This window comes from Lathamus discolor, chromosome 4 (assembly GCF_037157495.1).
Source record: "Lathamus discolor isolate bLatDis1 chromosome 4, bLatDis1.hap1, whole genome shotgun sequence".
NCBI lineage: Eukaryota > Metazoa > Chordata > Aves > Psittaciformes > Psittacidae > Lathamus > Lathamus discolor.
The window spans coordinates 46,087,736-46,159,824 of record NC_088887.1 but is presented as its reverse complement, the minus strand read 5'-3'; the positions used below and the strand labels follow the sequence as shown (position 1 = coordinate 46,159,824).

The 72,089-nt window shown below is 39.6% G+C and overlaps 1 long non-coding RNA gene across 1 annotated transcript; it reads left to right on the top strand.

Moving 5' to 3' along the window:
* The first annotated feature begins 27,911 nt into the window (after window positions 1-27,911).
* On the top strand, window positions 27,912-69,635 carry LOC136013464 (uncharacterized). The gene is made up of 3 exons (XR_010612259.1): window positions 27,912-27,970; window positions 67,806-67,930; window positions 69,046-69,635. It is a non-coding gene; the product is annotated as an uncharacterized LOC136013464 (long non-coding RNA).
* Window positions 69,636-72,089: the final 2,454 nt, after the last annotated feature.

The window sequence follows — 72,089 nt, the reverse complement described above, 5'->3', positions numbered from 1 at the left end:
CCTTCTAGATTGTGCTTTTGATTTGTTTCTTTGTGGAGTGTGGTATATGTCACTATGACTTCCTATGGCTCATTTAGTTCTGTGTAAAATGATGGCTAGGTATTGCTACTCTGGTACCTGTGGATGGGGCATTCTTATCTGATACCAATTTTGTGCACTTTAACTGAAGTGCACAAGAATGGCATAAACAGAGGTCTTAGATATGTGGTACTGCTGAGCACATGTAGAACTCCAAGGGTTAAAATCTGACTGCAGTTATAGCAAGTTACATTATGAAGAAGGAACAGAAAAGACTGTAGAAAAGATCAGAACCATTATCAGTGAATTTAGCTGAGAACTATGCCCAGCTGTTTTTGTAGATGCTATATCAAGACACTTCATTCTGCGTGGTTTGGAGCTATTTTTTCTTCTTTCTGCTCCCTATATGCAAACAGACTAATTCAGGAGTGACTCAAGGAAAACAGAATTACTTGCCTTTAGTCATTTAAAAACACAGGTACCAAACTTTTCAGTGCTACATGTGCCATTTCTGTGCATTTAAGTGGGTAAGTACACATTGAGATCACTATAAGCCTTTTAGCCGAACTTTTCCCATCTCTTTGTTCTCTTGCTCTTTTCAGCCATACAGATTTTCTTGGTACCTTTCCTTTTATTTTCTTTACTCTGACTCATTGATTACACATCACTAACAGGTTTTTCTGTGCTTCAGTTTCTCCATCTATGAAATGAGGGACATCTAGATTTGCAGTTGTGTCAAGGTAATAGATGTATTAGAAATACCTCGGCTAGTCACTGCTATGTTCCCATTTGTAGGCAGCTCCTATAATATGATTGATATGATATCAATCCATTGAGATACTACTCTATGCTCTGAGAAACTGTAATTTGGTGTGTTCAAATACTGCTGCTATTCTAGCCTATTTTGAAAGAAGGGAAAAATTCCTTCCTATCTACATTCAGAAAGGTAAACTTTTTCTGGGGAGAAGGTGGCTAGCATGTTTGTAGTGGGATAAAATATGCAAAATTCAGGCTATTTTTGGCTAACAATTTACATCAGAAAGAGCAGATGTAAAATGCTACAATATTGAAATTTGGTGGTTACTGTGGTTTTCCTTCGTGTGTGTATGTGCATGCTCTTGATACTATTTTCAGTAACTTATGAGAATTGTAAAGACAATGGAGAAATAGTCCACAGGATTCACTCACGATGTGCAGGTCAAGACAGTCCTTCAGAGTCACAGACTGGTTGAGGTTGGAAGGCATCTCTGCAGGTCTTCTGGTCCATCCCTCCTGCTCAAGCAGGGCCACCTACAGTTGGTTACTCAGAACCATTCTCCAGGCAGCTTCTGAGTATCTCCAAGGTGACCCCACAACCTCTCTGGGCAACCTGCGCCAGGGCTTGGTCACCCTCGCATGAAAAAGTGTTTCCTGATGTTTTGTATTTCAGTGTGTGCCCATTGCCTCTGGTCCTGCCACTGGACACTGAGAAGAGCCTGGCTCCATCCTCTTTGCACCCTCCTTCCAGGTATTTCTATACATTGACAAGATCCTTCCTGAGCCTTCTTTTCTCTAGGCTGAACAGCCCCAGCTCTCTTAGCCTGCTTAATGGGAAAGGATGCTCTGTTCTCTTAATTACCTCAGTGGTGCTTCACTGGACTCCATCCAATATGCCTGTCTTCTTTTGCACTTACTGGAGAGTCCAGATCTGGACACAGCACTCCAGGTATGGCCTTGCAAATACTGAGTAGAGGGGAAGGATCAGCTCCCTTCAACCTGCTAGCAACACTACTACTCATGCAGCCCAGGACAGGACACCACGAGCCTTCAAAGAGAGGAGCGCCGCTGTGGCTTCACATATATTCCTGCCCTGTCAGGGGAACTCCTGGACCACCTCTTTTCCACCTGAATTGTTGCAAGAAATTGCTGGTTGGAGGGGAAATCTCTTGGACATCCTATCTTTCAGGCTTACCCCAAACCACTAAATATTGTAGACGAATGAAGTGTGTCTCTTATAGCCACATCAATGTATAAGAAATTCCATCACAGAAAATCTAAAAAAGGTTGCAGCCCCTGATAATCGAAATCTCTGGTGTGGACTTAAAACATCAATCTCCTTTTCCCCAGTAAGCAATTCTCTCCCCAGCCAGACACATAGACTCAAAAGCATACCGTTAAAATGAGACAGGTAGAAAAAAATATCAAGAGCCCTCAAGATTTTTTAATACTTGCTGTCAATAATCACTACTACAAAGAAACCAAGTCTGTAATATTATGATTTTCTTGTTTACAAGGAACATTTTAGAACATATTTAGGAGCTTGGGGAGGCCTCCACTCACAGCTTAGGCAGCAGCGGAGGTATGACAAGGGGAGGGAGGTGGCACAATTCCATCAGTGCGTGGGTGCATTGCTGCTTATGGGAAAGTGTACCACACTGTCCTGCCAAAGCATGGGCAGGCTACATGGGTGGCCTGCACTTGGATGCTTTCTTCCTGTGTGGAGCAGGAGCCTGGTCTTGAGGGCAGTCTTGGCAAAGCTCAAAAAAGTCAGTGCTGCTCAGGCTTATACTTGAAGGCTGAGCAAACAAACTCACAAAACATCCCATGAACTCAGTTGAGTTCATCCCATGAACTCAACCATGCTGAGTGTGTACAGCGAGCTAATCTGACATGGTCATTCATCATGGCTATTCATGGTCTTTGGCTGTCATGTTGGCCTCTTTCCTGTACAAACAGAAAGAAAGAAAGACTCAGTTAACCCATGCTTCATGGGAGCCTTTGGACTTGCTCATTTGGCCAAAGCTATGTGGAGAACCTCTCAAGGAGAATATTCTTCCCTTCCTGTCTGCCTCCTGCAACTGTCTCGGTCTCTGAAGCAGTGAGTGTACTCATCTCTTTTGTAAAGGCCTTCAGAATGTTCTTTACACAGTACTATTTGCAGCTGAGTCTGGCTATTCACCAGTAAGTAAATGTTACCCAAATTTTCATTCAAAACAGGATGAATTACAAGCATTTCAGTTTCAGTTTCAGTCTCTGTTTGTTTTTCCCCAAGCTGCATAATTGAGCTGCCATTTCTAAATCATTGTTCCCAGCTTCTTGTCACTTAACATCTCTAGCATTTTAAGCAGATTAATACTGAATCCTTTTTTGTGTAACTACATTTCAAATGGAAATAGCAGCAAATCCTAGATGTTCTGAATCTCATCCTTGTACCATATGTAGCCAGCATTTTTAATGCAAAGTAAAAACCAAGTAAAAACAATTGTCTAGCACTCACTTGCATTGAGTGAATGAAAATGGGTGGAACAGGGAAAGTATCTCCTTCTGTACGCACTGCTGAGCACGTCTACCTAAGCAGAGCAGTAAGACATCATGCTGGTAACAATCCACTCTGTGTAACAGTTGTGGACTTCCTTCTTGGGAGATGAAGGGGACTTCCATTTGACCAGGACAGAGCCAGTTTAATACTAGACCCTGTATTACTGGGGAACAATATTGAAATGAAGGGACAAAAACTCAAGAGACTTTGAATTAACCCATAGCACCAGTGCATCTCAGGTATGACATGCACAAATGAGATCAAAAGCCAAGTTTTATGAAGTGACTGCATAGAGCAGGAAAAGCTGTATGGAGACGTGTGAAAGATGCTCCATCCCTGGCAGTGTTCCTGGCCAGGTTGGATGGGGCTTTGAACAACCTGGTGTAGTGGATGACCCTGAACCCATTGAACGTGTATGATCTTAAGGTCCTTTCCAATTCTAACCATTCTATGATTCTGTGATACATAGGAAATAAGGCAGAGAAGACACACCCTAACTTTGACTTGCAGAAACGGTGAGTTAGGCAAAAAGGTAAGCAGGCTCCCACCTCAGAACTAACAAACTGTGAATCCTTAAAGACAGCACTGTAAAACTGAAAGTCACTTCGGTTTAGAAAATCCTTTGCCAGACTGTGTTCTCGCCTTCCTGCAACACTATGGAGAAGTCAGTCAAGGAGTGAAAATCAACCCCAGGTAGGTTGGTCTCTGACACAAATGTATGGGGGAACTGCAGGAGACTGAACAGATGACCTAGAAGTTCTGTTCAGTGTTGTGGTGGAATGAGGAGATTGTCTAGAAGGAGGAGGTTCTGCCTATTGTGGTTAGGATGGTAAAGTAATGGGGGGTTTAGAAGGGTTTCAGATTCAGGTTGATGAAGGTTTGGATTTGCCTATGTAAGAAAACAAGACACAGAAGTGGACTGACTGCGGGGTTTTCTCTTCCCCGTCTCCCCTCCCAATCCCCCGTGTGGGGTTGACTGTCTCCTATGGTCACATATCACTTGCACACACGGTCTTTTGTGTCCTCCCCATCCCCGCTGCCCCTGCTCACTTTTACCCCCATCGCTCTCGACATCATTTCCTGCACGTTCGGACCACCGACAGGAGACAGAAAAAAGAGAAAAGAAAGGATAAGGAAAGGTGTACAGGGCAGCGACAGCGCACGGAGATGGCCCCTGTCCCCAGTAGCACCGACCGCACTGCATACGCAATGCGCCCTGCTGCTTTAAGAGCCGGCGGCTGTGAGGCGCTGCTGAGCGCCGCAGTGCCGGCGCCCGGCCTCCGGCAGCAGGCAGCGCGTTCAGTGAACGCTCTCATCTGCTTCGGCGGGGCTCGGCCGAAGCGGAGCAGGACGTGACCCGCGGCGGACGCCGGGGCGGGGCTGTGCCCGCTCCCTCTGCTGTACAGCGGCGCGCTCAGCCGGTGGCGGCCCCGTCCCACAGCCGCGGGCGCCGGTGGCACTCAGCCCGGGCCCTCCTCTCAGGCCGCCGCGCCGCTGGCCCCGCCGCAGCCCGCCCCGGCTAGCCGGCGCGGAGCGCGCTTCCCCACGGGCATTGCGGGTCCGCCGCCGGGCGCCTCCCGGCGCTGGCCGCGCTCAGCGCCGTGGTGCGGCGGGCGGGTGGTAGTGCCGGTGGCCAGCGGCAGGTGGCGGTGTAATGGTAGCGGTAGCGGCCGCGGCCGCCATTTGGTCGGGGGCGCTCCGTGCCCCGCGTCCTGCTTCGCGGAGCGGGCTCGGCTTTTTCGGGCGAAAAAGGTTTGGGGCTGCTGGTGGCACTTCAGACTAAACCAGGGAAAAACCACCTTCTGTCGCTAGAGCAGGGAGCTTTAGAGCAAGAAACCCACACGTGGGCTGCTCTCGCTGCAGGGCGCTGATGATGAGTGCCGGGTTAAGGCTGGTGCGTTCCTACACGGTCAGTAAGCGCTGACTTCTTTTCTGCAAATCGAAAGCGAGCCACGCATTTTCTTTCCTCGCAACATGCAAAGATAAGGCAAAAAGTGAGGTAAACAAAAAGCCTCTGCTTGAGGCTTGAGGCAAGCTTGAGGAAATTAAAGCTCTAAGCATGCAGGGTGGACCTGGTGAAAATCATTGACTTCTTGACATCTTTGTGGATTTCTGCTTGCCAAAACTGTTTTCAGCTGGGGATACGTATTGATAATGCCAAGGAAGCAGAAATCAGTTTTTTGCACTTTGGCCTGGGAACTCATATTAAAATGTAGTGCATTCAATCCATATTGTTGTATTTCACCAAATCAGCATCGGGCTGTGGCGCAAGTTACTTGTTTGGTACTTTATAATACATTACATAAAGAATAAAATTGTCCACAGTGAGAGCAATCAGCCATTGTAATAATCTCCTCAGGGAAGTGATGGATTCCCCAGTGTTGGACAATTCTAATATTCAGCTGGAACATTATGTTGACTGTGCTTTTGCCAAGAAAGGTTGGGTCAGATGACCCTTTAGATCGCTTCCAAACTGGTATTCTGAGTTTATGAGTCCATGAGAGATCAAGCCCCGTGGATAAGCCTGTAGAGATACCCCTGCAGAGCTGTCTGCCATTAGGGGCTTGATTCAGCTGGTGATGCTTGATTAAATGTTTTGCTGCAACTGGGCTTGCAAGTGTCTGATGTTGATTTTTCCAGCTGGTACTACCTGTGTGTTGAATGGGACTCAGTATGTATGTGCACTGTCATTTTGAGACCTCAACCTCAGGTAGAAGCTGGTCCAAAGGAAATGAGTTCTGCCACTAACGGTACTGCAGTCCGGATGCCACTCTGACTGGAGAAACTGGCAAGGAGTTGAGGTCATCACCTAGAGGCTTTGCTACAGGCATGCTGCTGATGTCTGTCTGTCTGTCTTCTGAGTGGTGGACTGCAGCCAGGTTGTCATTGTCAAAACAACACTGAGTCTTTATGATACCATTAGTAATGTTTCTACTTGTTTCCCATAGTTCTTCAGCAGACCTGAAACTGGGTAATTGGGTTAGTTAAGAGAGGAGGAAATGGGAGCTATCTTTTACTGGTTTAGTATAGAAAATCTTTACAATCAGCCCGCTTGGTAAGGAGGGTGAGACTTTCCACTTTAGGGAATAAACTTCAGAGTATTTTTTTCTTTTTTTATGCCACAGCTGAAAGTGAATTGGAAATAAGTGTCTCTCAGAGTAGCCCGAAGTATCAGGAAGGACGGAGTTTAAAAAGGGGTCACATTTTAATTAGCTCTAATTTCTACAGTCTCCTTTGTTTTGTATAGAACTGTCTAGAAAAGAGCTGCTTTAAGTTGAGTTTCACTACTGTATGCTATTCCACATGTGTGAATTGTATGCATAAGACACAACATAAGACAAAAAACTATGGCCAGACTTACCAATATAGACTTCAGCAAAGTCAGATTAGTGAATTGTTTTCAGCTGTATGTAAAAAAAACCTCCACATGATAATCTGCATTATGTTTCGGTGTTTTATCTTGTTCTTCTCATGACAGTTACAAAAATACAGTATTAAGAAAAAAACCCCGAAAACGTTATATGGGTACATTATAAAATTATTAATGTGGTTGCTTAAATATATTTTAGACCTCTCAACTGACAGTGTTTGTTGTAAGTTATAGTGTTAACCATGGAATGCAGAGAATGCCTACCTTTCTGTAGACCTAAGTGCTGCCTGAGGAAAGATACAAGAATATGCCCCATCCCTGGCAGTGTTTAAGGCCAGATTGGATGGGGCTTTGAGCAACCCCATGTAGTGGAAGGTGTCCCTGCCTATGGCAGGGGGGTTGGGACTAGATGATCTTTAAGGTCCCTTCCAACCCAAACCATTCGGTGATTCTATGAATATAGCAGAGGCATACACTAACACTGAAGTCCCTTGGTGGCCATAAGATCATTAACAAATTGACTAAAATAATTTCAAGGCATTTTCCCACCTCATTTTTTAATCTGTTAAAAAATGTTCCTCTTCTGTTTGATAATTATTTTTCTTTCACTAGAGGGCACTATTAAACAGAAAATACTGTGGTTTATCTCGAAAATGAGAAGAGCTGTATCCTGTTCTTAGTTGCAAGAAATGCTAAGACTCACACTGCCACTTTACTACTCTTACTCTTCTCCACTGGGAAAACCCACTGGAATCATGACAGCCAAGTATCGGACCTATTTCACTGTTTCATGTACTTAACAATAGCACATCAGCCTGAAAAAAGACTGTGGTGCTAAAAGGCATAGCTTTGTCAGAATACTGTGCAAAGGGAATTTCCTCTGTAAATATGGAGATGATTCTCTCATTTTATTTGTGATTATTACTAATATCTTGCTTTCAATCCCTATTTCTTCTTTTATTCTTCATTTCAAGATCCAGAGAAGATTAGTAAGAGGCTTTCACCGTTTCATCTTGAAACCTGACCCTTTCCTGTAGGAAAAACTGACAACATTCAACTTATTACAAATAATAAGCACAAGAGATGACTGTCTAAATGGTTGTGGAATGAGAGCTGCTGAGTACAAGTCTGAAGAAACCTAAAGCTTTGACATGTTTACAGCAGACTTCATCCCATTGGTGCTAGTTTACAGTATGAAACACCTTGATTTTGGAAACCATTTTGTGGTCTGATGAAATTGTCTTCCTGTAGAAAAATTCCACATGCTATATCCCTTAAAATTTTTCTAAGAAATGTAATAATGTTTCTTGATATCGGGAGGAAGAGATAAGGCATGTATTGTTGAAAACAGATATGTGATTTTTCTAGCACTGTCCATCTGGTGTCTTTCATAACACAGTGTTAATATAACTAAGTGTGTAGAAGACCAGAAGCAAAAGCAAACTGCTTCAGGGAATGCAATAATGAAACCATTTGACCAGTTTTGTTCTGAACACAGTAAGCTTATAGTAGGTGGCTGATAGCCAACACTCAGCAGTGTCAAAGAAAGCAAATAGATGAGGAAGATATATAGATTGAGAACAGAGATTATGAATGCTGATGCTGAGTTCAACAGATTGAGATTGATGAAGGTATGGATCAAGGGACTATGGAGAACTGCACAGACCTATGAATTGAAAATTATCTTGCAAACTAGTTTTAAAGAAATATATTTTTTTTTGAGTAGTCTGGCTTTCAGTAAAAAGATGAAATGAATCATTTTGCATATAGTTTGGTAGTTTAAAAATATATGCTACATATGCAACAAATTTTTGGAAGTGACTGCACAGGCACAGATTTTCTTGGAAAGCAGTACAGGTTGATTATTTCCTGAATGGGGTGGAGTACCAAGAAGAGGTTTATGATTCCTACTTCAAACACAGGACTGGCTAGTTCCTATGCCCTTTGCCTTTCCAGTACCTTTGGCAGGCCCCATAGACTAGCAGTCCCCAACATCTGACTTATGAAGGATGCGTTAGCTTCAAAACTTGTGAAACAGCTCAAACACACCAAACTGAAATACTCTGTGAGCTGGCGTAGGCAGGACACAAGGACAACCACAAAACCATGATTCAAATGCAAAGAGTGAATTCATTTTCATTACCAACTGGGGATCCCTGAAGCAGCACCCGGACAGAAGTACAGAGGTGGGGATGCAGGCACTGTGGACCTTGGTCCATGATAGAGAATCACTGAATCTTCTGATTTCTTCTTTATTACAGGGATTCATGCAGGCATCATTTGCCACTATGCTTTGATCTTTTCCACAGCAGGGCAGAAATCTCAAGCATGTTCGAGGTGTTCAGATGTCTCTAAGTCAATCTCAGGCCCGTCTTATCTAAACACAGTTGTTCTACTTGTCTAACACACAGGCCAAACAACAATTAGGACAATATGAGTGGTTTTTGACACCCCAGCTGCAAGTCACATGAGTATGTTTACAGTCCTCCTCACCAATCTTCAATTATTTTCCCAGAAATAGTAAAAGTCTGAGGAAGAGAGTGCTGCTGGATGGCCCTGCAGTATGTTGCTTATTCCATCTTGTGGTCTGCATAGCTGTTGGTGTAGAGGACAGTCTGTGCAAAGATGTCCAGCTTTACTCAGTTCTACACTGCAAAAAGTGTGAAGTTTTACACTACTCAGAGGGCCCCCTCAGAGTACTATATGGTGGAAGCCTGTGGGTATAGAGGGTGGGGATTTTTTTCTCTTGGTGCAGGTATGTACTGTGTTACGTTTGCAGGGCCATTTACCGAAAATGGCTATCCAAACCCTTTAAATTCCCATCAGATCTCAGATGGCTGATTTGTTTGAATTTCCTGTCCTGTTTCTCTTAATGGTGTCTGTGACTCTAAGGCTCAGAAAAAGAAAGTAAAAAACAACCGAGATTGAAAAAAACTAAGAGTGGAAGATCAGAGTTCATAGAACACTTAAAATGGGCCACTGGATTACAGAAGTATCCTCAGTGCATAATATATTACATGGTCTCTTTCTCACTTTATGTACAAGGTTATTTAAATGATAAACTGCAGTGCCTGGTTCTCTCTGTATATGAACACTCCTAAGAATGCTCATGCCTGACCTCTGCATTTTATGCACCCCTTTTGCTTAGTTTAGTGGGTGAAGTTTGGGCAGAGTACCACTGAATAATACATGTGCCTTTTAATAGCATTCATGTGCTGCTTTGTGTAGGCATTGCCAGAAGCCAGCCAGAGCTGGTGCTAGGCCTGCACATTTGTGACACTGAGTACAGACAAGTATGTGGGACTTGATTGCATGTGGGGCTTTGTCAAACTGTTTTTTGTGTGAAGAGCAAATGACACAGCCATCTAAGGAGTCAGCAATTAGAGAATAACGCCCTTCTGTGACTTCTTTTAGCTAAGCAGCTAATGTGCATATATATCAAAAGCAGCTGAAATAGTAACAGAAGAAGGCATTGAGAAAAACTGAGGATAATGTGAGACCGTCAGCATCAGCCTATTTGGTTTCTACCTGTTTTACTGGCACAGGAGTTAATTTTCATTATATCTGTTTCCTTTCCAGATTCCTATTTTTTTTGCTATTTTTTTTTCTATTTTTTCCCTTGAGTCATTATTTGTTAAAACAGAAGAGTATTTGGAGATGTTTATTTATGTTTTCTTCTCTGGCTTGTAATGACATTAGCTGCAGAGAGATGTTAACCTTTGGCTAACAGCCAAATATTTTCAAAAGGCATGCCCACCTGCACTGTCAAAGCAGTACCAGCTCATTTAACTGTGCAGTAGACCCCATCCCTCACTTGTGTGGGATGAGAGGGAGAGGGATCATTCTCTATTACAAATTCAACTGCAGGATGAGGAGCAGACAGGAGAAAAACTTAGATGCCAGATATGTATAATTGGATGCATGCCACTGCAGTCTCTGTTGTGCAGGCCACATGCCAGATCTCTTTCTTAGCCTGGTAAGGCAGTTGATTAAATCAAGTTAACCACTGTATGGTTCTAAACTTTTCTTCTTGCTGGCTCCTTCTTATCTGATTTCCTTCCTTCCAGAAGATGCTGCTGCAGATACTCATAGCATTGCTGACTATGGAAGTGACAGAAATAGTGGGTTATTTTGCTTCATTGGAGTGATATGACAGGAAAGAATATCTGCCTAGAACATTTTGCCTAGAATCCTATACAGTTACTGTAAGTTGTGTCCTCCCAGTCATATTTCCTGATGGTGTTTAGCCAGGTGCTATCCTGATCTAGATGGCTGGTAGAGCAGATGATACACCCATGTGGTTGTGCAGCACCACAGCCAGTGCTAGCAAAGGAGCTAAAGTTCTCCTAGCCTTTTGGCAATGACATGTCTGGTGTAACTGGAAAAATTGACCAGTTCGCCAGAACTTCTGAGGTGGATTTGCTGAAAATTTTTCCTCAAAGTGAACTCTCAAGACCACAAAATTTTAAATTAAAGGTTTTGTGAGAATCCAGATTAGAATAATTAGTTGGTTTTTTTTGTTTTGTTTTGTTGTTTTTTTTTTTTTTTTTTGCTTAAATATGAAAGCTGAAGGTGACTAGAGGTGGAATAAAGGTCCATAATTAAATCTTTTGTCAGTGTGCCATTGCAGTTGGATTTTTGTTTCTTTTTGGTTTCAGGCAGCTCAGTGGCTTCCTGTATTATGGCAAATTCTGCAAAGTCCTCTCCTATCTGTGAAAAGTTTCTTTTCCGTTACTTCAGAGGCTAGAGCATCAGCTCCCTACTTCCTTTAACAGTCTTTTTGTTTGGCCTGCAAGCACTTATTTCTTTGCTAAGCTCCTTCTCTTCTTGTAGCACCTTGTAGACTTTGGAACTTTCTCTTACAGTTTGGTGACACGGTAATAGCACAGACAAGATAGTAAGTGGAGATACATTAAAACTCATCAATCCTGGATCAAAATTGTCTAAGTTCTACAAGAACACCTACTCTGAAATGAAATGAAGTTATTCTTGACTGGTGATATCTCCCATGGCTACCTTAAATTTTCCTATTCTACACAGAAACTTAGTATTCTTTCAGGCCATGATCCCAAAATCTGTGAGAGATGGCTCCCCTAACTCCATTACAAGTTTTTTTTTAGCCTTAGTCTTCCTGTGTAGGACTATTTTATGAGTTTTTATGATTCTTCTGTTCTCATTTCCTTTCCATTTGAAACTTATCCAAATGCTTTCCTTAAGCTAGAGGAAGTTGTCAGTAATTTTTCCATTGTCCTCTATGGCTATAGTTATTCCTGCTGTGTAGTTCAATGCTTGCTATCAAACATTTGTCACTAAGAGAGTGACATTTTTAGTAGTTGCATGTGGCCCACCTACTGCTGTTTTGAGACCCTAAATCTGTTACTGAGTGTGCAGAAAAACCTTGATATTGACTGCAGCTATACTGAGAAGGAACTTACTGCTGATGGGAACATTTGCAGTGGGGTGCTTTTTAAATGGCTTTTTTCAGGGGAAGAAAATGCTAAGCCCAAAAGTATTTACAGAAAGGCTAAGCATTTCAAATATGTAATTGTGAACACAATTAGATATTATTTATTCTTTGTTCTTGATGATCTTAACACAGAAATTTTCAAATGTGTTTCTGGGGCATTCAATCACATGTATTGTCCTTTGGATGAATAATCTGCATTGCCAAATACAGTTTCTGAATTTTCCCAAATTAAATTTTTTATTCTAGAAAGGGAATATTGAGGTTGAATTTGAACAATAGAAAACCAGAATAGAAATATACCAGCTTATAACTAATTGCCTGTCTGAACTTGTAGGTGAATTCTTTATTTAACACCTCAACATTTTTGTGTATAGTGTAGGCAAGGTTGCTTCTTATTTTTCCATTCCTTTTACAGAAGAGATGATTGACCTCTCTAAAAATTGTCCTGGAACTGATGTACACTTGGGGAGCTTGCTGGCTTTGTAAAGGGTGGCCAACTCATGGAGTGAATCATCATGTCAACTTGACGATTTAAGAGCAAGTTTTAATTTGAGTAACAATATTTTTTTTGAAAATTGCTGAAATGAAAACTTATAATAACAGACCATGATATAGGCTTCTGTATTTAATTAAAAAACCCCAACAAAACCAAAAGTGACCCACATTTTCTTTCGTTCTAAAAATAATCCCCAAGTTGAATTTGCTTAATGACAAATGTGATGATGAATATTTCAACATTACCTGAATGTTGATCTTTCACTGAACAATAGAGAGAAAAATGGTTTAGAAATTGTTTCAAATCTAACAAAACGTAATGTTTGGATAGCTGTATCCTTTTATTGCTTTATTTAAAATTAGCAGTGATCACTCTGAAATAGATAAACCTTTTGAAGGAATTTATATTTTTTGTTTTGCTTACAGAGTGCATTTGCCAGTCTTTCTTAATCTACGTGTCTTTTTTACAAAACAGCTTATGATATTAAATCATAAATCAAACAGAACATGTAGCAAGGTTATTTAATTTATTTTGAATTTTGTTTTTCACTTGCTTGCATGTTGAAAATGAAAAAGTGTTCAGTTTCACAAAATAGTTCAAAGTTCAAACCAAATACAAGAATCTCAAATCATGTTCCTAAATACAGATTCAGAAAAAAAATAGTCTGCCTGCCAAAGGTGATGAGCCCCTGCTAGCGCCATAGATTTTGTAATCCATATGATTTAAGACCCGTGAAAGAGTAGCTGCAGTAGCAGGTATGAATTTGCCTTGTGGAGAGCCCTGGGTCTTTATCCCCACTTCTCAGGTAGAAACCGTCAACATTCTCCAATTAAAATCCTTAGTTCCAGGGTTATGGCTCTCTCTTACCAGCATATAAAGCTCATAAATTGGGTGAAGTTTGTGTTTTGATGAACTTCTTAAACCTTTACAATGAGAAGTGCTATTTGAGGATTTTTATGAACCATTTTAGAGTTTTGGGCTTTGATCTTATCATGGTGCCATAACCCACTCAATTCACATTGCTAAGACAGACACTGCTGTCAGAAATCTTGTGACTCAAATTTACAGTTGGATCTCACCTAGAGCTTATGTTTGGCTACTAAGCAATAGATTTTTGAGATAGAGGTTCTGATCAGCTCCTTTCATTCTGTTCCCTTCTACATATGCACGTACATATACTTAAGCTAAACCTGGTAATTATCTCTCTTGGCTGATTATTTTGGGGGCGATGATGCGAGAGTCATAAGCATTCATTTCTGTAGTGTTATCCCACTCCACCTCCTCACCATGTGTTGAATTGCTGTGGTATTTTTATTCGTCTCTTGTCTAGTCCTCTCCAGCCTTCTCTTTTCTCACCATGGACTTACAAGCTTACAAGAACTGAATCTTTGTTATTTTCTCCTTTCTCTTTTTTTTTATTCCCCCTTCTAACTGAATGTGTGTGAGTGAAATGAGGGAAGAAGAACATTGGGCTGCTTGCTTTGCGTTGGTGTTTATTATGAGTCATAACAACAGCTTGGTGCTCTTGAAAACTTTTGTGGTGGGAGAATCAACAGCATGGATGCAGCAAAAGAAACAGCAGAATGTACTGTACTTGCAGTTCTCTGACTCAAGGATGTAGTTATGGATGATGGAATGCACTTCTATAGAGGTTTGCAGTTACTCATATTATGGATATATAAAATTTCTGCTAAGGAAGCAAATCTGATTGCTCAAAGTTTGCCCTGGTTACATTGAAACTGGACTTACTGGGAGGGATTTTGCTGGTAGCTGACTTTTCACAGACCTGCCTAAAATAGACTTGGTGTGAGAAGTAGATCTGGAATGATTATTTTTGCATTGGCAGCTTAACATATTCTTACATAGAAGCTTAACATGAGATGACGTATTCATCATACTGCTCTCCAGTTACTGGCCTGGAATTACCCAGGTTCAGACAGTTTAAGAACTGTTTAATTCCTATGCCTGGAATTACCTTGTTCCCAAACTGCTTACAGTTTCTTACAGTTATATCAGAGACAAGGATTTGTCCTCCACTGGCACAGAACTGAGCATATATTAGGATCTTAAATGACTGGTCATACAGCACACACAGACTATTTTTCTTGATTTCTATATCAACTATATTCTATTCTATATCAACTATTTTCTATTATCAACTATAAAGCACTCTATCCCCTACTATGTGACTGAAAGTGTATTTATCATGGTAATAAATGAGACTTTAGATCACTTTCTTGATGCAAAGTTCTATTAGACAATAATTTCCTGACTTATCTACATTCAGAGGACTTGATGCTGTTACACGCAGGTTCCAAAATTCATTCCTGTTCCAACATTCGGCACAGAACACAGGAGAATGACAAATATTAAGATGTGATGTTAGGGTGTGAGGGTAAGGTAGGTAATACAGCATATGTGAATTGAGACAGTAAGAAAACATTAGGATAAAGTGGAAGGATACAGCTCAGTGGTTCCAACTGCACATCATAACCTGCAGTGTCCTTTGAAAAATTTTAAAAATTGTTTGAACAACAATTGACCGCACACAGTGGGGAAAAAATGTTCACTGGACAAATAGCTTCAATGCTCAGCTCTGCTGGATGGTGAGTGTTTGCCAGTTCCACAAACTTTCGCATTTGCCACAGCTATTTGCCAGTTCCATTTTGTTGGCAGTAATTTTACAAGTGTATAATGATGTTTGTTGCTAGTAAATCTCAGCTGTCCTAATCTACCAGGGGACAGACTAGAAAACAAAGCAAGGAGATTGGGGCTACACTTGCCATTATAAAGATTCTTTCAAACTGATGGCTGTGCAACAACTCTGTCTTCAAACAGAAAATATTAATTAGGAATCCTGACAAGTTGTTACTTTTACAGCAGAATAATGGCTGTGCATTGTGGCACTGCAAAATTCCATGATTTCCACACAGCGCATGAGAAATTACTGCTTGGCATATCATGAAACTCATGATACTTATGGGTGCAAGATTCTCGTGATACAGATGCAAGATTGCACAAACCTGACTGCTGAAAGAATATAGAACATAACAAGTGATTTGTATCATAGAATCGTAGAATCATAGAATCATAGAATAGTTAGGGTTGGAAAGGACCTCAAGATCATCGAGTTCCAACCCCCCTGCCATGGACAGGGACATCTCACACTAAACCATCCCACACAAGGCTTCATCCAACCTGGCCTTGAACACTGCCAGGGATGGAGCACTCACAACCTCCCTGGGCAACCCATTCCAGTGCCTCACCACCCTAACAGGAAAGAATTTCCTCCTTATATCCAATCTAAACTTCTCCTGTTTAAGTTTTAACCCATTACCCCTTGTCCTGTCACTACAGTCCCTGACGAAGAGTCCCTCCCCAGCATCCCTATAGGCCCCCTTCAGATACTGGAAGGCTGCTATGAGGTCTCCATGCAGACTTCTCTTCTCCGGGCTGAACAGCCCCAACTTCCTCAGCCTCTCTTCATACGGGAGGTGCTCCAGTCCCCTGATCATCCTTGTGGCCCTCCTCTGGACTTGTTCCAACAGTTCCATGTCCTTTTTATGTTGAGGACACCAGAACTGCACACAATACTCCAGGTGAGGTCTCACAAGAGCAAAGTAGAGGGGCAGGATCACCTCCTTTGACCTGTTGGTCACCCTCCTTTTGATGCAGCCCAGGATATGGTTGGCTTTCTGGGCTGCGAGCGCACACTGAAGCCGGCTCATGTTCATTTTCTCATTGACCAGCACCCCCAAGTCCTTCTCTGCAGGGCCGCTCTGAATCTCTTCTTTGCCCAGTCTGTAGCTGTGCCTGGGATTGCTCTGACCCAGGTGTAGGACCTTGCACTTGTCATGGTTGAACTTCATAAGGTTGGCATCAGCCCACCTCACAAGCGTGTCAGGGTCCCTCTGGATGGCATTCCTTCCCTCCAGTGTATCAACCGGACCACACAGCTTGGTATCATTGGCAAACTTGCTGAGGGCGCACTCAATCCCACTGTCCCTGTCAGCGACGAAGATGTTAAACAAGACCGGTCCCAACACCGATCCCCGAGGGACACCACTCGTTACCGGTCTCCAGCTGGACATCGAGCCATTGACCACAACTCTTTGTGTGTGGCCATCCAGCCAGTTCTTTATCCACCGAGTGGTCCATCCATCAAATTGATATCTCTCCAATTTAGAGAGAAGGATGTTGTGTGGGACAGTACCAGAATAATTGTTACGGATACCTGGCATTGCCAATTATGATCAGGAAGCTGGCTGCAGTATTGGCCCAGAACATACTGTATCAGAATCTGTTTTCGGTAATACTGCAGTAAAGAGAGCTAGAATGAGAAATGTCACTGACTGATTAAAACTCCATGGGCTGTTTATGCTTCACAGTCTGGTGTCACTTTAGAAAAAAGTAAAATAGACCAAAGGCTGAGATAAGTACAGTATCAAGTTCTGTGTCTAAAGGCAATTATATTAATGCCAGAGTCACACCTGAGTGTGACTGATCTGAACTGCTTGCAGCAGCCAGGCAGAATCAGGGTGCATGTGAGGTTAATGACTGTGCTGAACCTGCTGTCATATGTTTCTGTGTTGGCTAAATATTAAACAGAAGAAAACAAATGTGAAAACATGAACTCTGTCAGAACAGTTCACCTCCTGTGAACAGAAGATATCACATAGCTTCCTGATTCAGAAGAAAAATTATTCTGGGTATAAATTTTTGGACTGTGGTAAAATGGTCGCTCTGACACAGACCCTGACTTTTGATTCACAGATTTTAAAGGGCAGGAGGGATCGTATACCTTGGCCTCCTCTAAAATCCAGGATGAAAAACCTTCCTCAAATCATGCATCAAGGCAAAAATTATCTTTCTTTTTTTTTTTTTTTTTTTTTTTCCCCCAGGATGTATTGTGTAGAAAAATATCTTGTCTTCATGGTGATGCTTCTCTACTTTGGTCATTTAAACTAATTTGTATTTGGCTGTATTAGAATTGATGTTACTTAAATGAACCTATTTCACCAAAGCCATTCAGATCAATCTGATCTGTCACTACAGTTCATTTGCACTCTGTTGCCCTTTTGTCATCTGCAAGTGTTGGACCTTCTGAGTTATTCATAAAGACATGGGCTTGCATGAGGACTCACTGCCAATTCAGAAGTAATCCCTGCCAGTCTTGATAAAAAAATTGTCACAGCATAGTGGTCTGGCATTTATAGTTATTGTTGAAACTTGTCCATCAACCAATCCTCACACTGTATAGTACAGTTATGTATTTTGCTATTAATCCTTTATTATGTGACACGTTTAGCATGTTTCTAAAAAGTTTTATTAACATATTACTGTTAACTGAAACACAAATTAACCAAATACATAGTCCCATCAAAATTTGAGACCCGCTTTCCATAAAACAGTAATTAAGGTTGCTGTATTCTGAATCAGTCTCTTTACTGCTTTGCCTGTGATGACAGTGTACAGGCTGGTATAGTTACCCAGGTCATTGTCCGTATTGTTTTTGTAGTGCTAGCCCACCTCTTATCATTTGCCTCAATAATGTGAATAACCTCTATCATCAATTAGTATTTTTATTCAAAATTATGTTTAGTGTGATACATAAAGAACAATAAAATATGTAAGTTGTGCCAGGCAGTGAAGAAACGTGAAGCAGCACAGATTCCTTGTCCTAAATGGTTTACCTTCTATGTGGAAGAAAAGGATAGTGCACAGAGAGAACAATGGGGTGGAAATTACCATGTTAATAAAAGGCAAGGTAAAGGTATTATCATTTATCAGATCAAATGACATTCATGGAAAAACTGATTGCTCCTGCTCTGAAACAGAAACAACAAACATTAAAATGAAGTAAAAATTCAGAGAAAATAGTTTGCATTATAGTTAATGTATATCTGTTAAAACACAGAACTCATACTTGATAACTTGGAAAGACAATATAGGTAGGGACTGGAAAAGGGAAAGTGGTGATTAAATAGCTGGTTTCTGTGCAAAGGTAAGCATATACAGGATCTCTTTGTGCTTGGGTGGAGGCAGGTAGCGAGGGACAAGGAGGCAGCTGGCTTCAAATGGGACAGCCTGTAGAGAGCAAGACCGACTCCCAGGAAGAGGGAGAGCAGCATCTGGCACTGACTTCATTGGCTAGTGAGAACATATTTGAAGTGTGGGAAACATTTTTGCTGATGTCCTCTAAGGTCTTTTGCAAAAAAATAAAAACAACAACAAAACAAAACAACAACCCCCCCTAAAGAAGAGTGTAGTAAAAGCTGTATTTCTTGGAACGGTTATGGCAATTGGGGGAGAATCCTTCTGACTGGAAAATCAAACTTCACAACTGTTTTAAAAAAGGGCAGGGAAGGAGATCCAGGTCAGCCTTGTCTCAGGCCCTAGGAAGATTCTGGAGGAAAGACACGAAGGTGGCTGGGAGAAGCCAGACTTACAATGAGCTTTTGATTGCTTTCTTTGACAAAGTGACTGGCCCTACAATGTAGGGAGGTCAGTGGATTTTGTATACTTGAACAAAACCTTTGACACATTCTCTTTATCACCAGCTTAGTGAGATATAGGCTGGATAAGTGGGCAGTAAGGTGCGTAGAAATTGACAGGACTGCTGTGCTCAAAGAGTCCTGTTTAGTGATGCAAAGTCCAACTGGTGGACACTAACTGGTAGTTCCCTTCCAGAATCTGTTACTGGAACCCATTCTGTTTAACATCTCAATTGACAACCTGGATGACAGGACAGAAGCACTCTCAACAGTTCACTAGTGACATCAGTTTGGGGGGAGTGGCAAATACAATGAGGGCAGGGCTGCTATTCAGAGGGACCAGTATTGTGCAGGATGAGAGTTCACGTGGTTATGTTTGTGTTTGAAGACAGTTGGACACTAAGAAGCCTGGGAATATAAAGCAGAAAAAAGCAAGACAAAATTGTATTACCATTCCAGGTGACTGTTTTCCTAAGTCAGTTTTTGAATGTTTGGCTTGACCACATCCTGCCTCAGGTCATCAGCCCTGTGGTTTGATAAGATTCCAAAATTTTGTGGTCTAGAGTTGGTCTAATGGATTTATGTATTCATATGCAAAATGAGTATAAAATAACCTTATCACTGAGGGCTGGAACAATTACTGTAGGCTGCTAACCATATGTGAGAGCAAAGTGCGTGACTTTCATATGATTAGAATGAATCAGAGGTAGCCCACTCTGTGTATTGCAGTGACACTCCTATTAAATGAATTTGTGAAAGCTGAAGTTTTGGAGTGCTTTAAATGGTATGAACCATAAATCTTTTAGAATGATGGTGGTTTCTGTTTTTTCAGCACCTTGATTAATGTGTAGCATGTGGTCTGTCCATTCAGATTCTTAATGATTTCTGCAATTGAATGAGGCCATAAAGGAAAAAAAAGGTACAGATGCTTTTCAAGTATATGGACATAAAATGGGGCTGCAGTCACTTGACATGGCATTTTTTATACCCACTGGCTTGCAACATAAGAATCTAAATATAGAAATAATTAAAAGCTTGCTTCTAATTTCACTAAAATAAGTGCCAAGCTTCCTGTAGTGTCTGATGGGAGTAAGATCAAGCCCTTATTGTACTCAGTCATTGTTAAACAGTATCGAAAGGTATTGCTAAGTAATTAGGAGATTTGGGCTTTTGCCATTTTTAAATCTGTAAAATTTTGGCTATTGTTATGTCTGGTATTTTTTTAACTGTTCGTATATGTTGCTATGTACACCTCATATCTTATCAGATAGCAAACATCGGCAAGATTTTGGAGGTCAAGAGTGTTGTGGAAATACACTGGATCTAGAAATTAATAAACGTACACAAATTTATTGGATTTGCAAGTATTAAATGAATTGTGATTTTTTTTTCTCCTTTTATGAAGAGCAAGTATTTTCATAAGATGTAACAATCCACTTCCTCATGAGTAGCAGTTTTCAAAAAGACGCCAGTCAAAAATGAGGTGTTAAACCTATCTGGTGTTTCCCACTGAAAAAAATTGAATGTGTAGCCCTTATTAAGTGATAGAGTAGTAATAAATTCAAGCAAGACAAAAAACAGTAAGAAAAAATGCCTTCCACCACAGAAGCAGCAAACTAAGGAATCAAAACCAGGGCTAACTGAATGCCACTCAGAAAGCAAGAGGCAAAATGCACTACATGCAGTCAACATAGTCAGCCATGCATTTTTCTGGGGCTCATCTTCCTAAAGCAGAATTGAATTAAAGAAGTAAACCTCCCAGAGGTTGTCTCTAACTTGACAGCATTTCAGTTTGAGTGACTTTCAGGTGTAAGAAAAGCCCGCTTTTTGCATCTGGCCTTTCTCTTTGTCTTCACCTTCTCTAATTTTTTAATCTTGTTTTCTGACACATCACCCCATAAATTTCTGCAATGATCTTTTATGTAAGGTAACCCCTTGCATCGAAAAGTGATTTTTCTGACTCATGTCATAGGTTATAGTCATCAAACCAATAGAACCTTAATTCAGTATTAAGCTTTGGCCTAATACTCTGTATACATTTGTATAGGAAAATTACCCAAATCTTGACCTTTGTATTCAGATTAGTCATTAAAAAAGAAGAGGCTGGACCAAATTTACTCCCTTTTTACAGGAATTAGGTGGCAAGTATGGAAGGTATGTATCTTAGTTATATACCAGCTAGAGGTCAGTGTGGTGTCAACACTGTTTTAAGCTGAAGCAGCCCTGGAAAACACATTGCAGTGTACAGCCCATGTGCAGGAATGCACCATTGGGATAGTCTCTTTGTCTCATCCTATGTTGAGAAGTATTAGTCACTTGGACCATATTTCATATGTTACTGCACTTAAAACAGCTCCACGTGCTCTGTTGTTCATGTGTCCATGAAAAATAGGGATACATCAGCAGTAGACAAATGTTTGGTTAAATGTATGTCTTTTCATGTGTTCAGTATGTACCCTTATAAAGAAGTAGTGCTTGGAAATTAATCCCTTGTGTTATAAGAGACAAGAGACAAGGGTTGTATTGGGAAGAGAAAGAAGTCTATGAGGATTTAGGAGTGGGAAGATAGGAGGGCTCTCTGGGGTAACCTTTACATCAATTACACACATTTAAAATCTGTGCTGGTAAATTTTTAGTTTTTATATGTAGCTCGTGAGTTCTCAATGTGAAAATGTGATATCTTAAAACAGAATCTCACACTGGAAGTACTCTAGAATGTCTGGGGGATACAGATGAAGTAATAGGAAGCATAAGAAGGCTATACCCTCCAGGTATCATTTAACATGTTATAGCCAGAGCCAGTAATATATCTTAAGTACCCTGACTTTTGTCAGGTGCCTGATCCACTAGGTGCCACTTATTTAGGTGATACTGATATATTTAATATGGACTGATTTATCCACTTCTTCTCTGGTCCTTTAGTATCTTGCACATTTACACATGTTTACTCTGAATCTGAATTTTGAAGCTTCAGACCAAGTTGGATAGTGCTGAAATATGTACTTGAGAAAAATCTCTTGTATTAGTATTGCTGAAATTAGACAGCTCTAAATCTTGTCAGGTCAGTTAACTTACTCACTTCTAGGTTAAGAAATGAACTGTTTTTGAAAGATAGCTTAGGTGTAATTTTCAAAGTTGATGTGACAGGAAATTGTTCTGAGCATTTTTACCTATCCCTAGCATCATATAGAGATGAATTAAACATCTGCAAAATCCTGCTGCATTCAACAGAAGGTGAGAATGTTAAGGTTCTACCGCTATGCTGTGTCTCAGGTTATTTCCCAATGGATAATTTAAACTGAGAAGGATTTGCCTAAAATAATCAGGTTTTTTTTTTTTTTTTTTTTTTTTGTGTGTATGTGTGTGTGTGTGGGTAAATTATTATTTAGAAGTGTGTCTACAGGAAGCAATTAGCAGAGATTGGATATACTATTCTTGCCAAGAGGAAATGAGAAACTGCACACATTGTTTGTGGAAGATACTCCTCTGGAAATCATAATTCAATACTGTTCCTGTCGAGCAGGAAGACTGCCTGTAATTTTGCTTGTAATGTGCTTGTAAATTTTATCCATTGATAGAAGAGGCATCCCAGCATCAATGGCAAGAGAAAGCAAGAGAAAGCAGCTGGGCAGTGAAAGAGTGGCTGCCAAGCACACAGTCAAAGGCACTTCAGGCTGTGCCACAGGAAAGAATTAAAATAAAACGTAAACCTAGTGTGGGAAGAAAATATTAAACTCACTGAGGAAGCAGTGGCTTAAGTCTCCATCCAAAGAAAAAAGCCTTTTTCTTCCCCTAGAGGTCTACAGTGCTAATTTGTTTCTTTGCATGTCAGTGTATACTTCTTACACTTTTCATGTATAGTTAGACATAAATAAGGTATTTTGACAGTCCCTGTGTGCACAACTGTTGGCTGCCTGGGGAAGTATGGTGGAATTTCGGGGAGAGAAGTTATAAAGGTTGCTTATATTTGCACCCATTTGGCCCTGAGTTAAACTTCAAAGACAACATGTAGAACATTGCTTTTTGAATTCAGTAGTTACAGATGTACTTCTGTTGCCTGGGTTTAGTAGCAGCTTCCCAGGAGGAAATACTCCCTCTGATGACTGCTTCATTTGGAGGCTTGAGGAAATAACTTGCTTGTTTCAAACTTCTCGGAAGCAGATATGACTTAAGGAAGGCTTTTCTGACCCTATGCACTCTCCCGTGCAGCCTGTCTTCTGATGTATGTTAATCAAAGTAGTTCGGGGATCCCCATATTTAACAGTGATAGGAAAATATAGAAATCACTATTTGTAGAGAACTCCGTATGTGTATTTCAAGGTTAAATATGTCTCTGTAGTATAAGGCAGAATAAAGTATATCTCAGCCCCACTTAGAAATTATATAGCTGAAAATGTCTAGTGTTTCAGGTAGTTGCTGAGCTACATAGTGTACTTTGAGTATAGTAGTGTACTACAGTACTTAGAACTGATGATGATTTTGCTTGGAGTGTTTCTTTTTAAATGCAAACCTTGGTCTTCCTCAAAAGAACAAGGAAAGAAGAAAAAGCCAAGAAAAGCAAAAAGCAAAGAAAGGAAGCAAATTTCACATCAGACAAAATGTATTTTTACAGTAGTTACTTAAATAGTGCTGTATTTATGCTTTTTCTTTTCTATCTCAAAGGGAAAATAGCATATAAAAAAGAAGTTTTACTTCATAGGTAACTAATTGTTAAACCGATTAATTGGATTCCAGGTGCCCACCAAAGCTGCTTTATCACTCCCCTTCTCAGCTGGACAAGTGAGAGAAAATATGATGAAAAGTTCATGGGTCAAGATAAGGACAGGGAGATCACTCACCAATTACTGTCATGGGCAAAACAGCTCAGCTTGGGAAATCAGTTTAATTTATTCCCAATCAAATCAGAGTGGGATAATGAGAAATGAAAGCATAATAAAACAGCTTTCCCCCGCCCCTCCCTTGTTTCCAGGCTCCACTTTACTCCTGAATTTCTCTACCTCCTCCTACCCGGCAGTGCAGCTGGATGGGGACATGGGTTGTGGTCAACTCATCACATGCTGCCTCTGCTGCTCCGTCCTCCTCAGGGGAGGACTCCTCACACTCTTCCCCTGCTCCAGCGTGGGGTCCCTTCCACAGGAGTCAGTCCTCTGTGAATTGCTCCAACATGAGTCCTTGCCATAGGCTGCAGTTCTTCACAGCCTGCTCCAGTGTGGGTCTCAACCACTGTTGGTAATGGGCTTAGGCTTGACCAGCCCATCTAAGAGCTGGCTGGCATTAGCTTTATTGGACATAGGGGAAGCTTCTAGCAGCTCCGCACAGAAGCCATCTCCATACTACCAAAACCTTGCCATGCAAACCCAATACAGCGACTAATTATTAGACTGAGAACTCAGCTTCCAGCATAAGATGGAACATAGATCTTTGGAGAGAATAATTTGGAACTGGGTGATCTTTAGGGTCCTTTACAACCGAACCATTCTATGATTAGGATGAAAAATGCCAGAGAAAGAAAGATACAGAACTCTGTAAAGATGTGCTGCCTTCCTTTGAGCCAATTAGATCAAAGCAACTACAGTGACACTGACCTGGAAAACACTGGTATTGCACTTTTCTGTGGATCCTTTGTAGGTGCATTTTACTGTCAAATTTATCCATAGGCCAAAGCATTCAGTCTGAGTGACTTGCATTTATGCTTAAAAATATGCGAGTTCTTAAATAGAAGTAATCTGATTTTCAGAGTCATCTGAAGTTATCTTAAACATTATGTGAACTTGAAGATCTACAAGCTCCTTGCTTGTAGAATTCAAGCTACTTCTCTAGGACTCTAAATACAGGAACAGGAGGCTCTGCTTACATAATTTTATTTTCATATATGTTAGTGCTAATGTTTAGCCATGTAAAGTGGTGGCTTGTTTTTATGTAAATTAAAATTATGTCTATGCTCCTGTATGGTTTTTTTTCCATTATATTCTCCCATTTGCCATTGTATATTTCATTATAATTGCTGTAAAATTTGGGCTGTTTCACTGCAGGGAGAAAAAATCTTTGGTCTCTCAAAGCAATGAACTGTGGAGTTAATGTTTTGCCCCTAAATAGCAATGGTAATGTATTGCATTTTCCTTTTTTGCTTATGATTTTCATAGATTCCTCAGAAGCCATTTTTTCATGGCAATGAATCTCATCTGAGGTTGTTCAGCTTCCACTTGATGGAGCGTTGGCCTGTATCTCTCTGCAAAGACATGGCTGAAAAGAAGCATGGGAAATTCTGCTTGGACAATGCTGTAAACAGTCTCATTGGTGAGAAGTGTTTGCGAGATATGAAGATGATGGAACTGGTGAGTTCACAGTCTGTAGAAAGAGAGACATCTGGGGGAAAGAAACTGCAGACTAGTGACAGCAGAGACATCCAAAACCAGACCAAGTAACCTGTATTGTGTCTGGTGTTTTCTGTTATTCTACAGAGATGTTTATGTCTTTTGATACCTTTTCTTGTCTAAACTGGTAGAAAGGAAGGAGAGAAAAACTGCCTATCTTCAAGTGAGGTGGTCTCCTGATGGGAGACATGAAAAATCCTGATGGGATTTTTCAGAGATGGTGCTCAAGATTTTATGGGTGGTGGGAAACACTAGCATTCCAGAAATACAGCATGAATAGCATGATATTACCAATATGTTAGGAGTGTAAGGAGCATCTTCTTCCATTACTCTGCTGTTTACTACAAAGGTGCATTTCTGGGCAGGTTCACCCTGGTGAAGGTGCTTCCCGGTTGATGACTGGTACATGTGCAGTGTGTTTCTCCAGAAGGTTTCACTGATGCTTCTTTCTCAGGTCAAGTGTGTGCATTTGTATTTTCTCAAAGATCTAAAAAAATTTGCTATAGATTGAAAGTACTTGGTTATTCTTTGTACATAGATAAGAGGGAGGAGAAATGTGGGGGTATGAAGGAAATTGGGACTCGTTCAATGTGTCTCTGGCACTTAATAGCATGTACTCTTAGCTTTATGAATTTAAACTCCTGTCATCTTAATATAGCCTGTAATTATTCCTCTGGGTACTTCAGTTATTGAATGCCTATTTAAAGTAACTAAAAATCTATCTTTGATGTTTTCGTGATTCAAGCTCTATTGGCATTAAAGTTACAGATTTTTTTATCTTCAGTGAATATTTCCCAATAATTTGATGAAGTTGATTTATTATTTGTATATTCATGCATGAGTAGAAAAAATCTGTATATGTATAAGCTTAAAAAAATTTGGTCCACATTAAATTGAAAATTAGACAAGTTGTGCTTTTTTCTTTTAAGTGCCATTGTTTGGATTCTTGTGGTAGGGCTATGCACTGTTGCAACTTGAAATGATCACAAGCTGAAAATTATTGATTAGAATTGTTTCACTGCATTGAAAGCACATTTTCAAGATGGACACACTTAATAGCATGTCTGTATTGTCAAGTGAGTAGTACATTGATTGCTACAATCATACAATCACTGCTATGTTTCCTATAACTACAATTGGGAAAAATATCTTATGATGCTAAAATACCTTACTGTGTACTATATGTGTACTATACATCACATGTGTTGCATGAACTCTCCACTTCTCCTCCTTCCCTAAAGTATGTTTTTCTCAGACCTTTCATCAGCCTATGACAAAACCAGTAATTGTTAAAGCTGTGTGGGCTCAACTGATGAGCACTGGTAAGTATGGTAAAAGTCACGTAACTCTGCTGAGAGCTCTAGGAGGAGATCCAGGCACCCTGCCCCTTTTGGGTTAGTTTAGCACCTGTACTGGGTGGCCATCCCTGTGTGAGAGGGCTGCTGGTTGAGGCCTATCTGTGACCCAACTTTCCTCTCATTTTTCTTTGCTAATCTTTCTTACTCTCACAAAAATACCAACCCTGTATTACCTGTGGTTCACCAGAAAATGTTTTGAGAATAGCTGTCTTCATTTCTGGAAAGCATATAAGGTATTCTCCTTTGTTCTTACTTCTGCCTTCCCCTCCTTCCTTTCTCTCTTCCAGAAATGGAATAGAATAAAAAGCTAGAGACCATGACAATAGAAACCAGTTTTGATTTAAAAAATACCATGTAAGGCTATGCTGATGTGTCAGAAATTGTCTGGCTGTGCTTTCTGGTTTTGTGCTGACAGGAGGATATGAAACTGGTAGTGGTAACATTTAAGCAGCACAGAAGTTGAAGTATCTGCAGGAACAAGTTCTGTGCCCTAGGATGAACTTGGTTGGCCAAGCTGTTAAACAGTGCTTTTGGACACCAGTGTCTAACTGTAGGAGCTATTCTGAAGCAAGCATAGTCCTTTTAGAAGTGTACAGGGCTCTCAGCTTTGGTCTTGTGAGAAGAGGTTGAGAGATGGTCTTTCAGCCTAATGGTCACTGAGAAAGGCAGAAGGAGGAACTGGTGGGTAGCAGGTTTAAAAAGGATGGAGAACAGAAGTAAGGAGCTCATAAGAGAAAAGAAAAATATTTTGGAAAGTTTCCTTATGAAGAAATTACATCTAGCATAGGAAAAGCAAGCAGCAAAACTGTGTAACTGAGTTTAAAAAAAAAAATTATAGCTTTTACAGGAGAGTGTTTAATTATCTCTAGCCCAAAACATGCTTTCAGTCCTAATCATTTCCTAAGGAAAAAGCAAATGAGGTAGATAAGGATCACCTGTAACGTTACTCCTGGTGGCAGAGTTGGAAACTTTCAGATGTTTCTCATTTTCTGGAACTATAACAGGGCTAATCTGAGAACTGTGAGGAGAATTGTGCCTTGATGGAGACCAAATCTAAGCTGTAATCAGCAACTCAGGTTCTTCTGTTTGTGAAAGGTGAACTGTCCACCCATTAAAGTTTTATTTTCCTTGTGGGGCAGATCAATAGCTGAATAATTGATTGGCTGACTAGTTGAACAGCTGAATTATTGAAGATTTTAAATGTGAATTTCATGATGCGAGATGGTTAGAGACTGGGCCAGGTGCCAAGGGAAGCTTTAAGTAAATGAATGAAAGTAATCAGGTAGAGTTAGTCAAGACCCTTTACTGACATTAATATTATGCCTTTCAATTCTTGTTCTGTGTATCTTCAACCTGTCCTTTCCAAAAGTAATAAGCCTATTTTTTCCTCAGGCACTGGGGTGCTAACTTTTCCATTTCCCAAGAATTTCTGCTGCCAGCACCTCTCAGCCAGCACAAATGTACACAATATCATGATTCCATTCAAAATTATAAAATGTATTGAGGCCTGATTGTACAAAAATTTTGCTCTTCTGTGCCTTGACTGAATCTTTCCTGAATCAACAGGGTTGGATCAGAAGCAGACTGCTCCTGTACTGTTGGTTGGAGAAACCTTAAGCATAGTATTGCCATACTTTTATTTTTTTGAATCATTCCATTTGTAATATTTGTTAAAATTAGTGTCTTGGTGTTTGGCTGTGTTTTTGATGTGCAGCCAGCTATAAGGAACAGACCAAGACTTGGAACGGACGTACGAGCAGTTCTATAACTGACTTCTAAGCAATTTCATTGATTCTTAATTTTTGTAACCAAGAGTCTGACCAGCATTCTCAGCTAGCATGCATGGTCGTGTATCCTGGAAGAGGGTGGAAAGGAGGGAATATGGCTGAAAACATATGGACTTCTATTCTGGGGAACATTTATGAAAGATTTTCAGAACTCTTGCATGAGCATGCATTAATGTCTCTGTTTTACCATATGAATTAGAAGGAAATTTTATGGTTTCTCTTGTATTTAGGTCAGCTTGTGCTTTCCACTATAAAAGCAATCTTTTATTTAAGAGGTCTCAGAGATGGCTGTTTATAGCTCATCTTTGATGATCAGCAGAGGGATTTTCTGTTTTAAAACTCATTGTTTCTTGCTTCTCTCAGAAAAGGTTTGTAGCTAGAGAAAATAATTGAATATTGCAGCATAAATGGCATACTACAAACACCATGAAGACAATAAACCAACAAATACACACAAACACACACACACACAGAGCTAAAGGAATATCAAGTTTGCAAACTCTAGCAGTAGACGCTTAGGAAATGCTATATGTATAATGCATCAAACTGCACTGAGAGGAGGTATACAGCATTTGTTATTTAATTGTATAAAATAACATCCTTTTGCAGTTTAACAACTCTAAGCTTCCTGGAACATATATATTTACAGTGCTTTGCCAAAAAATAATGTTAAGACTTGCATTGTATGTACTCTGGTCACAAAGGGCAGATGTGAATTCTCAAATTAAAATAGAGGAGATAATGATATGCTGCAAAAGTAATATGAAGAGATGAACTTTCAAAGGAGTGCAGTTTTCCTGGGTTTAGTTCATGATGTAGGCCATTCTGTGCTAATAAGTAACAGATTATTTGCTGGACTAACAACTTTGTTAATTAAAATATGTGAAAAGTGAATAATTTTTTAAAAATTCATTTATGAATTGTGCAGGTTTCCCTCTGGGGATTAGAGACTAAAGGAAAAGTAATTGAGAACTGAATTGTGCTGGGAACAGTGATAAACATAATGGGGAGTCATAGTGTGTTTTGGGATGGTCTTAAATGGAAGTTTTGTTATATTAGATAAGGGATCACAAAATCCCTGTTTAATATCATGTAAGGTAATCTAACATAGCATCAAATGCATAGTAGCTTTTACATAGAGAGATTGCTGTGTTGACTGTATTTTAAACATGATGCTTGCTCTTATTTGGGTTGAAGACTTAATTCTTTCCCCTCATCAGAGTCCAGAGTATTGGGTCTCAGAGAGTGATGAAGGAAAGGATAGAGGGTACCTGGGTGCTCTTGCACCTGAAGATTTTCGAGTACTATTGAAAAACTCTTGTCTGTAATCTTGTGAAACTGCAGTTTCATGTAAAGTATGCAGGGCATGCTGTGAGGAGCGTTCCACAATCCCATTCTGAAAACAGAAGACAAAACTTCTTCAGAGAACTGACACTAAAAGGACACTTTTAAGTTGTAAGCTTCATGGGCTCTTTCTGTTACCCTGTATTGATATGGTGCACAGCACAGCAAACATTTTGATCATAGGCATCATTGCAGTAATGTTGATGCTGCTGATAATGACAGCAGAAGCCCAAGAGTGAACTTAAGTTGGAATTTCTGCTCAACCTTTTTGTCACAGTGTGTTCTTGAACAGTCAGCTGAATTCCTAAAGGAGTTTTGTATGAAGCATGGTGGATTCCAACACACCTTTTTCTGGTTCTGTCCATTATCAGGCCTCTAAAAGGCATTGTAAAGCCTACACAAACACTTAGCAAACACTAATATTTTTACAAGCTTTATTATAGTAGTGCTATAATATCCTTTTGAGTTTCTGGTTGGCAAAATTATTGGCTTGCCTTCGTGAAATATTGCTTCAGGACATAGTAAGATAAGGGTGAACAATAGGAAATCGGGTTGTTTCTCTGATGAAGGTTCCCTTACTGTATAGTAGGCATGTCTTTATGACAAATGTTTAATTCAAATTGCATAATTCTGTTTGGCTTGTGGTATCCTATTAAAGGCATTTCAGCGCTGAAAGGCATCCATTGTAAAAAGGAGAACAAAGCAGGTAGTCTTAAGTTTTATATGTCCCAGCTAGAAGAATCCTTTAAGGGGCACACCCTCCCTCCCACCCCCCTGGTCTTACAAGACTTGGGTGTATGTTATGAGTCTTTATGTATCTTGTATCTCACTATAAAACTCTCTATGGTCTTAATAATGAGTGTAGAATATTGAACAGTTAAAATACCCGTCAATGTTGAAGGAAGATCTGCTAATAAGCTGTGTAGTTTTGGAAAGTTTGTTTAATTCCAACACTGATTTAACTGTCCCTCAAGTAGATAGGTCATGCTAAATTAAATATGAAAACCATAAATTATTATATTAACATTTATATAGGTAATGTCATTCTTAAACCTCAAAACCAGAAACTGTTGGTGTTGAGCCTGCACTATTGGGATGAAGGCTGCAATTGGTAAGAAGTGCTTTTTTTGGTGATGGTTTTCTCATTTTTTTAAAATTCCAGTCCTTCAAATACTCTTACACAGTAGAAAACATAGATACCACAGACATCCATAAACCACATCTCTCTGTTGTAGGTCTTGATACACCATTAAGCGTTAGGATTTTCTTCACCAGCAGAAGTCATAAAAACCTTTTTGTTGTAGGATTTCAGAGAACAGCATTCCTTCTACTCATCCTTCCATGGACACCTCTAAAAGCTGCCTTTTAGAATTTATGAAAACAGACAAAAAAATTATTCTTTCATGTGCTCAAGCATGGATAAAAATTCTGTCTTTTGTCACTGGCCTCATAGAGAAAAAGCTTATCTTTGCCACAGAGCTGTCTAGAGGGCATGAATGCATTCTTAGTGACTTTCAGAGTTTTGCATTTTGTTTTCATTCCAATGCATGTTGTTATTAGTGCATGACCAAATCCTTCCAAGTACTGTTTGGAAACATTAAGATTTGGAAGAATTAAGATTTTGCATTTTGATTTGCAGCCAGGACCATCTAAGAGAGGAAGGTTTCTTACATTCCACTAGTTGCTGTCTCTTGGTCAGCGCTAGCTTCAAAACCCTTTCCTGATGACACTTCCATATGTCTATGGAACATTTCATTTTCAACAAGGCCAACGAATATTTCTGCTCTTCACAGTCGAGGCCCTTGGAATAGGAATTATTTTTCTGATGAAAAAACAAATTAATGGAGATGAGAAAATTTTGAAATTGTAAGAAACAATATATGTACTTCTGAGAGGCTAAATACTCCCCATTAAGGTGAAATAGAAATGTGTTGAGGATAAAAGAGTCATGGGGTAAAAAAACGGAGAAGAGAAAGAACTGGGTCAAAACTACTTTGTTACTATTACTTTGAATGCTCTACTTCTAGAAGCTTGCCAGAAGTCCTAATTTGTTTATAAATGCGTGTCAAAGTACAGGCCTGTTGCTGGAAATATATAATTATCTGTATTACCAGTATATCTAATTGACAATAATTTGTAAGATGTATAGGCAGATAATTGGTTAAAATATATTACCTGTCAGATTAGCAATGAAAATACTTTGACGTTCTGCTGTGCAAGTTCAGGGCTACATTACAGAAAAACATATTTGGACTGGAAACAACATTATTTCAGTAGTTTTAGAAGTATTTAAAAAAATTGTTTAACATATGTTTCTATATTTCACAGAACATCCATATAGTGGTTTTTCAGCTGTGGAAAATGGTATCACTGAATTATTATTTGTTAAATCAGGCATAAAATTTATTGGACCATAAAAAATGATGTGACATCATAATATGTACCTGAAAGCATCTCCCCAGTTTAGGATTATTACTTGCTATATATTCTTCATGGGTTTGCTCAGTGTTTAAATGTCATAGGATTTCCCCACTCCTTTGGTGTGACAAAGCTTTAATCTTACAGATGTACTGCTGGCAGAGCTGTGAGTGGAAATCTAGTATAAACACACTTGTGCTAGTTTTGAACACAGTGGCTCAGGCACTGATAGCTAACTATAGCTTAGAACAGGATATGTGCCACGTAGCTGCTGGAGAGCTAGGGTGTGCTTTAGGTTGCCACAGTTGAAATGCTGCTGCAAAGCTTTTGTAGAGCTGAGTACTAGAGATAATTACCTGGGCCTGTGTCCTGGGTTCAGCAGTAGCAATCATTTTTTCTCTTTCTTAGTAGCTGGTGCAGTGCTGCGTTTTGACTTTCGGCCTGGGAACAATGCTGATAACACCAATGTTTTTAGTTGCTGCTCAAATGTTTTAGTCTGACCAAGGACTTTGTGGGTCTCATGCTCTGCCAGGGAGGAGGGGAAGCTGGGAGGAAGCAGACACAGGACACCTGATCCAAACTAGCCAAAGAGGTATTCCATGCCACAGCACGTCATGCCCAGGATGTAACTGAGAGTTACCTGGAAGGGCACTCTCTTTCTCGGTCGGGCTTGTTTCGATGGGTGGTATTGTATTCTCTTCCCTTGTTATTTCCCTTATTATTATTATTGAGGTAGCAGCAGTGGTTTGTGTTATACCTTAGTTGCTGGACTGTTCTTATCTCAGCCCGTGGGAGTTACATCCTTTCGATTCTCCTCCCCATCCTCCCCAAGAAAGGGGGAGGGGGAGGAAAGGAAGAGGGGGGAGGGTAGTAGAAACTGTGTGGCTGACTGGGTTTAAACCACGACACCCTGTCTACATTTTTTGGTTGTTGCAGCAGGGCTACAGTCTATTCCTGTGGTTTATGAACAGACTTTATGTTTTGGACTAAGCTTTGACTAAACTAGCCTGAATCATTTAGGTTATCCTTCCTCCATATGTTCTAATCCTTCGAGCACATCAGTTTTATTCACATTGTGTCCAGCTCTAGGGAATTCGGTGTATTTTCCAGGTACATGAGAAACTGTGGTAAGTCTTATTTTGCAGTATTATTGTCTGTGAAGCAGATGATTGAGCAGGACCTCTGAATCAGTCTTATGGGTACAGACTTTCCTCTTTCATAGTCAAGGAAAGAGAAGTGCCATGAGGAAATGAGAAGGAAATGAGATGTGGTGACTAAAAACTCATTATACGCTACTAACCTGAGCTACATATTTGTGCTTATTTTTATATGTTTAATCCACAAGTTATGGAATGCAGCAATTAGATTGTTGCTACCTATATCATTCCACAGTAATTGACAGAGGAGTCGCATTCCCTTTCTGTGCTGGCCTTAAGAGAAAACAGTTCTATTCTTATTATTCAAGAAAGCCACAGTTTTCTTCTAAAACCTAGTAGCTATATCCAGTTTTGTTCTTAAAGCTTTAGGTTCTCCTAAGCTTTTCTTAAAGTTCTTTCTGTCTTCAGAGAGACATTCTCTTGCTGCAGCCTTTAGACAGAAGTGATATTAAGTATCCTTGATACTTGACCTATTAGCAAAGAGCTTGATGGACTGCCTGCAGCACATGCTGGGCTGGGGTCACTGGATCACATGAAGAGTAGAGTAACATGTGCCAAGATGGTCTGGTAAGGTGGATGTACATATACCTATATAGGCAAGGACAGGGAACTATGAGAGGGGAGTATTCAAAAATAAATTCCTTAAGAGAGCAACTCCTCCCAGCTTCATTGAACAGAGGGCTCTTTATTGCTCCAGCTTGCCTAAAGCTACTCCTGCATCACTTCCCTTGAAAATGTGTGGTGAATTGATAGCATCTGTCAGAAAGAATCAGCAGGTATCAGTTAGCTGGTCCTGAAGGGCTTGTGCATTAGAATTCATGCTAATGAGACAGCTTAGCTGAAGATCCCTGGCTCCCATTAGATGTCTTTTCCCTGCTTTGCTCCCTACTGTGAAGAAAAAAACCCAAAACAGCCTCATAGTATTGCTAAAGGTAAAGTTGAAATAGTAGTTCTGTTCCGGAGCCCTTAATCTTCGCAGAAGTGTCTGTAGACATGGATCAAAGGTGGTACAGACTTTCACATTCACTGCAATAGTTTGCAGCTTTTCTGAGATTAGAATCTGGGTTGCAGGTCCTCAGTTTAGCCTAAGATGTGTGGATGTGTGTCAGAAACTTCCATGCAAAGCTTTTAAACTTGTTGAATATCATCTTTTCAGATAATGTTTGAACAGCTCTTCTCTACTGACACCAGCCTTGTATGCAGTTATATTAGCATGGAGAGTGCCAGTGTTGGCTACCAAATTGTGTTGGCTACCAAATTGTGTTGGCTACCAAATTGTGTTGGCTACCAAATTGTGTTGGCTACCAAATTGTGTTGGCTACCAAATTGTGTTGGCTACCAAATTATGATTGCTTACTATCCTAAGTACTACCATAAATGGAATGCAACCTGAGTTCACTAAGATGGATAAAGTTCTTCCGAGTGTGAGTTTTGTGCTTAAATTTCTTCTTTGACTTTGAATTTGCATAAATATACAAAGACAAGTTCATGTTTCAGATCATCTTCCAGAAGTCATGTGGTCTGGGTTCATTTTACCTAACCTTAGACATCTATAACATTAAACTTTGCCCTGAGTTAGATCACGCTAAGCTCTCTTCATAGTCAGTGCAAGTGAACAGGTTGTTTGAGGGCAAGGTTCATATTGATGTACGTTAGATAACCATCTTGGGCTGAAGTAAATTGGGTTCCAGAAATGCCTCTCTCCATAGGACCAAAGGAGATTAGGTTATTCCCTTAGATACAGACATCTAATGCTGGTCACACCAGTCTAGTGTCTGTGGACCCACACATTTCCTGTAAATGTCTACTACTTTGCCAGTACCTAGTTTTGTGTCTGATACTGGATTAATGCCCATCCTATGTGCTGAAAATATATTTGTCTAACTCGTAAGCTGTAGGTTTGGTCTAGTTATGCTGCATAAGGTATCAGTCCACCTCGCACAGCAGCACTGAAATCCACTTGAAGTTTTTCATGTTTATTTAGCTGAAGATTATGTGCTTTCAAAGTGAGGAGACACTTTCATGGATGCCATGTGTCCTAGAATGGGGATGTATGTATCCCGAGCTACATGATGTACAATATACTTACAGCACATGAAAAAGATTAAAATCATTGAGTTCACACAGCCAAGGCCACCACTGAACCATGTCCCTAAGTACCACATCTGGACAAGCCATATGATAATAGCTAAATAGCTATTTAAGCTTCATAGCTAAAATCCCATCACATTACTGAACCATGTCCCTAAGTACCACATCTGGACAAGCCATATGATAATAGCTAAATAGCTATTTAAGCTTCATAGCTAAAATCCCATCACATTGCTGTACAGTGTATTGGTCCTCTTTCATGCTTCTTAATCACTCTGTAGGATAGCACTGTTTTTGTTAGGGAGAGTTGCCATGCTCCTTCCTTCTAAGCAACATGGTCTTGTAGTATGAGCAGACAGCTTTTATCCTAAAACTATACAAGATCTTTGATGTTTGTCTTTGCTGTGGAGAATTTCACTTTACATTCTTAGTGTTTATGTTATATATATACAGTATTTATAACACACTGAACTATGAAGTATGATTCAGGGAGGGGGCCTTGGCAGATCATCTGGTCCAGGCTTGTGTCTGCTAAGTTCAGTTTAAACAGCCACATTTTTCCTTAGGTTTTAAGTGTAGTTAAAAATGTTGGGATAGTTTTTGAACTAATTGGCATGTTTTGGGAATAACATTAGGTGAATTTTCTAGATACTTGAATTACTAAAGCACTACTGTACCTAACACAGATCACCTCCACCACCTTGCTTAGCTGGATAGGGAACTTTCATTGTTTTTACGGTATTTGATTAATAACAATTGATATGAGACTGTCTTGGGAGTACCAGTTCACAGAATCAACTTTTTTTCAGCTACATGACCACCATAAAAATTGCAACTTAGAATCTACTTTATGCAGAAAACCTTCTGACCCAAACACCTTTCTCCACGAAATCAGAAACCCTCTGGAACACCCCAAAGACCCTGATTGTATCTGATACAATCAGATATGGATTGTTTATGTAAGCATGGATGTTTATCACGGCTGCCAATGAAAAAATGATCTTGTGATCTGCGTTAGAAACTCAAAGGGGACTTACATCAAAGCCATTCCTCTAGGCAAATAAATCATATTTTGGAATAAGCCAGCTTCCTGTCACTAGAGTGCAAGGAGAAAAGTCTCGCAAAACAGATAAGCTGTGGTTGAACACTGTCTGATGCTGAAATCTGTTTTAGAAGTTATCAGTAATTTGTGCAGAAGAAAATCAGACTTAAAAAATATTTTCTGAGGTTTTATCTCCCACCTTCCAGCCTCCCAACCTGGTCAAACACATTACCAGAAATTAACTTCCTGTAGACCATCAAATACTAAATGAAACCAAACCTTGTAGGATTGACAAACACATTTCCATTGCAGTGGAATTTCTGCAGTAAAGACAATTGTATACTTGTATGAGTCAAGCACAAGAGCGGTTTTTGTGATGTACTTCCCTCAGTGCATTCTTGGAAAGTGAGGAATATGAACAACCTTTTACCTTTCTGCAGCAGAATCCAGTCACATGAGTAGTTGATAAAGAACAGAAATGGGTAGCTTTAACCACAGATATGTTTTCAGCAAACAGTCTCTTCCTCTGTCTGCACTGTTCTGATCCTTGATGAAAATTTACAGAAGATAACCATAAAAACTGAAGACTAAAATTTGTAATATGGATTAATTGAAAGCACAATCAGAAATGGTTTTCATGATCATAATTTTCCTCATATGCTATCTTCATACACCTTCACTCTTTTGTTGATGTAGTCTGCTCCCCCAGTTTATCTAGCCATTTAGTTTAGTCTCAGCCTGCACTTAGTTTAATGTTTTTTGTGCTGTTACCATATTTAAAGGGTTATTGTGCCCAAGAGATGTCCATTTTTTTGCAATTATATCACTTAGTCTAATAAAGAAATATCATCTCTCCCTGAAAATCTTCTTTTAAATGTGCTTGATACCACCCAATGACAACAACTTCATTTTTTCTCAGTGGTGTCTTCCAGTGTTTCACTATTTGTAGAATTAGAAAAGCTTTCTTCTAGAGGCCTAACCCAAATCTTCTTTGATGTAATTTAAGCTTCTTAGTCATCTCCATGCGTTCAGTGGTTGGGATATGGGAAAGCAGCTGTCATTTGCATCTTGTAAGACAAAGAAAACCAGATTCTACCTAAGAAAGCAAAATTTGTTTTATGTTTTATGGTGCTTGGTGTTAAAGGTTGAAGGCTTTGAACTTGAAAGTAGCCGTTTCCCAAAAGGCAGATGTCTCGGCTTAGTCTGACAAATAACCTAGCTTTCAGAGTATCTAGCAAACCTTAAGTAACAATCACTGTAACTTGTCCTTTTGTGTATACCAACAAGAAAACAGCATCGTTATCTGTGAAATGCTGGATGAGAGTGAGACAGAGGAAGAGAGATGTCAGGTTCTGCCAAGAAACCATCAAGTTCAAGAGAAAAAAGAGACACAGTGAACTACAGGCCTATCAGTCTCTCCTATGTGCTTGGCAAGATCACAGAGCAGATCCTCTTGGAAACTCTGCTAAGGCACATAGAAAATAAGAGGTGATTGGTGGCAGCCAACATGGCTTCACTAATGATAAGTCCCGCCTGACAAATCTGGTGGCCTTCTACAGTGGGGTTACAGAACTGGTGGATAAGGGAAGAGGAACTGATGCCATCTACCTGGACTTGTGCAAAGCATTTGACACTGTCCTGCATGAAATCCTTGTCTCTTAAACTGTAGAAGCATGGATTTGACAGATAGACCACTCAGTGGATAAGGAACTGGCTGGATGGTCACACTCAGAGACTTGAGGTCAGTAACTCAATGTCCAAGTGGAAACCAGTGATGAATGGTGTTCCTCAAGGGTCAGTATTGGGGAAGGCGCAGTTCAACATCTTTGTAGGCGATATGAACTGTGGGATTGAGTGCACCCTCTGAAAGTTTGCCGATGACACCAAGCTGTGTTGTGTGGTTGACACACTGGAGGGAGGGAATGCCATCCAGAGGTACCTTGAACACTTTTGAGAGGTACATCATGCAAACCTCATGAAGTTCAACAAGGCCAAGTGCAAGGTTCTGCACGTGGGTTGGGGAAATCCCAAGCACAAATACAGGCTGGTGGGAGAATGGATTGATTCTCTAACTCTATCTTAACAGATTCTCACAATGCATTTCTTTTAATCAGATTTATTAATAATCTGTGCTATATGTGGGACAACTCTCTGACTGAATTTCAGGAAATTATTTAGATTTATTATTTTTGTTCCTTTCCTTTTTCCTTTCCTTACCTTTTTTCCATGATTTTTTTCCCATTTGTATTATTAGTATTATAGAATGAAAGACAAAGTAAAGTTTTACTGTACAAACATTGTGTATGTCAGGTTTCAACCCACAAGAAATTCCTATACGCAAACTGTCTGGATATTCAAGTATTTAATAATGATTAGGTGTTTCATGTACTGAGAAAGCAGCGCCATATTTCACTGTACTGAAGACAATGAGGAGATATTACAAAATCTGATGACAAAGATTAGTTCTAGTTGTTACTCTAAAGGACATTTTCAGCTGCTGCTGTTTCTAAGAGTGAGTGATTAATCTCCCTCTATGGGAGTTTAGAGTGGTTTTCTAAAATAATGCCTGATTGTTTGCTCCTGTGGTTTCCTTTAAAACTATGGCTCAGCTCTTCCAGTAGTGGAATGGCAAAATTTGTCTGCTACCTTTTTTTTCTATTATTTTATTTTTGTGCAGTTAAAAAAAATAATTCTGTTGTAGTAGAAGGTTTTAAAATCAAAGTTATTAAAGCTGCAATTATGCAGCAGCATGAATCAAGACAATATTTGGAGGGCTGAGGTTTCCATCTATTGCGGCTGGTAGTATCATCAGAACTGTTTGAGTGGCCATGTCTGTTACATAGCTACTTAGGATTGAGGGATTGTTTTCAGATCACATGTAGTGGAGGTGCTGTTTGCAAATGTGGTGATGGAATTCATTAGGCAGTTGACAAAACTCTATTAATAATGTCATGGAAGAACTTAGGCCAATACTATCCTCTGACTTTGGGTTCTTCTATTTTAAGATGCTCACTTACATTATGCCAGACATGACTTTTTGAGTTGTTGAGTGTTTGAGTGTACTGAGTATTAATTTCTGTTATTTTTTCACAAATACTGATCCCTTATAATTTTATGTGAAGGCTGTAGCTCCCCAGGTGGTGGGAGGGCATCATATTCTCAGAAAGGAAAGCCATTGCAGAAAGAAAACGAACTGTTCTCTACCAGAAAATTGAACAGCAGGTGGAAAGCTCTTGCAAACAAGAATTAACTGCAAATGAGGGGACAGATGGGCTTGGCAGCCTTTCCTTAAAATGTCATCCAGTGAAAAAAAAAATGCCCTTAACTTGGAGTGCATGTGGATGGGGGTGGGAGATTATTGGAGATTTCATGACCAGTATATTTGGGTTTGGATAATGAAAAACTTGATGCTGCATTTCCTTTGGATTTTTTTGCCAACTAGTTGAAATTTTAGTGAACTGTTCCATATAGAAATGAACATAAAGATTTCCTTTTTCTTCATTTTACATAACAAGAAATAGGATGCACATATCATACCTATGGTCCTTCTTGTCTAACCTGAAGAGCAGGGCAACTGGTTGAGGAGAAGTTCAGCTTCCAAAAGCTGTTGACCAGCTCTGGCTGTTGTCTTGTATATCTGGCATTCACTCATATGGCTGTGCGCTAGCCATCTACCTAAATGACCCAGAACAGAGGGGCACTGCAAAATGACATTTTATTCTTATGCTTAACCTTATGTGATGGGTTGACCTTGACTGGCTGCCAAGTGCCCACCAAGCCACTCTATATCACTCCCCCTCCTCAACAGAACAAGGGCAGAATATACGAGAATCTCATCTGTCAAGATAAGGTCAGGGAGATCACTCAACAGTTGCCGTCATGGGCAAAACAGACTTGGGGAAATTAATTTAGTTTCTTGCCAATTAATAACAGAGTAGGGTAAGAAGAAATATGAAACCCCTCCCTTCTTCTCAGGCTCAGTTTACTCCCTATTTCTCTGCCTCTTACTAGAGGGATGGAGAATGGGGGTTTCAACTAGTTCATAGTGCTTTGTCTTTGCCACTCCTTCCTTCTCACACTCTTCCCCTGTTCCAGTGTGAGGTCCCATCCATGGGGTACTGTTCCTCACAAACTGCTCTAGTGTGACTCCCTTCCATGGGGTGCAGTCCTTCAGGAACAGGCTGCTCCAGCATAGATCCCCCACAGGGTCACAAGTCCTGCAGCAAACCTGCTTCAGTGTGGGCTCCTCTCTCCATGGGGTCACAGGTCCTCTCAGAACCCTGCTCTAGCATGGGCTTCCCATGGGGTAACAGCCTCCTTCGGGCATCTAGCTGCTATGGTATGGGGTCCTCCCTGGGCTGCAGGTGGAATCTGCTCTACTGTGGACATTCACGTGCTTCAGGGTGATAGCCTGCCCCACCATGGTCTGCACCACAAGCTGCTGTGGTTCTTGAAGCACCTCCTTCCCTCTTTTGCACTGACCTGGGTGTCTGCAGAGCTGTTTCTCACATACTCTCACTCCTCTCAGATGCTGTTGTACAGCTTTTTTTACCCTTACTTAAATATGTTATTCCAGAGGTGGTACCAACATTGCTGGCCACCAGAGATGGGCCTAGCTTGGAGCCAGCTGAAACTGGCTCTGACATGGAAGCAGCTTCTGGCATCTTCTCACAGAAATCACCCGTTCAGCCCCCCCCACTACCAAAACTTTGCCACATAAACCCAATATACATTAGCTCTTATTACATCTATATCAATACTGTCCACAGTGTATAAAAAAAATACCTATAAGATTTTGTACCAGATAGCAAGGTATCACAAAAGCAACATACTTTAACTGTCCTGTGTGTGTAACATGCCATTATACAACTGCTGTGCTTAGTTTGTGTGCAAAAAGCAGCGTACCTCAAACCTAAAGCTATTAGTGTGCATGCTGTAATGAAACCAATAACAGTTTTTAAATTAAGAACACAATAAATCCAGCCAAACCCCAAGAAAACAAACAGAGAAAACAAAATACCCACTGCAAAAAAGCAACAAATAAGATTAAGGACAAACAGAATTTTCTTGTGCATTTCCAGGAATTGGAGATGAATATAAACTGACTGCTGAGGTCAGTTCCTGCTGTAAAGCCCACGTCAGTTTTAGTAATAAGTAATTGATGTCACTTTTCAGTAAGAATTTGTTAACAGCATCTTCATAGCCAGGCATCTGTGGTGATGGTCAAACCCCAGTTTTCCATAAGTGGGGAAAGATGCTGTTGTGATGGAGTAGCTAATGGACTACCAAGTCAAAGTATCTGGAGAGAAGGTGCCAGAAAAGGTAATTTTGTGTGGATGGTCAGAGCTATATTGTGTGATAGGGGAACAAAAAAGAGTGAGGAGCTGTTTTGCCTTGAAAGGATCAACAGGTAACTCTAGGAGTCATGTCCCTTCTTGACCACAGGGGTACAGAGACTGTTCTGTCTGCAGGGATAGGCAGCCACAGCCATGGACTCCAGTTGTCTTATTTCATGTTCCTCAAAGGAGACAAAGTTGCTGGAGGTGCCATGGAGCCTCCAAGGTTAGACTGGCAATTATGCTTGTGTTTCTTCATACTAATATCATCTGAGAATGATGTTGGTGGAGGAGAATGAATTGGGAGAGGTATAAGCTGAAGTATTAGTACATGCAACACCAAAACAAAAAGCTTTGAGGATTATCAGGGCAAATCAAATCAGTGCTGAGTTCTCCCATTGCTTTACGTCGTGTATCAGGTTCTTAGATTTGCACCAAGCTTTTTGCTCCTATTTGTATACCCGCATTAAGATTGTACACCATCTGGCTTTTAATAAGGAATGAAACTTGAAATGAGACTTCAAGTGGATAAGGAATTGTTTAAAATCTGGCATTTTTATAAAAAATTCCCACCAGAGAGCTTCAAAGCTGGCTGTATACTGGCTGCATAGTGGCTGTCAATATTTCTTTACATATTGGCCTCTTTTAACTTTTCTATTACTAAGAAAAGTAATTTTACATAAAATTAGAGCTTTTCTGTTTGCCATAACTAGAGCAAAAACTACTTCATTAGTTACTCCTATCTGAATAGTAAACTGAAGAAATCAGAAAAGGGATAGAAACATTTTTGGGTTTTCTCCTGTCTCTAAGTGAGACACAACATGTTGGGCCATTTCATTATCTTCTTGCTTATTCCCTAAAAATGTGCAGCCATACACTTTACTTCACATGCATTTTTAATTAAGTTCAATAAATTTAATTTAGGTTTAAATGTGACTAAATGTGGGTACAGATTTAAAACCTACAATAGCTCTTCAAACTGAGAATTTTCTAGGTACTAGATTTTTCTGTGGCAAATATAAAGGAAGATTAGTCAGATATGTTATTTCCCATCCAGTTTATCAAATGATATGGAAAAGAGTTCATACCTGATAAGGAAGTAATTAAAAAGGGCATGATAATAAATGACAGACTACAGCTAGTGCAGTGTACCAACTTCTTCTGCTTATTTCTTTAGGCATAGCTCTGATCTACTCATCTGACATTGGTGTATATTTATGAAACTGATCAAATCCCTTCATATTAAAAAAGAAAAATCAATACACTCTTTTCAATTAATATAGTTCATCAGTTTCTGCTCTGTCTTTTAAAATTAGTTGCACAGAATTTAGAGAAGTCTTAATTTATTGGAAGTTGTATCTTGAAGAGGAATAGGGTGTTGTGGGTTTTGTTTTTTGTTTTGCAATGAATCGACAATCATCTCCTAAGACATTGTTCAGAGTATATTTTTATTTATTTAGCACAAGACACTAGCAGCTCATAGAAGGAAAGGCTTTACGGTTTTGAGACAAAGCAATTAAAACTAATTTACAGCTGAGCTCTGCAGTGCTGAAGTCCCAATTTAAAAGGAGGGTTTATGGTTATTGTTAAAATTGCAAGATGGAAGAGAAAGTACCCTGGTTCCTGACTCAGAAACCTAAGTCTTTATGAGTTTGTTTTTGCCTTATTCCCTGTTACCTACAACTGACCCAGTCACTATCCATGGTTGCTCACGTGTCCTTGTGGTTTGGATTCATTAATATGATAATAGTTATATTGGTTTTGTTCTGTTAATTTTTATAGTAGACTCTAGCAAGTATGTTGAAGTTGCCTAGAAAGGGTCTTATTTCTAAGTGACCATTTCAAATTTAGCCTTATAACTGTGTTATGTGTAGAATTTTCTAGCTGTCAGGTTGGAGAAGGAATAACGTAACCTGTTTGGTGAAAATGCAGAAGGCTAAATACTGCTTGCAAGCAGGTTTTGTCATCAGTTTCTGCAGAGGTGGTATGCACTGGTGGAATGTGCACTCATCCGACCAAAATTTGAGGGGAGCTAAATCTTTAGTTCTTTTAGGCTCTTCAGAAAGCTTGGGTTGTCTATTAACTGATACCACTTAATGACTTCTCTGAAGTCCTTCCACTCTCCTCTGAGAGTCAAAAGCTTATCACTTCATCTCTCACTCCAGCTCTCAAGAGATCATCTGTCTTGTATTTCAGTCAAAAGTTCAAGCACTGTTCAAAGTGAACATCTTCCTTCAACTTCACGGCCTGTGCCCCAGCTCTGAATTGGGTCCCCAAGGTTGGCTTCCTACTCCTGCTTTCAAAGCTTTCAGAGGTCAAACTTTCTCCCTGCCTGCCCCACAGGAGTACTGGGTGTACCGCATTTTTCTCTTGGTGGGGAGGCTATAAGGTGCCATGACCATGGGGTTGATTTGCTCCATGCTTTTAATCTTTCAAATATAAAAAGTCCCATACTTGGATGTCCACCTGGACTGTCCTGTATTCTTCCATTTGTGAAACTTGGTGGGTTTTGTATTGCTGAACTGACAGTGGTACTTAGTAGCAATGTACGTTACTGGAGGTCTTGCTTAATGGTGGTTTTTGGTTTCATTGGTCTCATCTAACAGAAGTCCTGAGATGTGTCTTGTTCATATTCTCATATTCTACCTGCATATTTTCTTTAAGCATTAGCTATGTAATTGCTATGATTATTGATAGCTCTGACTTGATATTTAGGTTGGCGAATGTAAACAAAATATGTAGACTGTGAACTACAAAGAATGTACCTGGTTGCTTGAACAGCAAACATATCTGATTCTTTCCCAGATTGCTGCAGTTCATCATTTGGGACTGGCAGAGCAGTGTCCTTCAGTAACTTCAAGTAGCAAAATTTTGCTTGCCATGGGCAGATGAAGTCCTAAAATTCCACTTGAATATGCAATAGAAAGATAGAGAAGGAAGAGTGATTGAATTAATGGCAAAATTTTATAAAATAAATGGCCTTGCTGTAATGATAATTCATTTAGTATCCCTAGTTCTGAACTGTCCTCCACTAGTTTCCCAATAGTCTATTGTCTTTTAAATGAAGTTTCAAGAGTGAAGCTGAAATTGTTTTCCTTTTCTGAACTAAGAAACCCAGAAAAGGTGTTGTGTTTGTTCGATGAAATGATGACAGTGGACTTCCAGTGGGATAAATTAAATTTGAGTATAGTGGCAAGAGTTAATATTCTTTCAAATTTCTATATTTATTAGTGCTGAATCAGTTGTCTTCTCCAAGTTACAGACTGACACTATCATCAAATTTATGGATTTGGTGTTCCTTTTCAAACATAACTGTATTTAACTAAATTCCAGTATTAAGTTTTAGATTTATACTTATCAAATTTACCTAAATGCTGCAACACTGTGTATTGTCAGATTACAAAATTAGAAATCTACGATATGTAATGTTTACCATTGTTTTACATTTACATTTTATGATTTTCAGATACTATTTTCAGCTTCAAAATTCCATCTTTGAGAAGCAAATGATTTCTCCAATTAGTATCAGAGTTTAAATGTCATGATTTAGAGAAGCACAGTTTTATTCTCAATATAAGTGGAGATATCTTTAAATAAAAATGGTCTGACTATTATAGAAGCACTTTGATATATTCAGCTTCACCTTCTTATGACATCTTAAGTGACTTAGTCAAGCACATTTTTCATTTTAACAATACTGGTTAGGGAGGAGAGTGAGGTTATTTGTGTTGCAAAAATGAGACACCTTGTAGTTTTACAAAGAAGACTTTTTATCTAATCAGGTAACAGCCTTTTTTCAGAAGGCCTGAATAAACCTTACATAGTCACAAATCTTGAAGTAAGAAGGAGAATTGTGGGTGCTATGTGCTTCACTCTTTGACATTGTTGAAAACCATGTACTTTATCTTATTTTAAAAGTTTTATTTTGTCTGTGTTCTATATGATGAGGTCATTTGTGTTAAAAAGAAATATTTTTCATAATGGACATCAACCACTGCTGTCCACTTGAAAAATTGCTGGCATTGTCCATGCGTTGAAAACATATTTTCTAGATAAATGTAAGCTGTTTTTTTCAGAAACCTCCTATGTTTTAAAAGGCAATCCTATTCTTCTCTAAAAGCACAATAACTCTTCAAATGCTTTTTTTTTTTTTTTTTTTTTGTTAACAGATTGATCTCCTGGGAAAACTATTCACAGACAGTGAACTACACTGATTCAATTAGATTGACAATGGGAGTGCAACTGTTGAACTGGAGATGTGAAAAATTGCACAGGAAGAAGGGAGAATGTTGAACTTTCTCTCCAGGTTTAAGTCCCTACCTCTGATAGCTGACACATCAAACACCTGTTCAGTGATCTTTCTTCTGAGATGCTTTCTTTGAGAAGTGGGTCTGATGCAGACAATCCCTTACCTTGGAGCTCTCCTACTACATTTGGTCAATACCTAATGTCCAGGGTAGGGCAGAACACAGAGAATGAGGTAGATTCCTACTACTATGACACTAAAAAAGGAAGAAAAACCTCATCAGGAAACCAGACATTTTTTAATATTTTCTCCTACACCAGCCTGACATCTTTTCTTCTCTTTCCTTCACAATCTCTCTAAGTAATGCGACAGGTATCTCGGCCAAATGTAGTGGACTGCACAGCTGTACACTTTTGAATCCTTCTGTGCTTTGAAAGCTCCTTTAAAGAGTGGAGGAACAGGTGCCACTGATGCCAAGGGTAGCAGTTACTTGCCCTGTCTTAAGATGGAACTTGATTAATTTACATCTGAGATTAGATGGCACAGTTGTTTGTGGCAGCCAGATAGAAGGCAGATAAAATTTTCACGCTAGTAATCTGTGACCTTTGAGAAATCTATCTGAAGTCGGTTTTAGAGCATGGAGATCATTAGCACAGATTGCTGTGTTGCTTCCTTAGTAACACCCATAAAAGGAAATATATAGTGAAGGTTTTCTTAGCTAAGCTAAAGCAAAGTATCTTTATTTATAAAAGAAGTATTTTGTAGCCAGACTTTTTCAAATTGTATTTTGAGCCATGAAGCAGAGTTTAGATGGCAATGGTTAGAGCTTCACAAAATACTGTCTTTGCGATTTTTCACCCAAAGGATGACCCTAAAAAAAACCCCATGAAGAAAATGATTGGCTTAATTCAAAGCATCAGCACTTATCAGTGGCATGGCAAGTCAGGTAAATTATATTTGTCATTTTTTTTACACTTTAACTCAAATTATGACAAATTCACATTTCCCTGTAGTTGTGCAGTACTGCGTTTAGGTCAGAATGATGTTTAAAATTGTCAGTCTCTGGAGATTACATTCAAGTGATTTCATGGATGACACAGTGATCAGAAGGGAATACTGAGCTTCTTCTAAATATCCTCTTCTAGATGTTTCAAATTTCTCGAGCCACAGTCTAGGTGACAGTTCACCTCCAGAGAGCTGCACTTTGATAAGCCACCTGGCTTTTCTCTGCTCCTTATTTGTAGCTCATAACTATTCATTTGATAAGATGAGCAGAAAAAAACATAGCTAACTTCAGCATCTTAAAACAACAAAATGATGATGACTGAAGAAAAATGGTTTCTTAACCTCTTACTAAAAAAACATCTAAATATGTGAGGGCAGTGTAGTAACTGTGTGAAGTAAGTAATATATATGGCCTTTAAATGTCTGAATAAATTCTCTTATACAGGGGGTTTAGTGTATGTGGCTGATTGATAGCATTTTATAATAAAGAAAGCAGGTGATGCCCTTTCTGTGACTAATTTTATTTATTAATAAATTCCTGTCGTGCTATTATGTGTTGGTGTATTTGGAATTTATAAGGATTATACACAGAGAAAATGTGTATAAAATGTGACAGAAAGCAGCTGTAATTTCAGTGTAACCTTGACTTATGCTTAGTAGAATGGTTGTAAAGATGATTGAAAGGAAGAGAAAGAAGGAGGACTATGGAAACTAAGTCCAAATATGATTTACTGCTATTTAGACTGTAAACATCTTCAGAATCCATGTTTTCATTTACCTGTAAATTGAGATGTATTCTTCAGTTTCAGGCAGTTGTAACCACTGCAAGGAAATCATAATGCAAGTTGGGGGACAACGAGAATCTGGTAGGTAGATGTCTCACCTGAGCTACAGGAGACTTGCTTTCCCAAGATTTGTGTTGTTTTGAACAATTTCACTTATGCCAGATTTTTTTTTTTTTTTCTGCTGATTTTGGCTATACCAGCTTTCAAGGGGATGGTGTTTACCACTCTCTCAAAACCAGAATATTTTTGGATCACTCATGTTGGTAAACAAGATCTCAAGGAATTCAGAATTGATAATCAATTAAAGAAAAGCGTAACCTTGTCTTCTTGGTTGAAATTGCATGTGTGTGCAAAAGGGTTGTTCATTCTTCTCCCTTTTCCCAGAGACACTGTCATGATCAGTACACTGAAGGGAGGGATATATGAAGGTGAGGGACCTAGGGATATAATGGGAATGTGGTCTGTCAGTAGGATTAGTATACCTGACGTTAATGTGTTTAGCCTTGTAATCAGTCTGTACTAGTGTCATATCCTCTAACTCTCTAGAAATGGTTGGAAAAAGTTTGCAGGTTTTGTCAGAAACCTTCCATTTGCAAAATAAGAAATTATTGTTATCATTATTTATTTATTATTATTTTGCAATGTAATGTTTCCCAGTGCACAGTGTTCATCAAATTACACAGTCCGTGTCATCTTTGGCACCTACAGTACTGCAGTTTCTGTAGGCTCTTTTTGCCGTCACTACCCCGTTAACTCAGTAACTTGAGGAGTTTTGCCACTGTAATTTAGAGATAGTAACCTGAAGGCTGTTTTACAGCTTCTGTAAATGTCTGACCCTATAAATACTTCCTGTCTTTGCAGTATCATGGGATTTGAGCTGATCAGTTTCATATAACAGCCCTTGATTTCATAGACTCTGACTATTCTGAGCATTTGAAATAAGCATACTCCCGAGCACTGAAAGTCTCAGACCTAGACTGAGTTTTCAGGTGATAACTTCTCCTGAACAGGGACTAACTAGAAATTGCTTAAAAAATATGTGCCACAGAGTTTTTAATGCATCTTTATGTAATTTTATTAGAAGCTTGATAGTATCATTGGAAAGCCTAAACTGATTCATACCAATAGGATAATTAAAACAACAAGTGGGCTAAAAAATTATGGTAAACTAGATTTTTTTTCTTATTGCTTGTTAGGCAATAAGGAAGTTAAGGTAAGTTGGCTTACAAAACAGCACATGAAAGCAGTTGATACACTGTGCTTGGCTGCAGGTTGTGGTTCATACTACACTCTTATTTAAATTGTTACACAAGGGATTCATCTTTTACAGTGTTCTCCGTTTAATTTACCTCGCTATATATAGGAATTTCCCCCCATGCAGATATCTCCAAGCCTTTAGTATACCCAGAGGAAAGTGATAATATTTAGGAGGTCTTTCCTGTAACTATTTTAGGCAGCCATCCTATTTACTGGGGCTTTGGGAAGTTTAGAATTGCTGAAGCTCTTGAAACACAAGTGGAAACCTAACAATCACAAATTCTAATTAAATTAAAACTAATACTAAAGGAAGAGAGAGAATATGTTAAGTCATCTTGCTCCTTGTTTGCAGTGGCTTCAGCTCTCACAAAGTTCAGGATGTCCATTACAGAATACAAAATGTGCCCGAAGCATGCTGACCAATATGCACAGATACTCTGCACTCAGGTTTGCACAGCTGTGAACCACTGTGCATGAAGGCAGTGCAGTGGACAGTCAGGCTGTGTCATATAACGTCACAGTGCAACTGAACTTTAAACCCATGTGGGCTTTAGGCTGACAAAGGAGCTTTGATTTTTCTTCTCAGATGGACCCAGTAAAGGAATTTTTCAGCAGTATAACACTGGGAAATGATCAGTCTCCTTCACGTTCTTCCCAGTGAGATGTAACCAGGGTTTTGTGAAGCAGAATCATGCCTAACTGCTTTATAATGGGAGACCTCAAGTAAACCTGGCAACAGTGAGCAGATTAGTGGCTTCATCCTGAGCAATGTGGCAGTCAGAGTTGAGAGGGTGTAAAACCTAATGACAGGCTTACAAGGGTGCTGGAAGACTTTATGGAGCTTTGCATAGGAGTGAAAGTGCTAAACCCTGTATTGTGACCAAATATCAATGAGATAATTATTTGCCACCTACTTTAATTACTCTTGCAATTGCTGTTCTTCACTCTCTGTCCTAACCAGTTTTGTACTGTTGCTAGATTCTCTTAAGTGCTTGTTGTTTCACCCCAGTGAGGAACTGTGGAGGTGATAACTGCAGAACAGTGGTGATGGCTAATTAAACTGTAATACTAAAATGAGCCGTGCTTTCACTCGCTTATTGCTTTTTCAGAAATTCTTCCTCTGGGATGAAAAACTGTTGAGTCAGAAAGGGATAGGGACATGTGATGCAGGCTGAGATACTAAATGAGTATGTTCAAAGGATACCACCTACCAAAGAAGTCATTCTCTCACTAATTCATTGTTTGCCAGGGTATCCTATCTTTTGGCTTTAGCTGAACTGCTAGATGCTAAATCTTGCTTACAAATACATTTTGGTGGAGCACTCACTTCTACAGGCTGGTTTGAGTGGGGTTCCGATGGTGACAAGTTGTGTGTATCTTGTAATTTTGTTGTATTAAAACTTCTGTGTCAGCAGCTATCCTTGTATAAATGGAGGAAGCCGAAGCTGTATTCATTCATAAACATGGCTGATTATCCCTGGTGTGTATTTATAATAAAGTGTAGACAGGTTGGTTTTGATTGCAAAAGGCTCAAGGACTTTGGAGACAGATTGAGCAGTGAGCCAGGTAAACTGCATAGCATTTAACTGTGATCCCAGGGGAATGCTGGATGGCTTAGATGGATAGCCATGAGACAGACACATGTCAATGGGGAAGACTGACCTGAGAAGACTGATAGCAGGTGCTGTGTATGGATGTATGTTTGTGCAGGAAATTATTTTAATAATTAATGATTGCCATAAAGCACAATATGGCCTATTATAGCACAGAAAAAAGTAATTGTGCAGTCTCTGCTGCAGGGTATTGATTGACTGATTTGATGTATAGTTTGGGCTTTATCCTTTGAGAAGTGTTTTATGAGGCTGTATTTATAAACAAATAATTCTGATTGTTCTTTTGCCCACCATGGAATTTATAAATCATAAAAATTTCCAAGCCTGTTAAAAAAAATCCAGTATTGCTGGAGAACAAAGATTTAGAACTAAGATGGAGAATAAAAAGGTACAAAGATCTGAAAAAAAACTGATGTTTGCTGAAAATGCCAGATAGGATGTAGGATCATTGCATAACCCTGCCCCTGACTGTAAATGCACGGTCTGTATGCCCTTTGCTTCTTCCCCTGGCCCAGTCTTGTTAACTGAGAAACATTTTTGAATTTTGGATAAAAATTTTCTGCCAAGTGTAATTTTTTCCACCTCTGTGTTATGTGCAAGCATGTTTCTCAATAGCTGTGCGCATGCATTCTTTTTTTTCCTTATGGGAACAATCTAGAGATTAGCTCTGGAGCCCCTGGAATAGTGTGTGCAGATCATTATCTGCGTAAGTCCCATTTAGTTTAATTGAGCACCACTTAAACTTAAATATGTTGCCGTGAAAATTGTTTTCCAGAACTGTCCTCAGAGTATCTTGGAAAGGATTCTATGCTTGAAAAAAATCAGCTCAGTGTTCCTAAATATCTGCCTACGGGAAGCTAGCATGACCTTTAATAATTTTCCTGGGCATTTTCCCCTTAGTTTTTATACAGTTTTAAGGCACTCCTTTTGTTAAGAGTAGCTCAGCTCTCATAATTAATAAATTGGGTAATGTTCTGGTTTGTTTTCTTCAAACTAGAGCAGAGTTAAAATGCAGTTTGCTTCAAGGAACTAGCTGGTTTTGCAACCTCCTTGAACTAAGAGAAAGAATAAAGGCTGTTCTGCTTAGGAACTGTGTACTCTGTAGTCTCTACTGTGTACACAGTTTGAGAAGACATACCTGAGCTAACATTAACCTAGGCAGACCCAGTGTTTCCAGAATACCACCAAGTGTTGGCAACAAATTCTCAAGAGGGGGAGGCTGTGAGTTAGTACTGTGCTCACCTCCATGCTATAGTGACCACACCTCACTCAGCTCTCTGGGGCAGAGCTTGAGATTGTCCCCACAAAATGCTGTCATAGCTGTGACTACACAAGCTACCATTCATGCTTTGTGTTGTGGGTTTAAATGAAGCTTCAGGATGTAGGTCCAAATATGTCTTCCACCTTGCTGAAACCTGCAGTGTTTGTGTCTTTAAGCAGGTGACTAGAGCCAGTCCAATCTCTCTTTTTCAGTACAGGAGCAAACTGTAACAGGAATATGTCATTCCATGACAGAAAGAAAATGGAAGAAAGAAAGGAGCTAGGTGAAAGTCAGTCTCTTGTGTGGATAGCACCAGAGGCTTTTCTTTTAATGAGTCAAATTTCAAGTGGTGGGAACCTCTTGGAATGTAGCAGGGTGCCCCACTTCTTCATACTTCTTGTCTGGGGGGGTTTCTTTGCATGGAAAATAAAATATGGGATGAATTGGGCCAATATGTGGAGAGCCATAGTCCTACCATGAATCAACCAAGGCATATGAGCAGCCCCTGAAAACTGAGGAGCAGATCTTCATCTAATAATACAGACAGAATAACACAGACCAGAATGATATTGGTACAGAACATAGCTATAGACCCCTTTGGTTTTCTTTGTAATTAATGTTGAGAAATAAGAAAGTTTGATGAGCTCATCTGAGATTCTCTTTTGGAAGTGTTTTTCTCTTTCATTGTTTGATCAACTGAAGTCTCATTATATCTCATTATAGGTACAGTTAGGTAGGATGATCTGAAGCCAGAGAGCAAGTGCTCTGTCCTTTGGCAGTTTCAGGAGTCTGAAGACTTAAAGTGGTGCAGAAAGCCAAGATTCTGGAAAAGATCCCATCGTGCATGAGATTTAGGAAGAATGGTTCATTCATTAGTTTTTTGACCAGAAGGGGAAAAGGGAAACAGATGCAGTCCCCACTGAAATTGAATATAAATGGTATTTTCCAGCAACTAAGTAAATAAATACTATTCTAACTTTCTGGTGGTGTGCTGCTATGCAATCTTTTGTGGCATAAGGTTTTAGCCAGAGGGGACAGGAAATTAATCAATTCTAGCATGTGCATGTCAGTAATTGTTTTCCCTAATATGAATTTGAAATTAAATCTACTGCAAACAGTGTTTCAGTTAAGGCAAAGATCAGTCCAATCCTGAAGCCCTTACCCTTGTTAATAAGTTTCTTCTTTGCAAATAGAATCTCAGTGATCCTTAAAAATTCCAGAAGCCTGTATTTTAAAAACAGTGATGCTGATGCAGGCAAGGTGATTGCAGCCATTAGTTCCTCTTTATGTCAGAGGAGGATCTGGCATCAAAAACCCAGAAGATTCCTAAACTGCTTTGCCAATGCCTTAAAACCAGAAAGTCCTATTTCATTTGCAGGAGGGAAATCACTCAAGTGTGAAACTTCACCTTCATTAGTCTGATGAACAGGAAAAATCAAAGCAATTGTAAATGAGAAATATTGCCTAGTTTTCTTTTTTTTTTCTTAATTTTTATTAAGTGCTTTATATCCTGCATGCTTGGTTTGTGTTTCAATGAATATTCTTTCTTCCTGGTGGCCATGAAGAGTGAGTGGGGAGACCGTGAATCTGTGATGACACAACTTCATGGTTTCTTTTTTAGTCGTCTGATGTTTTATATGGTGTCAAAGATGTTTATAAAATGGGTGTCTAGCCTTTCTTAAGCAAAGCCAACCTTTCCAAACCAAACAGATGTGCTGCTAGTACTAACCATAATTATTAAATGGTAATTACATTGCCTTAAGCTTTAATAATGTCTAAAATAAAAATTGTCAGGGAAACTAATACCAACAAAAATTACTTCTCGTAGAGCAAACTAGTTTTCAATGCTGAAGTTACAATACAGAAAGCTGTATCCCCAGCTTATCAACACTGCTTATCAAGACTGATTTTCTGCTAATTTGTCATAGTTCATTTGAGCTAACACAACAGAAAAAGTCACTCGGTCAACTTCAGGACCTGACATCTGCGATAAGATTTTTAAAGCACATCTTGAGATAAAACGTCACTGGGGATGTGAAAGAGAATAGAAATGAGCATGAAATACAACATGTGTTTCTCAAAGAAAGACTATTGCTCGCTACTCTTGTAATTTGTCTGAGAGCAGACAGTACCATGTAGGAAAATTGCTAAAGATGGAGAAGCTGTGTCAAAAAATAAATATTCTTCCTTTGCAAAGAATGTGTTTCAGGGCAACACCAGATCAACGAGCTCTTGATAAAGTTGAAGGGGAATTCTGGGTACCTCTGAGGTTCATGGTGGATCTGCCTTTATCTTGAAGAACTGAGTTTCCCAGCTCTGTAGCTCTGGGAGAAGTTTATGTGGCAGGAGAACGCAGGGGTTGAAGAACCCGTACATGTGCGGCACCTGCTCATTTACTCTGTTTCCTATCACATTCTTACCATTTGCCAGTGAAGCTGAATGCAAAATGTTATGTTTGCTGTTTAACATTGCTGGCTTGAACAGATTTTAAGTGTTTGCTTCCAGAACTGCAGTGAGAAGCTTGGGTGATGAGGACATACCCCCTTGACCAGTTCTGGCATGCACTACTTTGTTCTCCTCTGTCTCTCTACAGCCTTTATGACTTGCTGAAAGTAGTGTCTATCTTCTCTGCTCTTCACTTTCTCTTCCTGTTGCTTAGAGTCATGGTTTCCCTTTCCTTTCCTTGGAGCTTCCTCTGGCTACTGGATGTTGGTGATAGGGGTTATGAGTGGCTGGAGAAAGCTTTCAAGAGCTTGCAAGATCCTAAATCTAACGCTAAACTAAATAGTTCAGTTACAAATTTTGTGTGACTGCTGTACCTAAATATTCATAGAATCACAGAATATCTCAGGTTGAAAAGGACCATTAAGGATCGAGTCCAACTCCCTGCTCTTGTAGGACTACCTAAAACTAAACCATATGACAAAGAGCACTTTCCAGGTGCTCCTTGAACTCTGACAGCCTTGATGCTGTGACCACTCCCCTGGGGAGCCTGTTCCGATGACCAACCACTCTCTCAGTGAAGAACTTTTTCCTAATGTACAATCTGAACTTCCCCTGACACAATTTCATTCCATTTTCTCATGTCTTGTTGCTGGTCACCAGAGAGAGATCAGCATCCCCCCTCCCCTTCTCCCCTTGAGGAAGCTGTAAACTGTGATGGGGTCATCCCTCAGCCTTCTTTTCTACAGGCTGAACAAAACAATGGCCTCAGAGGCTTCTTGTAAGTCTTGTCTTCAAGACTTTTCACCATCTTAGTTGCCCTCCTCCTCTGGGCACAATCTAATACTTTGATGTCCTCTTTATATAGAGGCACCCAAAACTTTACACAGTACTCAAGACGGGGCTGCACTAGAGCAGTATAGGATGGACAGTCACCTCCCTTGACTGGCTATCTACGTTGTTCTTGATGCACTCCAGGACATAGCACCCTTTTGGCTTCCAGGGCACACTGTTGACTTCCATCAACCCAAACCTGCAGATCTCTTTCTGCAGGACTGCTCTGCAGCTTCTCATCTCCCAGTTTGTGTGTGTAACTAGGATTGCCCATCCCACACGGAGAATCTGGCACTTGTTCTTGTTAAATTGCATACAGTTGGTGATTGTCCAGCTCTCTAGTCTATCCAGATCTCTCTGTAAGACCTCTTTACCCTCAAAAGAGTGCACAGCACCTCATGGTTTAATATTGTTGTCAAACTTAGTGTACATTTGATTCCTTCATCCAGATCATCTATAAAAACAGTGAACTGACCCTAAAATTGAGCCCTGGGGAGCCCCACTAGTGACTGGCAGCCAGCCAGATGTAACCCCATTTACAATAACTCTTTGAGCCTGTCCTGTCAGCCAATTGCTTACCCAACCTATTACAGACTTGTCTAGCTGTGTGCTGGACATTTAATCCAAAATCTCACAGGATACTGTGAAAGACAGTATCAAAAGCTTTGCTAAAATCCAAACCCTCCACATCTACTGTCTTCCCTTGGTCAACTGGGTATGTGACCTTGTCATAAAAGGGAATTAACCTGGTTAAGCAGGACTTCCACTCTTGAACCCATGCTGACTATGAGACTACATTTTCTCTCAAGTACTTTTCAGTAACTCCCAGAATAACCTTCTCCATATTCTAGTAGCTTTACATAGTTCCTAAACAAATGCAGATTTTTAAACTCAGATTAGTGTACATGTAGTTAATGCTTTTTTTTTTTTGTTTGTTTTTTAACCCAAAAACTAGGTGGAGAAGTGATCAACATTTCCTTCTAATATTGTTTGAAGAGAAGCTATCCTGTCTTTTCTAGTTTAAACAGACCCCAAACAGATTCTGGTTAGACTACCAGCCCACTAGATTTTCTGCAGCGATCTGCCATTATACCTAAAAACATGCAACTAATCTCTGATATTGCTTTCCTGTGTTAGAAATTTCCTCAGGGGAAAGATCCTCTATGTCTCCATGTGAAACAGGAATGTGAACTAGCCAGGTTTTCTCCATCTGAAGATGATCCAAAGTTCTTAAGTATTAAGCATTGTAGAGCAAATTTTAGCAAAGGTTGCTGTATCCTGATTTACAATGGGGTTTCATTCTTTATCCTGATTTTATACAGAAATGAGTAAAGACAGTGGCAAACATTTTGTTTTCCAATAAACTGATGGAATAGAGCTATGCATAGGACTTGATTAAAGAGGGTATTTCATCTGAACTGAGCATGTGTGTTAGCAGAGATGACAAACTGTTACTTATGACTTTGGTGAGACTGAGTGAAGCCATGCTAAGCAACTGTATTGGTGAGGAAAATTCCCTCTCAATAAACATGTAAATGTGTGTGTAGTTGAAGAAAATGGGCAGAGAGTCTCTGATCCAATAGATGGTTGATTTTTACAGGTAGCGGTTTCAACTCAAGCATAACATTTTCCTTTTGGTTAGCATGCTAGAGGGTTTGTGTGGTCTGACCTTTACTGATCTGCTGAGTGTCCATTTCCCACTGGTGTTAGTGTGAAGCAGCACTGCTAATGGTCTCTGTCAGTGTGTTTGCACTGGAGAGACAGCCAAACTAGCCATAATTATGATAGAGTAGCAGAAGTAGTCTAGCTGTGATCATAAGGAAATTCCATGCTTTTGTGGAAATAGTGTTTCCATCAGGCTGTTCTGCTAGTTTAGAAATAGCTTTACGCTTTGCCCCACTAGTGCTTCCTACCTGGTGATCCAAAGATGTTCCTTGAGACATAGACTGTGGTCCATGGAATGACTGAAATGGCTTTCTTTCCTTAACATAAATATACATTTATTTACAATGTCATGAGAGAAAATAAAAAGAACAAATGAATACTCATAGTTTGCTCTGTTTTACTTGGTTATAAAGGAACAGTTGCAACAATAGAGTGAGTAACAGTGGCACAAGATGGGTGGTGACTTCTCAGGTTAAAAGAGGCTGAGAAACAGTGTTCAACTCCATGCTGTTACAAATGCCTTGTATCATATATCTTTCCAGAAGGAAAATGTATTTTTAAGTCTAGCTGTGAGAGAGAAGGAGTGACTGGATAGTGGAAAAGAGCTCTCTGTACAGTTTATAAGAAGGAAGAGCACTACTTGGAAAACTTTTCAGATGTTTCATTTTTGTGTTAGTTACCATAAAAATCTAAATGCAGAGTGGCAGGTTGGAGCTGGAACAGTGACATTTCTGTCCGTCTGTAGTCCTTATCATTCTCCACTGAGCTGTCAGCTCATGCAGCATTGAACTATCATTTCCAGGACTTCTGATTTGGTGGAAGGGTAGCCATTCCTTTGAAGGAGAGTAGGATTTATGCCAATAGTTCAGAAAGGACCACAGAAAATCCCTGCCTACCTCAATCTACTTTGCTGCCAGGGCTTTTTCATTAGTTGTTTTGTAGTTGGGTGTGATTAGTGGGGAAACAAAGCTGACTTACATTTACAGATTGCATCATCTCAGCTGCACACCAGAAATCCCCAAGGCTCTGGACACTGCTTTCAGTGGAACAGCAGGCTTTTCTGAATGGCTTGCATTTCTCCTGCCATTAATTCTTCTTCAGCTTTTTCTGCTTGTCTGTTTCTCTTTGCTCATCTAGTAAACTAAACTAACATTATTTACCTCCCTCGGGTCTTTTTGATTTTTCCCTGTGATTAGTCATCTATGTCAAGAGAAAACTGAAGCAGGTTTACAGCAATGCTAGTGCAAAGGTTGCTCAAGTGAAAAAGAAGGATCTAGCTTCCCAGTTCATTGACAGCATTATGGAAATTTGTCTGTTGAGGAAGTTACTTGCAAGGCTTTTTGTTATATTAATTTCTCTTTGCACCTTCTCTCTTAGCTTAAACATGAATGTGTCTCCCAGTGCTGTATCATGTGAGTTAGTGCCACCCACTGCAGATTATGTCACACATTAAATCCAAAACACAGTGATATTTAGGCATACTTGCACAGAACCTGCAATAGGATAATAGGTCTAAAAAGCTTATTGTTTTTAATTTTGAGATGGTAAATTGCATTTCTATTTATTGTTTATCCAGTGTAAAATTTTAAAGCCAGAGCTTTCCCTTTAAATGTAAACTTCAAGTAATGAACTCAGGGAGACTGAAATGTAAGATTTTTCCATGATGGATCAGGCTATTCTGCTATTGTCTGTAGTATCCCAACACTGCCAATGACCAGAAAGGTAAAATAGAAAAAAGGGAACATGACTTATTTTATAGTTACTTTTAAAGGTAACTTTATGGTGACCTGCATAAAGCAATCCCAGCTCATCTGGAGCTTCCAGATATTATAACAACAATAGCTTTTAAAGATAATATGATTTCTCTTTTTGGAAAATTGAAATGTATAAAAACATTCCCCTTCATCCACATCATGCCATTAATTTTACTCTCAGTCTGGATTTACTGGTGCAATATTACTGTCTACATGTTTAGGTAAAAGTAGGTAGAAGGCAAAAGTAGGTAGAAAGTAAAAGTACAGAAATGGTGCTAGGCTTTCTACATTTAGCACTCACCTAAGCCATTCACAATACATGTACCATAGCTGACACGAAAATTTAGTCCAATTCGGGGTATTTGTACCAAGTCAGGTATAGGGTACCTAACAACTGGCATGTATACTTTATGATTTTAAAATGGGGTTGATGCAGCTCATCTTTCATAGTTCTGGTGAGCGATCTCTGCCCTTGCTGTGTTCATGCTTTCTCTTCTCTTCCTGCTCTACCAGTCGTAAAAAAGTCCCACAGAGCCTGATTGCAGTGTGTAGCATCTGGGCCATGTAAAACCACAGGTATGGTTATCTTTTCCTGTTTTCTTTTGTCTTTTTTTTTTTTTTTTTTTTTTTTTAATGCATATTCCTCTAAAGGAGGTTCAGTGCGTTTCCTCCAAGCGATCTCGTTTGTTAGCTTTTAAAGTTCAGAGTGGGAGGTCTTGAGAAAGCCTTTCTTCAAGATCCTGGTAATGACAAAGTCATGGGTGGCCAGCAGTATTGTGTTCATAGCCTTAGCTGGAAGCATAGACATATCTCTGTGTATATATATATCTATATCTGTACATCTATATTATACAAAGCTACCTCTTTGTATTAGCTTAACTTTACATCTTTTAAGCTCTTACATGCTTGAAGACAGCTGCCCCATCCCCATGATCTCCCTAGTGGGCTCCTAGCTGTAGGAGAGTACTATGTTGTTTTTGCAAAGTAAGTACAATTTGTCACTATTTTCATCACATTTCAGTTAATATATAAAAAAATTAGTGTACTGTACAAAACTATCCAATCATTTAATAATTAATTAACATTACCAGCTTTCCTGCCTTAAACTGAGGACCCTGCACTCCTAATTTCAGCCTAATGAATCCCATGATATTCTGCACCTTGACACAAAAGTTTCTCTTACGCTACTTTGCCCTGAATTCCAGTGTCCTCTGGTGCCCCGGACAGAACGTCAGCTTGGAATAAAGAACTAGCACAAAATATATGGAAATTGGAGGAGGTGATGGATCCAAGGGCATGACATCATTCTATTTCTGTACTTACTGTAAAAAAAGCAAACAAGCCAACCCAAAACTCCTTAGCATTTGAAAGAATAACACCAAAAGTTGTGCAGCATAGAATGGTGGTATTTCAGTCTAGTGATGCTCGGGGCAGGCAGTATTGAATGTCATGGGAAATAGCAGATGCTGGAGTTGTATCTATTGCTTTCTTGCTGAGGTGGGTAGGTTAGGGGGATGGCAGCTGGTACTTCCTGCAAGATAGTCCTACTTATGGCTGCAGCTGGCACAGTTGTAGTGCCAAAGATAATAGAAGGTTTAATCTAAAGGATGGTTTGGCACAGTAACAAATGGGTGGAAAACTGGTCCTGAATAAATTGAAATGGAAAAAGATTCTAACCACTAGTGGTGTCAGGTTCAGGATCAAGGCTTGAGGAGGAGGAAAGGGACTGTCAGTGATTCTGAGTGGGGTGTTGCTGCCATTTGATGGGTACTGTAGGTGTTAACAGCTAGGTTTGCAAGGGACAGGGTTCTGAGGTAGGGGTGGATTCCCAAACTATCTCCTTTGTTTCTGGTTCTGACCGTTTTCCATTCCAGATAACAGTAACAATCAACCTTTTCTAATTTTTAATGGGGCAAGATACCTGAATTGTGAACCAGCCTCTACATCTTAGGACTCCAATGCTGTAACAATATAACACCAAGAGACCTTTATGAGTCCCTGTTTACTGTTTGACCCTGAATCATGATGGTCAATTCTGTTACTTAATATATGTTGGAACAACACCATTTCCTTTCTATCTGCTTACCCAGCTCTCCTGATAGGGAGGGAGAACAGGTGTAACTGGCCAAAATCATGGCTTGTGTCTGACTTTTGTTGTGATAAAATGTGACTTTCTGAAATCTGCCATTTGGATCTTGTACAAATACAGAATGGTCTGGGTCTGCCCACCCTGGAGATTCAAAGCGCAAGTAAATATGCCCATACTTACTGGAGATGTTAACAGCTTCTGTAAAAATTCGGGTAGAAAATCACTTCAGGTTTTACCATGATTTCGTATGTTCCTGTATTTCTGAAATACTTATTTTTCAGTTGTAAAGAAAAAGGATGTTTGTATTCTGTCTATTTCTAGGAAATTACAAGTCCCACTCATTTTAAGTCAATATCAATTAAGCCAGGGAGACCCAGTGGCCTCCAGTATGGCCTTCAAATGCTGTACTTTCAGATAAAGAGCAAGACTTCTAGCAATTCAGTAAAAGTCAGTATTCATCAATAGCTCTTTTTCGGAACCACAATGAAATATGCCTACTGTATTTAAAAAATAGGTTATTTTAGCTCCAAATTGCCACTTGCCTCCTACTCAGTATTCTGACACTTGGGATTATTTCTGCTTCATCCTTGAAAGCTTTCCCAGTACATATTAAGCAAGTTGAAACTCACAACCAAAGTCCTGTCCTTGCATGACTTTCTTCTCCCATTTAAAAAGGTCACACAAAAAAACCCCAATAAAATTTGTTCCTCTTTTCTCATGAAGATCTATGCAGTTAGCTCCTGAATGAGTCATCAGACTTTTCAACTGATAGTTTATCAGTTAGATGTGTCTCTCCCCACCTTTTTTTGCACATGAAGTATAAGTGATCTATGTTGAAAGGTTAAACATTTTCTTCTGAATTTATGCCACTTTTAGTATAAGCCAGGTCACCTTAACAACAGTTATTTTATAAAGTCCAGCTGCTTTAATGTGTGTACTTCTGGCAGTGTTATGGTAAATGTGTTTGTCATTCACGCAGTGTGCCATATAATACTATAATATGTTGCTTTTTTGTTTGGGTTGTTTGGGTTTTGGTGTTGTGTTTTTGGTTTTGTTTTTTTTTTTTTTTTTCAGATCTCTAGATTTCTGCCCATAATCAGACTTTTAAATCCAGTTTAAATCTTGCTTTTGTCTTTTATCCTTTTGTGACTTTCCAGAGGGAGTTTCTAGAGCTGTAGTTATGTCAGCTCTTCAGGTCTGGTGCCTGAAGCCAAGACAATCTTAATGCTTCTCATGTAGGAACAGAGATGGGAGAGTTTTACACATCAGAGCAAAATCCCATTTTATTTGTTGTCTGGCATGTCCATTTGTTTTCAAAGATCCTTGTAGCTCACTACTTTGCTATCAGGACTATAAACCTTTATTGTAGCTCTGAATTCAGAGAATCTTAGACATACTTGAAGAATTCAATTTACAGTTATATAAAGACACTTAAAATCTATTTTTTTTTTTTTTTGAAAGAGCTCTTTAGTTTGCTCTCAGATAGTGCTGCTGGTTTGCAGGATAAGATGGAGGAGGGCTGTCTCAATCTGGCGTATCAGATAAAGGTCTTCCAAAACATTTAAAATTTTTAAAATCTGAACATTTCAACATTAGGAAAATGTTTAAAAATAGCTATGCTGCTATTTTTCATGCTTTCGTCTTAAGCTATGTGTAACACAATCTCATAAACATTAATAAGCAAGTTCTCAGAGTGATACAGCTGGGGAGAGATAAGAAAAAGAGTCTTATCCCTGCCCTTAAAGAATGTAAAGATTCTGTCTTAGATAAAAATAGAAACCTTTAAATAGTGTTTGAGAGTTTCTTCTTTCAGACTGGACTTGCAGTAGAGTGTAAGAGGATTAGGGAGCCACCTCTCACTGAAATTCAGTGTGAAGTGACAACACCAATGTTTTTAACCTCTTCCGAGAACTCCAGCTTTAAGTCTTTTCCTTTTACCCTTTCCCTTTTCCTTCTTCCCATTTTTTCTCTTTCCCTTTTCCTTGTCCTTCTTTCAAATTTTTCTCTTTCCCTTTTCCTTTTCCTTTCCCTTCTTTCCTTTTCTTTCCTTGCTGGATTAAGGAAGTCCAAACAATATATATTATTTTCCTACTACTACTACACCCTCCCACTTTTTTTGAGAGACTGTGTTTTGTACCATCATGGAAGTGCTACATTTTTGTGAGTTCTCTGTGTGTGTGTGGAAAGGAAGGGAGTTCATCTGGGAGGATGTATAACTTGTTTTCTCAACAGTTGCTGCATTTCCCTTTCTCAAAGGTGTTTGCTTGGGCTGCTCTTTCTTATTGTGTGTTTATCACTGAAAGTAAATTTCATAGCAATCATTTTTGTTTAAAGATTCTGAAGAAATGTGCAGAAGTTTCATGTGATTTCTGCTCCCTTGCAGCTTAGATAAGACACCTGAAGAAACCAGCCCTGGAAGCCTCTGTATTTGATTGGAGGCTGGGTGCTTTTTTCTGTTCCCTGGCTTTCATTTCAAGCAGTAAAAGTGTCCCTATAAGCAGACTGCAACAGCCAGGATTTTCTGTGGCAGAGACAGACTACTTTATACATTTGGATAATTTTGGTTACTTAGCTGATGTTATTTCCTTGTCAAAATAAAGAATGAAAATATTTTCAAGAAAAAAATCCTGCTTTTATTTGAAGGCCACAACAGAGCTCCCATTGCCTTTAGCTGTGCTAAGATACTTCCTGTATTATTTTTATTTTTTTACTCTTTTTCTGTTGTTTTCAAGCAGGAGAATATACATGTCCTTAAAAATATGCCACAAGACTAGGGAGTGATCTGGCAGCAATTCAGTCATGGAAACGCAATAATTGATGTTCCAGCCCTACAGCAGAGCCTGAGAAGGCTTTTTAACCCACGTTTATACACAGTGAGTGCTGAGTACTGGGCTACCTTGCAGCCTGTTGTTGCTTTTTGCAGATACTTTTGCTATGAAGTCATGGGGACTTGGAGGAAAGGCCTAAATAGTGTATAGTCATGAGGTGATGTCCTGGTCTGCAGCAAAGATTCTTGGCAAGTAAAGATAACTGCTGTGTGTGACAGATTCTTGAGATCAGGCTCTGAAATAAGAGAAACAATTGGCAGAAATTATCTTTAAAATAGGGATTTTGTTGCTCTCTAACTTACTGTGAATCCTCTTATAGTCTAAAATATCCAGGCAGTGCCTGTAGCTGTTATTTCCCAAGGGCCCTCACAATTCTAACCTTCTGTGAGCAGGATTCAAATTAACAAAGAATGAACACAGGTTGTGAAAAAATTCTAGTGTGGGTGGAAACTATTGTTTTGTGCCTTTAGGAATCATATTGTCATTTTCCCTTAATTAACAAAAGATTAATATTGAGAGACGTTCTGGAAGAATAAAAGATACTTTCTGCTTTAACCAATTGAATCCACCATACAGAGATAACAGGCTTGTTGCAGAGAGCTGGGTTTACAGAGCATGTGAGTTGCTAAGCTCATGGTTGTGACCTGAACTCAAATCATACAAAGGAGGCTGATTCTACTAATATGTGGTGGGTTTATTTTTCTTATGTATTTTTATTGGACTGGAAGTCTGTGTATGCTTCACATGCTGTTCCTTATGGCCAAAAGGAGGGTAATGGATGGAGGTCAGGGAGTTCAGTCAGTAGTTCCTTTGGGATAGTACAAATCATTAAGATTAAAAAGAATAGGGGAGTTCCAGGCACAACAGTTTCTGACAGTCCCACTTGTGTTTGTCGCTTCAAAAGCACTGGTTGTGTTCGCAGTTGAACTTTCAATAGCAGCTAATTCAGTGCTGAATCAGTCACTAAAGCTTTCAGAGCAGTTGGGACTTTGGAAAGGAGGAACTGAGGAGAGAAGGACCCTGAAATATCAAATAAAGGAGAGGGAATTCTCAGTCTAGTCCCTAGCAAAATTAAGATTTCACTGGGTGTGTGGCAGTTTGAAATGAAGCAGACTGAAGCAGCTCCTTGTCATGGTTTAAGCCCAGCTGGCAACCCAGAACCATGCAGCCGCCTGCTCATTCACCCCACTCCCTTCCTGCCCCCTCTCCCGGAGGGATGGGGAGGAGAATCGAAAGAATGTAACTCCCATGGGTTGAGAGAAGAGCAGTCCAGCAACTAAGGTATAACACAGACCACTGCTGCTACCACCAATAATAATAACAATAAGAGAAAATAGCAAGGGAGGAGAATACAACCGCTCGCCACCCACTGACTGATACCCATCCGAGCAGCAATCTAGCTCTTCTGGGTAACTGCCCCCAGTTTATATAGTGGGCATGACGTGCTGCGGTATGGAATACCTCTTTGGATAGTTTGGGTCAGGTGTCCTGTCTCTGCTTCCTCCCTCCTTCCCTTCCTCCCTGGCAGAACATGAGACTCACAAAGTTCTTGGTCAGAGTAAACATTACTGAGCAACAACTAAAAACATCGGTGTTATCAGCGCTGTTTCCAGGCTGAAAGTTGAAAACACAGCACTGCACCAGCCACTAAGAAGGAGAAAAGCGACTGCTACTGCTGAACCCAGGACACTCCTCTTCTTGGAAACTCCTTACAGTCCGTCTCGACCATGTGCTTAAGAATTACTGTTCTCACCGGAAATGAAGCATCAGGGAAGGTCAAAAAATATGCTTGCAGAGAAGTGTTCTAATTAGTCACTTTCTGCATCCCCACAGCACTACTTTTGCAACGACATTGAGGCACGGGTCAGTCCTGTCCAGCAGCATCTCAAGCCATCTGCTTCCATATGGCTGGTTCTGCTTCATTTATTTTGACTCCTCTGCATTCCATCTGACTTCCAAATTAGTCTTTGGTTCTGGCTATCCAAGCGCATGTCTAGCCATGTGAGTGTACTCTGGTAATGACGCACACCTTTCCTTGGTGATGATGTAATTTTCCCATCAATCCTACTTTTGGTGTAGAATTTAGTACTAGCAGTCATCGGATGAAGCATCAGTAACATCTGTTCATCCTCATTTTTCCTAGTCTCATCTCTTTTTCTAAGGACCATCTGTTTCAGAATACTTGTGCTCTTCTAAAATGGCCCCTTTCCTTTTACTTTTTGTTTCAGACTTCTATTCCTTGTCTTTCTATCTCAGTAAATCTCTGTAAATCTCTAAGTTATTCTAGTTCTCATGACTGTCTACCAGATTTGGATCTTTACAAAATGCCTGTGGTGGAACACAGTGGTTCTGTGTGCCTTAATTTTTCCTCAGTGCCTTGCCTCTGGTTAGTTCTTCTTACTCTCTCTGCTCCCAGAAACACTGTTCTTGAGAAAACTGATCATAGTGTTTTGGTCTAACTGTGACACTTGCAAAGTCTGTATGCTGATGGAACTCTCCAGGGTAAAGTGTGAACCCTGTATGCTGTTATAGTCAGTGAACTACAGTGTATTTTCTTTTTTCCAGTTCTCCGATCTTTAACTAAATTAATCTGTCTAATTGCTACTAAAAGTATTAGTGCCATTCCACAGGATTCATAAGCTTTTAAAACAAGTAAATAAATAAACAAATATGTTCTTCAGGAATATTTTCAGAACTAAGTGACTACTGAAATTTGTTAGACATGTTCTCCTAATATAACCTCGATTAAGCCAAGATATGATGCTTAAAAGAAAAATTACCAGGGATATTGGTTTTCCTGCTAAAAGCTGTGTATAAAAGGCTTTTCATTCACCCATGAATCTTTTGATACAGAGAAAAAGACATATATTATAGTTCACATTTCATGTTGTTTTTTCTTATCAGAGAGAAACTAGCCTTCAAATGCAAAAAGCACATTTGTAAATCAGGAGAATTAAGGCTTGCTCAGTGTAGCCTGAAATGTGCTTTGTGATCTTTGGCTTACCGTGCACTAGTTTAACAATTAACAATAATACTATTTTCAGCCATCCAGTATTTGAAGGTTTGCTTCCTAAACACTTGTAGATTCTGCAGTGGAAAGTTCTGCATGAAGCTTACAGTTAATGATGATACTGTAACTCTGCATCATGTTTTTTTCAGCTGTTCTTGTGGGTAATGCCCTGGTTTCATCCCAGTACAAAATCCTGCCTGGATTTCTTGTGTTCATTTCAGTTGGAACAAATGCCATGAGTTTAGTCACACAGAGGAAGAATTCACAATGTTCTTCTTCATGCATAGTTAGAAGAGTCTTCTAACTTAATCCTCTAAATGAAGGCAGGGTCTCTTTAAACTCCCTCTATAATAGATCAATGGAGTGGGAGGTTCCTCCAGATGACAACTGATAGCAGGAGCTTAACTACTGTATCTGCAGCTATACCTATACTGGCAAAAAGAGGAAGGTGAAATAGATTGTGCCCACATTGCTAATGACAGATTTTTTCAAGCACCAACTAGGCCCTTTTCATACCATTGGATTTTCTTTTGGCCACGATACAAGGGCTAGATGGTCTTAAGACATGAGAATCTCCCCTTCCTCCTCCCTCCTCTCCAGTTCAAATGGCCTTAAGGACTCTTGACAGGCTGTGACTGACTCCCATACAGATGCTTTTATGGGCATGTAGCATTTGATGAATGTTTGGCAGTAACCAAAGTGTTACAAAATATTATGCGTACTGTCCAGACAGAGCAGCCCCTAGCTAGAGTGAACCAACACCAGACTGGAATTTGAAGAGGTCTGGTAGGCTCACTCCAAAACAAGGCTGTGAGCAAACTGAAATACATGAAATACAAAGGAACAGAACGCTAGGATGCAGCAGATTTGTTGTTGATTTGGGCATTGTTTTTTTTTTTTTTGTTTGTGTGTGTGTGTGTTTTGGTTTTTTTGGTTGTTTTCTTTTTTTTTTTTTTTTTTTTCCAGGGGAGAGCAACTGAATTAAGCTGTGATCTTTCTACTGTTGCTAACCATGTCTAAGTCATCAGCTCCCCTGGCTCTTTTCCTTTGATTCTCCGCTGGAGTACTGAACACTAGACTTCAGCTCTGAGGTACAGTGTTGCCCTGTTCTGGGTGAAATGATTAATGTGGAAAAATTACAAGCAGTGAGAAAGACAGATGGAAACATTACAGGATGCTTTTTATGTGGTTAAATCAAGGTTTTGTTTCCTGACTGCCAGCTCTTCTCTGCCTGGACTCTTGGCTCTGTCTCACCTCTCTTCCCATCTGGCCATGTCCTGATTTCCCTCTGGAGCTGACAAATTTCAGCCTAAAACTAGTCTGAGACTTGAATCATAGCCTTGAATCACATTCCACAATGAAGGCTTTATACTAAGTAGCACGGAGGGAGTAGCACCTATAAACACTAAATTAATGTGATTATAACAATTATGATGACCAGTCCTAAATACCTGTTTGCTATTTACACTTGACTGTTACAATCATCATGAAAAGCACTCCATTGTGCTAGGCAGGGAATAAAAATGGTTTCTGCCATGGACAAATCACAAAGTACAAGATGGAAGACAACAAGTTGCTATTGTAAGCAGACTGCGCAAATGCATGCTAAAAATAAAAATGCGCATTTTGAATGTATTTATTTCTCCTCTTCCTTTTTCAGCCAAGTACAAGACTGACAGTGGAAGGATTAAAGCAGTTACAGCTTAGGGTCATTACAGTGTTTCTGAGTTCCATTAGGTAGCTGTGTTATTTGTATTCTTAAAAACCTGTTTTGAAGCTTAGCAGGAACTTTGTGGTCCTTCACAGTGTAACTTTGCAGTTGGTAACTGGAGAATGGAAATAATGTGTGTGGAAAAGCAAATCAAGTCTAAGCTTGTGATGCCACCATGTTGTTTCCCACTTTTGTGAGGGAAATTCTCTGGAGGAGGAGCAGAGGATGTCAGTTTGCAGAATACCGCTCTCCACAGTTTGTTTTTACAATTTTGGCTGATGCACAGGTGATGTACATCACTGACGCAGTGCAAGTACTAGATCTTATTTGTTTGGAAGGCCTTTTATACTCCAGCAGCTCTGCATCTAGATGGCTGCAAGGTGTGTTTAATTGTAAATTGTCTCCATTTCTCTAAGGAACCTTTTGAAAGAAGAAAGTATTCTTACAGTGGGAGTGATTTAAAGTGGTAACAATGACAATGCTTTTTCTTCATAGGGCACCCCAAGGCAGTTTCAGAGACACAGTGACTCCAGGACACACCAGGAAGTCTGCTGTCCCCTCTGTATGGCCTTGACTTGGAAACCTCATGTGTTTGGTAGGATACCTAGCTGAGGAGAAAAGTAAAAGGACAAACTTACCATCTATGCCAAAGTAGAAAGGGAACCTCATGGACTGTAAGTATTTCTAAGCTGGGCAATTCCCACCTTGAAGAGGAGCTAGTCCATATTGAGTTAAATAAGACAGAGCTTTTCTTGCTATTTTCTGCTCTACCAATTGAAAGAAGTAGAAAAATTCGGTGAAGTAGAAATGATGTTTTTCAATAGACTTAAACAAATTAAGGTTTAAAACAAGATAATAAAATTTGCATGAGATGTTTTGACGTGTTTTATAATGCAATTGATACGTACCTCCAGCAGATAAACACATTCATATTTTAGCTCAGAGGCTTCAGTCCATTCACAATGTGCATTACTAGGGATAAAGCAATTACTTTTGTATTGTTATTGCTCAAATAGGCCTTTTCCAGGCAAGTTTTGTCAATATTTCTGTGAGATAGCACTAATTCAATAAAGTTTACTCCTCTGGCCTATGGTTGAAGAAAATTGTGTGAAAAAGCATGGGCAAAGGATGGCATAAGCATGAATAATTTCAAAGGAAAAAAGGGATGTGCCTTTACTGGGACAGTAATAGACTAATGGATGAAAGGATAACAGTGGTTTAGTCAGGTTCTCCTAAGTAAGAAGGAGGGAGGAAGGAAGGCTCAATCTGTTGTAAGTTACAACCAGCTGTCCTTTGCCCACTGGCCTCTTCTAGCATTTAGAGTTACTGGGATACAGGAGTTCTTCAGCTGCTGCCCTACTTAGATAGTCTTCCTTTGAAGGCTGCCAGAAATGTGTTGGGGAAAACATTCTTCACCACTCAAGAATATCCCTCAAAAGGAGTAACTTTGAAGGAAACAACCTTCCCAGCTGCCTTGCATTGCTGTTTTGGTTTCTCAGTACCATCTGCTGAAAACTATATATGCTGCTATTCCCATCACCCTGTGGGTACAGTTTTAACAGGGCCATTAAGAGGGCTGGAGCTCCCTTGGCTGTTCAAATCATGTAGGATCACCTTCACAGTTTCCTGTCCCACCACAGGGTTGTGGCTTTGCCAGCTCACTTACTGCTTGGTCTCAATCTTCTCTTCTAGGCAGGAGACAGCAGACTCACTTCTTTGTGACGGCTGGCCTTCCTTGAAGTGGGTCCTTAGTAGCTCTGTTGTATTGTGAGCTATCTGGGGCCAGGAAAGAGTGCAGAGGGTTGTTTGACGTTTGTATATCACCAGTTACATTCTTGGATTTTCTTTGAGATCTATGAACCCTTAGAAAACAAAACTAAGGAGAGGGAGACATTAGGCAGAAAGGAGAATGGTGGAAGGAAGATCAGAAAAGAAAGGGCAGGATTCTTGTGCCAGCAGAGTAGGTCTGATTCTTTCTCACTGTTTTCTATAGGTAGTGAGACAATAGATTGGGGCAAAGGAAAGGTGGTCTTATCTAGTGTGGACAGAACACTTTGATAGCTATAGGTTGAAAGGTTTGTAGTAGTGAGTTATTAATATACGTATTAAAATGTACACTTTCAATAATTACATGTTCATCAATAGCTCTGGCGCTAACAAAAAAGCATCCACTTATAGCAGTGTACAGGAGCATTATTCTTTCTGAATGTAGCTATGAGACTTGTTTTCAGTATGAAAACATATTTAATCAAGATCAAATACAGCTGTACTTTATGTGAGTTCTGGAAAGAAAAAAAAAGGTGGTTTTGTAGTCTACTAGAAAAAGTGTTTGTGAAAAATCAACTGCTTTTTTTTACCTATCAAAGTACATTTATGGGCATTCAAAATTGAACCTCCTTAGTGTAACTTCTCTCACCTGCCCACACACTCCCAGGTTTATATTACTTTATGCTCTGTAGCATTCCAGTCTCTGTGATAATTAACTGGGCTCCTTTTTTCCGTTCTCAGAAGAATAGCAATGAAATATGCCTTATGGAACCTTCATTTTTATTACATGTTAGGAATAACTTATTTCAGATAGTAGGTTTAGTAATCGAGAAACCAAATAGAACAAATAGGAAATGTTCCTTCCTATGTAATTTTATTAAAGCTCTTGCATGACTGAACTTAAAAGTGAAACCCATAATGACTTCAGTAGGGAGAGGTTTGTACCCAGTCTGGAATGTATTGGAAGAATAATCCTAGAAACTGTGATGGATGTACTTGGCTCCTTAACCAAACTAGTGGTAGTCTGGTTCAGGCTGTAACCAGGCTAAGAACTTCTCTAGTTCCAATCTGTTCTTCGAAAACAGACAAAAGAACCCAGTGACACAGTGAGCACTGGTGCATATGAGCTTGGAACAGTGATCATGAGATTAACACATGAACGGCAGTTTGCTTTTCCAAGACTCATTTATCAAGGGACAAAAAGTTGTGGGTACAGGGAATCTCATGCCTACCTTTCCCATTGCATGTAATTTGACTACAAGCCAACCACTTTATTCCATATGACAGCATAAACGAACAGCCTTTGAGCTTTTTTTTGCTAGGCAGCTGGTTGCATGGTTGTGACGTCCCCTTGAGCTAGGATGCTGCTCAAGATTGCTCCTCAAGACACCTCTTACCAACTGCAGTTCTTTGGTAAGTGACTGATATTGTGCATAAACTTGTATTATAGTGCACTAAGATTTTGTCTTGGTAACTTTGATTCTGTCTTGGTAGTTTTGAATCACCTTTACACAGTACAGTAATAGAGTGAACCTCGTCATCAAATGTTAAGTCACACTTTATAACATCTTTTTTCAGTGCAACCACTTTTGCCAATACTTTTGACTGGTTCTTTAAGCAGTCTAAATTAACCCGTTCACAGCAAATTGGTGTTGTCAGCAGGATCCCATATAGGGATTCACAACAGAAATCTGCAGATATGTTCTTGGAATATCTTCAGAAAAAACAAACTTTAGGGGTCACAGCTTCACTTCAGTACTATGTGTTTATCT